Below are 72,089 nucleotides of genomic sequence, written 5' to 3'. Positions count from 1 at the left end.
CTTCAAGAACATATTTTAAAATAGACAAGGTATCAATGTAATCAAGGTAAAATGTAAATGAGACTATAGTATATATTTTATCTTAGATAAATGAAAATTATAATTTTATATGTAGACTGCAGTGAAAGTTTCAAGCGGTTCCCCTCTCCCCATTAAAAAATTCAGGGGGAAAAAAAACCCTTGATGTAACAGTAATTTAGAGTTTATTTGAATATCCACACCCTTATTTTTTTTTTAAAAAAAAAGACATGATAATTATTGATAGAATTGGAACTTACTGATTTTTTGAGTCCCAACCAGATGTAGTGGCAACTTTTCCTAAAGCATCCCTCCATCTTTGCACTTTTGTTATGTCTTGAGCAAATCTTTCTTCATGCTTCATGAATGCTTCTGCAAAACTTCCCTTTTGTTTCCTAACATCAGATGGATCTACTCCATAAAATATTGGAAATACCTGAAGACTCAACTCTTCCTTTAAATGAAGAATCATTTGAAGCTCATCCAAACACCAAGTTGAAGAAGCATAACTTGGGGAGAGCACCACAATTGCAGAAAGAGATTCTTCAATTGCTTGTATCAAACTTGGTGTGATAGATTCTCCCCTTTCAAGTTCTTCTTCATCCCTAAAAGTTTTTAATCCTTTACATTTTAAAGCAGTATACAAATGATCAGTAAAACTTGTTCGAGTATCTTCCCCTCGAAAACTCAAGAACACATGATACTTCCATCTCTTAGTTGAAGCAGAAGAACTTGAAGAGCCCCCATCTCCATCAGCATCATGCGCCATTGCAAGGATTTGGAATCTGAACACAAAAGTAAAAGTGAAAAAAACAGAAAGAAAGTGAAGCAATTTTTATAAGATGTATTTTCCCGTCAATTTGAGTTTCAAATTAAAGCAAATTAAAAACTTGAGATAGGTAATGGGTACATTCAAAGGAAGAAAGAAGTACAAGAAAATTTAAAATCTCAAAATGCTCTCGAAGATCTATGTATCCTCAAAGATAATGCATAAATAATCATTTTTATTTATGAATAAAATAAAAAAAATAAACAAAAGGATGAGAGATAAGCACATGATGATTTGATCCAGCACATGACAGCACATGGCTGATTAGTCTCCCGAGTTAACAGATTTACCAAACCAAAACTTTTAGATAACACAAATCTCATTCGCAGATTCAAAAGTTCCTGAAATTTTCAGAGATAGTAACTAGAGATCTAAAAGAATTGGCAAGGAAGAAAATAGATCCCAGGAAGATTGAATTGATAACTCTATGTTTATATTCCTACGGTCTATTTAATTATAGTTCAAAGCAAAAGTTTCGTATTCAAAGAAACCATAAACACAAAGTTAATGCTTGAAGAACTAAATCCATTTCATAGAATAAAAAAAAAAGGAATTAATCCATGAATGTCTTGTAGCATGAATCACGATTCAACCAAAATTACACATAGAAAATCACATAATTAGAAAGGAAGAAAATAGGAACCTGGTGGCTGAAATAAAAGTGAAAGATTTCTTTGATCTGCGTCTCTGCGATCTGATCAGAACAAGATGAAACCCAGTTAGGCACAAATTTGTAGTTCTGACCATGAAGCTTTTGTAGTTTACTCTTTACGCGTTCAAACGGCGTTGCAGCTGTCTTCCACTTTGCATTACAAGTAATGTTTGTCAAAACCAAATTATTAATCGTCAAAGATAGAGAACTTGGAGTAAATTGAAGTAGTAATCCAAATTAAAGTCAAAACTATCCAAGTTCTATAATCAAATATAATTAACTTTCTCAAGCATCATTTGATTGAACAAAACTATCTAAATGCTGGGTAATCACAAATGCATTATAAGCTCAAGGTAAAATCAACATATAGTTATTACCGTTAACACTAAAAAAGGATAAACAAATCTCAGTGCATACAATAGTTTAAAGTAAGCCTATAACAAACTATCTAGCCACTCATGTTCAAAAAATAACTACACCTATCTATAACAAGTTCAACCATCGCAAAAATTCAGCGAAAAAGGAAAGGAAAAGCATATAAAAACAGAAGGAAGAAGCTATAAATCTCTTCAAGCTCCAATCCCAATCTTTCATGTCTTCAAACCTTCATCACAATTGCCCCTCCAATTCAGCTCCAAAGAGTCTCAGGAGTCCGAATGTCAAAAAAGTTGGCTCCCCACAACCTTATCAAACCCTAATTTTTGAACTTCGCTATCTTTGCCATAGTGAACAACATGGAGAGCTTTTTCCTTTTTTCTGTATTTTTTCGCTGCAGAAAAAAGTGACCCAATGAAGGGTCTTTTTAACTCCTGAGTTCTTTGATTCTTTCCAAGATTCATGTATGTCGTGTTCCTTGCTTCCTATGGTCCTTCAGAGCTTCCAAAAATGGTGTTCTCTCTACCTACAAAACACAAAATTCTGTAAAAATTCTCAATTGTCCAAGGTAGATCAATATACTGGCATTTACATGAAGAATTTTTTTTAAAAGAATTTTCTTAAGTTTAGAATGAATGCACATTTTCATTGTATAAAACTAAATTATGTACAATTCAACTCAGAAAGTGTGTTAAAACATGAGAAAATTGTGCCAAAATGATATGAATTTCCTAAAGTTATCATAGTTTAAAATCCAAAATCAATTACATCTTCCCAATTAGCCTTTATATTCACTAGACACTAAATAATACATCGTAAAAACCTAGTCAGCTGACCAGCAGAGAGCTGTCCTGGCCAAAAAAATCCACATATAGAATTTTTCCTGCCTCTTCAAAAATCCAACAATATGGATGCTCTTCATTATTTCACTACTGAGTTCAGACTAATAGCTTCATCAAGAATTTTATACCAGCAAGTACGAGTTAATCCAAGTTATAATTCATGATTTTAAATTTGATTAAATTTGTAATTTTTTATTTTAAAACAAATCTAATGATTTAGCTGTCATTCTTAATTCTGCTATAAGGTGTTTGGAAATACGTTTATAGAAGACCAAAAATAGTATATACCTGGGAAAATGATATGCACTGTCATTCATGCACCAAATTAAACTAAGGTAAGCGCTATGCAAGATAAAACCGTGTTAGTTTAATGCCTAATCCGATAGATCAGGCTAAATATATGACAGCACATGACTGCGCATGACTTAGTCCTCAGAGCTAGTAGTTTGCTCTGAGAAACAATAAACTTTAGACAGAAAATAAATCTCAGATTTAAAGTTCCGGATAATTTCAAAAGTGGCGTTCTTATCAAAATGATGGAAACAATAAAAAAATAACCAAAATGCTACATATTAAAAAGAATTTACACAAATATTATGTTACAAATCATTCACATAAAGAACGAGTTCCACTCTGTGAAGAACTTGTTCACACTCGGACAGCTTTCAACTCTTAACATTTTTTTTTTGGGAAAAAAACAATGAAATCGTTCCTTTTCTTCTTTTTGGGTAAAAAAAAAAAACCAATGAAATCGTTTCTTCCTTTTGTCTTTAGTGAAATTACGATTAGGACCCCAATCAACAACTTCTTCACCACTTTTCTCTCTCCTCTCGCGTTTCGGAGAGAATTACTATTAATGGCCCCACAGACGTGAGCCCTCCTACCATCTTTTGGCACCTTTTCTTCTTTGATCCTTTCTCTTCCCTTACATTAAAGCGATAAATGGTTTGGATGTAATATTTTATAACATTATTATTGAAATATTTTATAAACTAAATTTTCTTGGATTATAGTATAAATTGACCAGAATGAATTTTAATAGTTTAAATTTATTTGTTTAAATTTCTATAATATTGTATCAGATATTGTATCTGAACTATTCATTTTCCATCTAAGGATGGAGAAAGGATTTTGAATATCTACTCATTCCATTTTTTCTATTCCCTATAAATTAATAAGGATATAAGTTGATTTTTCAAAATGAATATTTTTTATCCCCTTAATTAAATTTAGAGGGAAAAGTGAATGGAGTAGATAATGAAGGAATAGAGCTATGGATTTGGATACTCTAACAATCTCTTCTTCACCATTAAATGAAAATAAATGGTTTCGATATAATATTTTATACAATATTATTAAAATGTAAATAAATAAATTTAAACTATTAAGATTTATTTTGTCAATTTATACCTATAGTCCAAAAAAATTAGTTTATAAAATATTTTAATAATAATTTTATAAAATATTACATCCAAACTATCCATTATTTAAATGTAGAGGATTTTGGGGGGGGGGTTGGGAAGGATCGGAGAAGAAAAGGTGAAAGAGGATGCCAAGGGGATTCACATCTACAGGGCCGCAGTCAAAGGGAAAGAGAAAAACGGCCTAGAAGTAGAGCCGGTAATATGGGCCAACCCGCCGATTATGGGTTGGCCCATGGCGGCTTGAAGCTTGGCGGGTTGGGCTTTTTAGGACCGCTTTCTGGCGGGCTTGAATTTTTTCAACCCGACCCGCGAACCCGCGAACCCGCCAAATTTTGTTTTTTGTTTTACTTTTTTTAATAAAACCTACTCAAAGTCCCAAATTCCTAACTATCTAAAATAAAACATGCAAATAGAAATTATCATGAATAAAACATGGAACCTATCCAAAGTTCCAAGTTTCAAGTTTCAAATATATCAAAATATTAAACATATGATTAAATGAACATGATATGTCCTTAATAATTTAACAAACATCTCAAATTAAAACATAAATCCAAATTAATACTACCACAAAGTCACAAACACAATGTCACTACACAAATCACTATCAAGTATCAACTATCAAGTGCTCAATCATCACTCATGAGCTAGCGCAAAGGCGCAAAGCAAAGACAAAGAGCAGAGAGCTTGGGGCTTGGGACTTGGGACTTGGGAGTTAGGACTGGCCGAGGGCGACTGGGAGACTGGGTCTAGGAGAGTTGGGAGTCTGGAAGGAGTGCAACACGCAAGCAAAATGTGAAAATGGGACCGTGTTGGTGTTGCCGTGTTAGACTATTGGACATGGACTGCTTACTATTGCACTGTGGACTAGGCTAAGAGTGTAGAGACTAAGAGGCAAAGGGAAAATTTTGCCAAAAAAAAAATGGTTAAACGGGTTGGCCCGCCAACCCTACGGGTTAGCCCGCTGTGGGTTTGGACTTGGCGGTTATGGGCTCAAAACTTCCATTTTAAAACGGTTCTAATTTTTATCAACCCAACCCGTTTAATTGTAGTTTTCGCTGAAGGAAAAAGAAGAAATGGGTCTAGTGCCTGAACGCTTTCATTCTTTTTGTCTTTTTACAAAAAAACGTCACAGGTGAAAGTTGTTCAACGAGCGCTTCACAAATTCTTCGTGTAAATTATTTGCAATATAGTATTTGGGTCCATTCTTCTCAACATGTAGTATTTTGGTAATTTTTGTAACCGTTTGTAGTATTTTACTAATAAATTAAAAGTGCATGTCAAAGATAGGAAATAGAGATCTAAAAGAATTGGCAAGGAAAAAAAATAGATCCCGGGTTGACTGAATTGATAACTATTTGTCTATATTCCTTACGGTCTATTCATAGTTCAAGCAAAAGTTTTGCATTCAAAGAAAGCATGATCACAAAATTAATGCTTGAAGAGCTAAATCCATTTCAAAGAACAAATTAAAACAGAATAATAAAACGGTGACCATGAAGGCGTTAGGCACAAATTTGTATGGTTTTGACGACGAAGCTTTTGGAGTCAGCTCAAGCCTATTCTTAATGTGTTCATAAACCGCGCTGCTCTCTGACACAGCAAAACTTATTTATTCTTGAGGAGGAATTCTTGTATACTCTCAATATAATGTATCACCTCACATGAACTCTACATAACTAAACAGCAACATCTCAGCACATTTTAATAGTTTTTTTTTTTTTATAGGAAGTAGAAGATTTGTTGAGGCCAGCATCCAATGGCATCAAAAGTAAAGGTGATTTTAGTGGAATTATGAAAACCAATAAAGGAGATTCTCTTCAAGTCTCAAACATGAATCAATACAGACATGGAAGTTATGAAAATCTTGTTTGATGATAATCAGAGTTAAGTTGATACCTGTGATCTTATGATCAGCTGTTGCAAATTTTAACTTGGGACTTTAAAAATACAGTGTATTTTGAAGTCTCAGTTTGAGGGTTTTAACAAGCTAAACAGTGTACATAGGGACTCTAGGATTAGAAAAATTTTAATACTCTTCCGGTCCTTAATATAAGACCCAATTCTTGAGTTGGTTTTGGTCCTAAATATAAGACCAATTTCTTATATTTATCAATTTTCTCTAAATGACCCTTATAGATATTCTCTCAACCATAATCAAATAGAAGATGGAGAGGGGGTATTAAGAAAGATGATTATGGTGTTTTAGGAAAAATGTGTCACTTTTCTTATAATTAACTAACTTACCTAACTTCCTTAATCTAATCAAATTAGTTAAATGGGTCTTATATAAAGGATCGAAGGAGTACTACCTGACTTTCTTAATACTAGTATGTAATTTTAACAATACGAACTACTCAATTTCCTAATATATTGAATAGTGAACCTATTTTATATTTTATTTGACATTTGTCTATTATTAATGATCTCAAATAGTGAATTTCCTAATTATCGTTATGATAATCAACACATTTTATGTTTTATATTAAATACCTAATTCAATCTTAACTCCACGGGGTATGCGGATTTCGGGAGGAAAACAACCAATGTGCGTCCGATGTTTGTGTATGGTGGAATAGGGTTATGAGGGCTATGATAGTTACTCAATTATCACCGTTATCTAAATAGTTACTCCTCTTTTTCTTTTTCCACATAGATAACTAAGATGACATGGCTATCACTCTCATAAGATTACATTAGAAGTCTTATTTTATTATTGTTTATGGCGGTGGCCACGAGGCTCCATTTTTACATTGAATATAGATATTTTGATATTGTTTTGGTAGTTTTATATTATTTTAAGTTTATATTGTCAATTCTTGAAGTTATTGACCATGATAACTACTTTCAACTTATAGGAGTATATTTTTGTGTGGTTTTCAAAATATTTTAACTCACTCACTATTTTGTCTCCATTAATTTTTCTTGCATTAAATAACCTACTTTTACAATACAGAATCAGATGTCATATTTGTCCAATATAATATTATTGACCATGACATTATCTGTAATTATCAAATATAATCAAATATTTGAGTTTCAATCCATTAACTCTTTTGTCTCCATTAATTCAATTTTTTTAAAGGAACATCCATTTATATACCTAAATATATAGCATATTTCTAAAAATATTGATAATAGATCTACCTGTAATGCAGATTTCAAAAACTTAATGATATTTTATTTTAAATTAAGTTGAAATCATGAGTTGAAATAGTAATATAATATTCAACTAATTATTTTGTGGTAATTCAATTTTTTATCTCATATAAAAGAAACCACCAATTCATACCAGTGCATTGCTGGACACTATACTAGGTCTTAAAATGGCATTTGTAGGAGGGTCACATTCACATGATATGCAACAATAAATTCTTACTGAAAGAAATTCTTCCTTGTTTTAATCGGTACTCTATCTTGTTTTTATTATAAGATTTAAATAATTAATTTTTATACAACTAAAAATCAGTTAAAATCAGTTAAAATTAGTTAAAATTAGTTAAAAGTAATATATAGCTAAGAAATATATATTTTTGTTTTTCTTTATAATAAACGATTGAAAAAGATAAAAGAGAATATATAGGAAAATAGAGAAAGCGACAAAAGGAGGAGAATAGATCAATTAAAGTCCAAATGAAAAAAAAAAAAAAAGCATTAAATGGAGACAAAGCTTTGCCTTCCTTCTTGAGACACCCAAATTCAATTCGTTTCTCCTATTTCAAACATTGACACTTACACTATGTTGGGTACGAGATTTTTGAAGGGGAGGGGAGGAAAGTTGCTCTCCTCCCCTTATTTGGTTGGTGCAATTTTTAGAAAGGGAGGGGAGTTGCTCCTCTCTCCTTGTTTGATAAAGATATTTTTAAAAAAAAGAAGGGGCTCTCCTCTTCTCTTCTTCCTTTCTAGTCTCTTCTCTAAAAGTGGGGTTTTTTAAGAGGGAGATGAGAGATAGAATTTTAAATTTCAAGATTAACCTAACTAAAATAAAGAAAACGTTAAAAAAGGATAAAAAGAGGGCACACCTAATGAGCAAAACAGAGATGCGGAGGAACAGAGGAGCACACACACAGCAATGCCAGCTTCAAAAGAATCGTCAAGAAGCAGCAAGGAAAGAAGAAACAAGAGGCGAACTGCTCACCCCACACCACCAAGGTGACAGACAGCAACAGCAGGAGGAGGAAAATGACGATGATTTCTCAAGAATAGCAAGCAAAGAAGAGGCCGACTGAGACCCCTTTTTCTAATTCTCCATAGGTTGCTTCCCTCTTTTTCTCCTCTCCCTTGAACGTAACAAGCCGAGAAAAATATCATGAAAGCATATATATACACGCACAAAAGGACAATATGGTGATTGCAATGTGTGTGTGTAAAGACAATATGGTAATTAAAATGATAAAAGTTGCTCTCATACATCGGTAGGATTCACAGCAAACCATAAAAAATGTCTGTCCTAGACTGCCAATCGACCTTATTAAAAATTTACAACACATACTCAAAATATTAAATAATTAATACTTCTGATTTTTAATATGAGAGCTAGATAACTAATTTGAAGAAATTAAGAAAATTGGTTAAGTTGGTTAATTGTAACCAATATGTGTTGACTTTCCTAAATTACTCCTCTTCTTTTTTTTTAAAACTCCTAAATCACTCTTTTTAATCATGTGTACTAGAACTATCTTTTGATAGAAATAATGTCTTATGACCAATAGGGATCTTCTAAGGGGGAAAAATAATAAATTTAAAAGACAAAGTGAATTGCGGTCTTACATTTAGGATCAAATTTAATTTCCAACTAACTCTTATATTCAGAATGGAATGTGGTATTTTACATTACTTTTAAGGCCATTACAGGATTTTTGCCATCTTTGAACATTTCTACACAACACAGGCCATTCGCATTTGCTTACAACAAAACAAGAACGGTGAATATGCATAATACATAGTTGACCTCCGGCCATTGGATCGTATATATGTTGATACTTCCTCCTAAATCCTTTTCTATAGTCCTTAATACATACAAATGACGTAAAAACCTTCTTCATAGATTATATTAAATTAATGTATCCAGGAAAATTTTAAAAATCCATCAAGCAAGCATTAATATAAAATATAAATTTTAATCTAAAACCAGAACGGTTGATCTACGTACCTTGGAAGTATGGACTCATCTTCTTCAACAACGAACTGACCTTGATGTCTAGAGCATTGAGTATAACCTCCATCTTTCTCAACTTCAGTTCGCGTAATATCAGTAGCCTGCAATATTTTCACCATTGTCTCAGGGCCCAGGATTTGCAGACCCATTGATCCATTAAGTGCTCTTTTAGCAAGTAAATCAGCGATGCCATTGCCATCTCTATGAAAGACGTGGATATCCACAAACCAATCCCCTCTAGCATCCCTTTGATTTCCATGATGAGAGCAATATCCTTGTGCATCTCAGGGACTTCAAATTTGATCAATCGAACAGCCTCGGCGGAGTCGCTTCTCAAGATAACATCTCCAGTACCAGCGTCCCACGCGCCTTTGAGACCCATCAAGCAACCCCATAGTTTTGCTGTGAGGGTATCTCCGCCACTTAATTTCAGAAGAAAAGCCTCCTTCATACAATTGCTGCCATCTTTAAGAACGCCTCCACAAGCTGCTTTGTCATCTAAATGAGAATAGGCGCCATCCACTTCCACAATAACATCATCAGGGACTATAACCTCCATTGTTGATGTCTGGATCAATCTTGTAGTTATTGATGATACTACAACCTTCGTCCCTTGTTCTTCGCCATACTTCAACATCTTCTTTACACACCGCTCGCCACCCACACTCCCTTATTTTCATCCTTGGTGACTTATTTTTCATTGCATTCTCAAAGCAAAATACCATTTGGAATCCGCTTGTAACCAAAGAGGAACAATGAATATGCAACATAAAAAGCTGAGGACTCCCAGCCGTATATAAATAAGCTTGACGCATATAATGCCAGGTTGAAAATTCATCATTAGCAAATCTGCAACCCCAACAAAGCACATCCGGCCCTTCTCTAATTTTGAGATCGTATTCTATGGCTAAGCATATGGCTATGCCCCACGATTCACGTGAACCACAATAATCAGGGGATATATTTATTATGAACGACACATTTGGACAGCACCTGAATTCTTTCTCACAAAAGTAGTTTTGATTATAAAACCATGATGGTACTTTGCTACCTGGAATTGCCAATATGCGAGAATGTGGACGGAGGGGAACAAGCTGGGAAAAAAAAAAAAAAAAACAGATTGTTTGTATCAGAAGTATGTTGATTAACACGTAAGAAATGGAAATATATATGTACAAGTCAAATAAACTATATATTTATTGTCAAAGAAATTAAGAGAAAAACAAGTACTTCTAAGAACTCACAAGTTCTGAATCCCCTCTTATAATTGCTAAGTTCATATTTAAATGGTTGCGAACCTGTAAGAAACAATTTTCCATGTTAAAGAAGTAAAATGATTGAGGTGAAAGAACAATTAAAGACAAATAAAATAAACCTGAGGTTGAAATGATTCAATGAAATCCCATAATTGATCTCCACATCCGTAATGTTTCATTAATGAAGAACCTTCAACCGCTATGACTAATAGATTTGACGGAAGTTGCGGCAAAGACCGAAGCCTTGGGCAATCAAGGAGACCAATACCTTCGAGCTTCGAAAGATTGGAAATGAGGCCAGATGGTAAGTCAATGAAATTGTTTCCACTTAGATCTAAAAATTCCAACGATGATAACATGCTGATATCATCGGGAAGTGATGCATCAAGGAGACTGCAGTTTGTTAAAAGTAAATGTTTCAATGATGACAAAGACGGCAACATCATAAAATTTGTTGACCTTGAAGGCCTTTGGAGAAGGGGTACACAACTCCATGATGATGAGGATTGCCCTTCACCATTGTAGTCACTAAATGATAACCCTTTTATAGCAATTCCACTCAAATGAAGCTCTTCCAAAGCTTCATTTTCATACAAATTCTTTGGCAGCCTTGAAACCTTTGAGCAGTGAGAAATTTTGATAATTTTCAGAGCTTTCAACTTACAAACACTACATGGAAGACAGACCAGTTCCTTGCACTTTGTCAAATTTAATTCAACGAGACCAATCAATTTACCTAGTGATTGAGGTAGTTTGATTATAGCAGTCTTCTCTAAATCAAGCTTAGATAGACGCGTCATATCTTTTCCAAACTCAGGAAGTTTTCTAACTTTTGAACAACCCGATAGAATAATAGTCTCCAAGCCATTGATCTCAAATTTTTATGGAAGGGTTTTAACTTTTTTGCAATCTTTCAAGTCAACAGTGACAAGATTCTTATGTTGCCCAAGAGACTGGTGAATTTCAACTAAGTTAGAACACCCTTCAAGAATCAATTTTTCAAGATGAGGAATTCTATCAAAATTTGGGGTTTCAATGAGGTATTCTGAATGAGATAGATCAAGGGACTTCAAGCATGGGAGAGACTAACAATAGAAAAAGAGGAAACAATAAGCCCTCAAAACCAAACACTAATTATAATTATAATTTATTAAATTATGGACAGAGAATTTAAATGAAAGGATTGTAATTACCTGTGTTCCTCTCCAAAGTCTTTTTAATTTGCTATGTTGCATTTTTAGTACCACAAGTTCATAGAGTTGAGGCTGATTAGGCAAATAAAACAAAGGATACCTCACCCATTCTATGACTTTCAAGTCACTGGAAAGGGACTTGAGCCCGTATGGAAGATTTAATTGACAATGTGAAACATGTGAATGACTTGAAATGATAAGTAACCTAAGATTACTCATCTTTGAGAAGGATTCAGGATCCCAAAATGCATCACATGACTTTTCCAATGTTAGCGCTATTCCTCGGATTGCTTCTGTCCCCTGTAAAACAACAAGCCACGGTCAAAATGTATGTAAAAGTTATGGAATATATTGATATTAAAAAGCACATAAACACAAGAACGTTGGAATAATGTCACCTTATTTCCTTTTAGTACGTGATTGGCATCCTCCAAAGACAATATCCGGGAACGCTTGCCGGCATCATAAGGTGATTCTTGATAGACAATATATTTACACATATCTCGGAGAATTTCATGCACCCACAAATGCCCTTCATAACTAATTATTAGTGATTTCTTAATGAGAACATTTATCGCAGTTCCTGCGCGAAGATCCTTATCCAAAGTTTCTAAAATTTGTATGACATGATCTTTGTCCATCCCATTGAAAAAGCAAGCAATATCCAAGAATATGGTTTTCTGCTGATCGTCCAGTCCATCAAAACTCACTTGAAGTATCTTCAAAATGTCCTTTGGAGGAATTTGCTTGAGCTTAGCTAGTTCATCCTTCCATTCCACTATTGGTCTTTTGCAAAGAGATGAACCTAACACTGTGAGTACTAAAGGAAGGCCTCCAGCATACTTAATGACGCTTCGAGCAAGTTTCAAATAATCTTCATTAGGATGCTCTTCTTTAAAAGCTTTTTCAAGGAAAAGATCAAGAGACTCTTTATCACTCAATAATTTGAATTCATACACAACAGATACACTGTGTGATGATAACAAATGCTTATCCCTAGTTGTTATTATTATTATGCTCCCTTCGCTGAACCATCCTTTCTTTGGCACCAAATTTTCAAGTTGCCTAATATCACTCACATCGTCAAGGACAAGTAGAATTTTTCTGTCAGTCAACTTGCTTTTTATTAACTCCATTCCTTCATAAAAGTCAGCTACTTCCATACTCTTTCTATCTAGAGAAGAAAGAAGTTTTCTTGGCAATGAAATCAAGCCTTCTTTTTCCCATGCCTCTCTAATATTATCAAGGAAGCAGTGAATCTCAAAGTTTTTGCGCTCTCGCTCCCGCTTATAAAGGGCTCTAGCAAGAGTTGTTTTGCCTACGCCTCCTGTGCCCCATATTCCTAGAAACTCAACTCCTTTTGATTCCCTTGCTACCATTGACTTCAATTCATCTAATTTTGGCTCAATTCCAATTAATTTGCCATGACCAGATGCTGATTTATCAAGTAACTTTGACTCCATTTCTTCAGCAATGTTTTCAATGAATTCGCTTTCATACCTGTATATGAAAATAAAATTATAAAGTGATTTTTTTTTTGGACATGAAAATAGCGTGATGGTTTTAAGTCAATTGAATTTTATAGTTCTTGCATAAGCAATAAAAAAAAATACTTAAAATGAGATGTAAAGAAAAACATGACCACAAATGTAGCAATCTTAAGTTTTCCGTGAACCTTGGTTTGACTTAGTGAGGATAGGAGATAATTTTTTGCAGATATACACGATTATGCGTGTGTGTGTCCATACACTTTACTAGAACTCCTAGATATTGAAGTCACTTAATTAATACATTATAGCTAGGTTGAGTTTCCCTTTTTTGGCAATACATTTTATTATTTGAATAGTTTTTCTTAATTTTATTCAAGCAACATTTCACAAGAGTTAAAATCTAATGCTCTACGGTAACGTCTTCAACTATCAAAAAATAATAACAACTATTAATTATTCATTAATAAACAATGAAATTTCAAAATTTAGATAAATTATAAATTATTAATACTAAGTTTTTAATTGTTGAATTACATAATAATTATTATTATGTAATTTTACTAATATATATTCAAGAAAATGACCATTTCAGGATTCTACTATTAATTGAATTCAGTTGGAAAACCTAGATCATCTACAACCTAGTGCTACAAGTCTATTTTACCAACAACTAAAAATACAAGTCTATAATGAAATAAAATGGGTGAAATACTAAGGAAAAAATAATTTAGCAGTCCTTATAGTTTTATCTGATTTTGAATCAGGTCTTTCTATTTTTTTTCTTTTTATGGAATTTTTATACTTCTTTGATCCTATTCATAAAGTACTTCCAATATATTTCACACAGACCAAGAAAAATCTTAAACTTCATTAACTCTCATTTAAAATTAAAAAACTTTCTAACTTTATCCCTATTTAATATGTATTATACCTCATGTAAATAAAGTCAACACAATAATTAACAAAGAGTAAAATTGAATATATATACAAAAAATTTTTCTTAATGTCCTGTAAACAAAACCAAAAAATATTTTCTTTGGACTGGTAGGGTAATTTGTTACATTAAATGAACAAGTTCTGTTAAAAATGCTCCCAAGGCGGTTAATGCTGTGGTGACATGGCATTGAAAAGGCTGCATGGACTTGCTTTCTCTTCTTCCTAGTAAAAGCTTGCGGCTCTCTCTCTCTCTCGCTCGCGCATCCCTCAAGGGCCAACCACACCAGTCTCCCGTCGACAAAGGGTAAGAAAGGCCTAAATTGTATTCACCTCTCCATTAGCACCAACGCACTGCTTCTATGCCGTTGGGGATGTATATGTAAACACATTCATACATCTCAATGATATTAAAGGCATTTTAACCGCGTAGATATGAAGCCGAGCAGTAGAACGTCAAATATGGAGATGTTTTCAACTTTTTCAATGAGCTGACTCCCAGTGTGTGAATGTAGTTTAAGAAGGAGCTTTTCTGCTCCTTATCGACTGGTGTGGTTGGCCCTGGATTAATGAGAGAGAGAGCCGCAAGGCACAAGCTTTTACGTGGAACGAAGAGAAAGAAAAGCTCATTATTGGCATTGGAAAGAAAGAGAAAGCAAGCCTTTTTAATGTCATGTCACGCTACACTAATAGCGGTGAGAGTATTTTTGATGGAAAGACTTGCTCATTTAATATAATAAATTATAAAGATTTCAAAAAAAGAAAAAAAAAATTAGGACCTAACTCAAAATTAGGTAAAATTATAAGAACCATCACATTAGTCTCCCCGATTACTAATCACCCCTTCTGTTTTATCTTAATTAAAGAAATATCGCATATTTTTTTAAAAACATACCTAAGCCTCGCTTCAAATTGCAATGCATCTTACACAAATCTCTCTTCTATATTTGAGATTTTATTTCATCTATTTAATAGTTAGTTGACGGTTAAGTTTAACTTCTAAGCCTTTGCTTTGACCAAAATATCTTTATTTAGCATAAAAATTATTTAAACATTTATATTTGTCAAAAACATAATTTTTTATAATGGGAAATAATTCTACTGCATATGTTTTCAAACATTCTAATATGTCATCAGATTAGTTAATTATTAATTTTGACTATTTAATGAAATTGTATAATTATATTTTTTTATTACATGTATTGATATATATTTATTTAGATTTTTTTAAATGTCTAAGATCATATTTCAAAAGCTTATTTTATTCATAATACATATAATAAATAATTTGAGTTTAAGAGATTATATTAATAACTTAAATTTGTAATTTAAAATTTCTAAACTATTTTTGTGATAAATATTTATAAACACATTTTTTTGGAGTGAATTTATAAAAACATTTAGTGAAGTGTATATTTATTAAAGGAATTATTGAAATTCTTAATAAACTTTTTAATATCCATAATAATTAAATTACTTAAGCTTTTATCCCAATCTGATAAAAACATTAGAAAAATATTTATTTGCAAGAGATAATTAAGAGAAAGAAAGAGAAAACATTTAAATTCTTCAAAATAATTTTATCCAAAATTAGGAATTTAGTATGATGAAGGATAAATTAGTAAATAAATATTATTTTAGTACAAATGTTAATTAAAAATATCTTTTCATATTATTCTTTACAAAATTAACCATTTAAGTTAAAGTGTATGTTTTCAAAATAGGTAAAAAAGCAAATGTAATCAAGGTAAAATGGATTAAATTATTTTAGTTTTAAGCAAATAGCATTTATAATATTTGTCAGTTAAAGCTTCAAGCAGTCCACTTTCACCCCCTACCCATTTTAGGGAGGGACCTACTCACTCGCCCGGGAATAGATCCCACAATCTCCTCAATAAGAGAAGATGTGGGTTGCCATAGGAAAAAACCTCGATGAAACAATAATATACAGTACACTTGAATATCTACGCCCTTATTTTTCAACCAAAAAAGAGATGATAATTATTGAGAAAAGTGAAAATTACCGATCTTTGGAGTCCCAGCCAGATAAAGCAGCAACTTTTTCTAAAGCATCTCTCCACTTTTGCACCTTTATTTTGTCTTCGGCAAATCTTTCTTCATGCCTTATGAAGGCATCTGCAAAACTTCCCTTTTGTTTCCTAACATCAAAAGGATCTACACCGTAAAATATCGGAAATACTTGAAGACTTGTTTTTTCCTTTGACTGCAGGATCTTTTGAAACTCATCCAAACACCAAGTTGAAGAAGCATAATTTGGGGAGAGCACAATAATTGCAGATTGAGATTCTTCAATTGCTTGTACTAAACTTGGATTAATAGATTCTCCCCTTTCAAGTTATTCCTCATCCCAAAAAGTTCTTAATCCTTTGCGTTTTAAAGCAGCATGTAAATGATCAATAAAATTTTTCCGAGTATCTTTCCCTCGAAAACTCAAAAACACATGATACTTCCATCTCTTAGTTGAACCAGAAGAGCTTGAAGAACAGCCAACTCCGTCAACATCACACGCCATCGCAAGGGTTTGGAATCTGAACCCAAACAAAAGTAAAAGCACAAAAACAGAAAGAATAATACATATATAATAGGAGCTTTAACAAACAGTGCAGCAATCAGTCCAATGCCAAGCCTTGAGATAGGCATTGGCCATATTAAAACAAATAAAGTGAAAATTCAACATCACAAAATGCTGGAAGATCTATAACAGAAACAATCCATTTCACTGAAGAAAAAAATATATAATGGAAACATCAACAGACCAGGTTCTTCTTACCGCAAGATTCATTCACTCTTCACGCATAATTTCACAGATCTAAAACGGTCATTTGGTGATCATAAATGTAGAAAGGAGAAAGGGAGAAAGTAGAAACCTGAAAGAGGAAATAATATCGAAAGATTTGTTCGATTCCAACCGGCCTGATATAAGATGAAGCCCAGCAGCCTGGTACAAGTTTTATAGAATGAAAAATGGAGAAACAGCGAGAAGGAAAGTGGTGGGAATGAGCTCAAGTCTTTGTCCTCTCTTCAGTCTTTGGGAACTCACATTTGAAACCGTGTTACGGACGGGACTACACTGTTCCATTTTGCTAAAGGACGAACCATGTGACCCTGTGTCAGTGCTTTAATGGGTTTTCTTTTTTACTTTTTTTGTCATAAGACTTAATAGGAGCAAGGGAAAACCAGAGCATCCCTCTCTTAATTTCCAGCATATTCCCTGGATTCACGTTCAAAGATGGAGGAACCTATCATAAATTTCAAGGCGGAGTTCAATTATAAAAGACTAGGGGGTGTTTGGCAAAACCAAAACGTAGATTTCAGAATCACTTTTCCGTAAAATGAGATAACCTCCTCCGCATATTTACTTCGTAATCCATAAAAACACTTCTGAAACCATGGTTTGGTTTCTATCCAAACACATTAGGTGAGATGACTCCAAAGTGTGGGACTCATAACAATTTTTTTTTGAGAGTTTAATTCTTAAAAAAACTAACTAACAAGAGTTGGTCAATTTGATAAGGAATCGACTCATAACTGACAAGATCATGAGTTCGAATCTCACTGCTGATATAAAGACCTTGTTGGTGAGTAATTTGTAAGTAACTCTGTAAACACTCTGAGTTTAAAGGCATGTATTAACCCTAATGAACCCTCAGGATTCAACTCACCTAAACTTTTTTGTATTAACAAAAATTCAAAAAAAAAAACAAGTTACTCCCTCGAGTCCTTATTATAAGTTTCAAATAATTGATTTACATATAGCAAAAAGTTAATTAAAATTAGTTAAAATCAATAAATAAGTTAAAAATATACTTTTGTTTTCAAATATGTCTCTGTAATAAATGAAAAAATGGACGAATACGAGAAAATGTAATGAGAGAGAATGACAAAGGAGGGATAATAAATTAAGAGCAAAATTGAAAAAAAAAATACATTAAATGATTAAACAAACCCAAAATAAAGCTTATAAAATGAATCACATCTCTCCGCAAATTTAAAACTTATAAATAGGAGAGGAGGAAGTATTAAATAGGAAAACATCTTGAATATATAACTATACTTCCCTTGCGAGGCATGTCAATATGGAAAATGAAAGAAATTAAAAGGGGGAAAAAAAAAAGCGAGTTCCAATATTACCATTTCCATGGACTTCACCACAGATCCAAAGATGCACATTACTATCAAGAGCCATCCGTCTTCTCGCTCTTCAATATTAGTAAGAAGTCTATCTTTATCTTGTGTTACTAGCCAATTGAAACTTCAAATGCTTAGAGAAAGCCCCGGGCCAAATTTAAAGACCAAATTCGAACGTAGCAATTAATTAATGATGTATTCCCCGGTAAAAATAAACAATTAATTAATTAAAACAAAAATATTCTTTTACTTCTTTAACTTTATACAAGGTCGTTTTGGTTTAATCTTATAACTTTAAAAAGTATATTTTTATTCTTTAACCCTATAACTGTTAACAAAAAAAAAATAATGACATTGCGATATTAAATATTGATAAAACATTTTCAAATGCTATAATATCAAGTTTAATTTTTAACATAATCATAATTGTTGCAAAAATTCATCATTTAAGACTTAATGATTTCAAGGTTAAAATAATAAAAATATACTTTTTTAAAATTAAAGGATCAAGCTGAAACATTATATAAAATTAAAAAAAATCAAATGTACACTTTTGTCACTCATTAATTAATGCCTTTATTTATTTGTTTACTTATTTACATTGTTAAATCATATCTCTAGCTTGCCGCTCATGCCACTTAAAATTATCAAACATAGTGCAAAATAATGGGGAGGAAATGTCAAGCATAAATATGTTTGCGAATGAGGGAGGATAATTGTTTATATATGAATATGAAGAGTAATTTGTGATACTTTGCTCATTTAAATCAAATTTATTTCCAGATTTAAGAGGAAGATGGGAACCCAATCTCATTCACCTAGTTCTCTGAAGTATGAGAAGATCAATGCCTAATTTGGGCAAAATATTAAAGAGCACTCTCACCAATACTATGCAAGAGAATTTTTCATTAGGAAATCCATCAAATTGCATCCGACCATGCGAAATCATTTTCTATCATTAAGCAAGTGGCTATGCCCGGCATTTGAAATACCTTAGAAGCACTTAAAAAAAGTGCTTTCATGTAAATCAAAACAAAACTCCTCTTATATACTTATCTCAAACACTATATAAAATTACTTTTGAAAAACTAAACCAAACACCCCGATCCAGCAAATTTTATAGAAAGAAAAATGGAGAAAAAATGAGAAATAAAAATGGTGGGAGTGAGCTCAAGTCTTCTCTTTTCTTCAGTCTTTGCGCGTTCAAGTTTCAAACCGTGTTACGGACGGAACTACTGTCTTCCACTTTGCTGAAGGACAGAACCATGTGACCCTACCTCAATGCTTTGTTAGATTCGATTTTAGCCTTTATAAATATGTATATGTGAGAAAAACCCCAAAAAGACTTTGGAAAGACTTGCTTTTATTTTATCATCGTGTTCTAGGCTGCACGACTCATGAATCCCCTACTATACGTTGCTTCGCTTTGGAATCCAATGGAAGAAGGCGAAGACCAGAGCATTCCTCTCTTAATTTCCAATTTATTCCTCGGATTCACATTCAAAGAAAGAGGAACAAAGTGCAAGCTAAAATAAAAAATTCAATTCCAACAAATTAGCCTATGAGGTGGGAGAACTTACTTATAAAAGACTCGTGACAACGTACCCTCTTCAAGAGTCTAATTTCTAAATACTAACTTTACTAGATAGGAAAACCCCTTGAACTCATAAACTATATACAACTTTTTATTTTTAATATAAGAATTAGTTGGATATTTATTTTAGTTCTAAATATAAGATTCCAATTTATTTTTTTGCTTATGTTTATCTATTTTGCCACAAAGTAATATATATGATTATTACAATAATTGTTTCAATACACATGATTATTAATGATATTTTAGGAAAGATAACACATATTTACTATAAATAATTAGTTAAACTAATTTTCTTGATATTTGCAAATTAGTTTTTAGCTACTATATTAAAGACTGGAGGTAGTATTTTCCTTGTGAGGCTGCAAATCTTTGGAAGATGTAGGTGGTTTTCCTTTTGAGAATGAGAAGAAATTCTAAAGGATTCCAAAAGGACCAAAACTCATATATTTCACAAAGACAGTTTGCCATCTCTAAAAAGTGAAAGCAGAGTAGTACTCTTAAGCAGAGTTGTACTGAATCTTCAAGCTCATTGTGGTTTACTATCACCGAAAAGGCCCAATAATCATATGGATCACGAAAGCCATGTGGAGACTAACACAAAGGATGAGAAAATGGCCAACAAACAGACTATTTGGGCTTTGGAGTAATTTGAAATATGTAGAGCGTGCGAATGGATTATACTACATCCACCCTTTATTATAATATTCAAATCCTTGCATTGATTCATTTCTTGTTACGAAATACCCTTTTAAATATTAAATATATTTTTACCATTTTGCCTTTATTAATATACTCATTATTTTTTTCCCAAAACTCTCTCTCTCTCTCTCTCTCTCTAAGTCTCACCTAGCCACTTTTAAGCAAGGATATATTTGAAATAAAAAATATATTTCCTGCTTTTGACTTTTTTAATAGTTTTATTAAGTCATGCAATTCGATTACTTGAACCTTATAATAAATGATAGAGTAAAAAATTAATTTGAAAGTGCTTATAATTTATCTCTTTTTTTAGTGCGGCCCTTACATTTTAAAGGCTTATAAATCACCATTTGCACCGTTAGTTCTTACAGTCAAGATTCCTCCCCCTCCCACAGCTTACTGAAGAATTAATAATCAACTCGATAAAGAATATGCCATATAAGAAATTATTTGCTGCTGCCATATTATTCTTTACCTCTTTTTTATTTTGTGCAAAAAACAGAGGCAATGAAAGTAACCATCTACGTTTGCTTGTTTCCATTATACAAAGCCATTATTAAGTCCAAAAACTCCCCCAAGATGGTATCGCCCAACTCTCCTGAATTCTGAAAGAGTGGTGGAGGGAGAGATGTTGGGGAATTGAAGAGTTTGTTGCTAACTGCTCACTGGAGGAATTCAAAATCATATTAAAACTACAAGTATTGTTGGATTAGTTTTCCCAATGAAACTTCTTTATGTTTTGTATTAAACTACAAAATAAGTCTTACATTTAGGAATATTTAGGAACAGAGGCAGTATATATTTACCATCATAAGTTGTTTTATACTTAAATAAGCCTAATAATCACAAACCTAATAGAAACGTGCAAAATAATGAGTTTTGGAAGCCTACTTCTTGCTTTGGTTTTGTAAAATAATTGAGTAAACTTGAGATTTAAGCAACCATATTGAAGGAACATAAGATTTGTTGATGGATTATTTCCTTTGATGCACAATACTGTCTTGCGATCAAATCATGGATTCATGATTGGACCGGGGCAAAATATGGTAACAAGAAGCAGAAGTATCATTAAGATAATGTTCATCATCTGGTACTATTTTCTTGAGTTTCTCAAACGCAAAAAACTTGATCAACACCACTCTTCAGCTTATGACTCAAGAAGACATAAATGTCATCAGAGTACGATGTATTTTTATTTGAATGAAAATTACAGGGTTAAGAGGAAAATGAACAAAAAAGGAGGACAAATCACCCCATTTCTAGGGAGGGTCTCATTCATACTTTAAGTACCAAGAAATTCTTACTGAAAGAAACAAAACACGTACCTAGAATTGACACTAGCTAGTAAAGGGAGACAAAAACAAAGCTTTCTGGACCGGTTTTGTGATTGGCGTAGATATAGTTGAACTAGAAAGTCTGAAATATACCTTAACACCAAGTTTGAAAAACATGCTCAATGGAATGCCAAAAGTTTGACATCCAGTCCCAACAGCTACAGCCTTCTTTATTCTCAACTTCATTAGGATTGCTGAAGTCACGTGAATCAATATCAACTTCATCTCTGGATTTTTGCCATCTTCCAACATTTCTACACAACAAACACTACTGACTTAATATGGTGTAAAATGATATTTCAAGTTGGTTCAATTATAACAAAACAAGACCAGTGATTATGCAAGATATAAAGTTGATGACCTACAACAATTGGATCTTATACCTATTAATACTTTCTCCTCTCCTTATTACACATATAACCCTTTCCTAAGATCCTTAATATAAAACCTTTCGTCTGAAGCATTAGTTTCTTATCTTAATTATCTTTTATTTTGATATTTCTTAACCAAACAACCTCCTCCTGTAATAATGAACTTAATCATTGTGGCTAATGTTGAAGTTAGTCCGACAATTAACTTCATCATGGTATGTGTAATATCCCAAATTTTATGGATTTGACTAAAGCATGATAAAAGAGAAATTTTTAGAGAAATTGTTGAGATTAAGACACTTAAATTATGGTCTGAATAATTATAAAGTTAATTTCAAGAATTTAGGACCTATTTTCTTGGAAAATTCAAGGAAAATAGTTAGAGGATAATTTTTGAGCTGAGATTTTAGGATAATTATTTCATGGACTAAAGAAGCTAATGGAAGAAGAAAATTCATATAAAACGTCCAAGTTTGACTTCTGGAATTATTTGATTTTCCTAGAAAATAGAGAAGGATCAAATTGAAAGAAAATAAAGACCAAAGGGCATGATGGTCATTTCAAATCCCTTGTCCCTTTTAATCTGCCAAAAATGCCTCCTCCCTTCTCATTCTCCTCTGCTACCGACTTGAATAAAAGGAGAAGGAAAAGAGAAAGCTTGAAAGGGCGAGAGGAAGACGAGCGACCACGAGGAAGAATCAGAGGTGTTTTCTTTGCATGTAAGCGTGCTTTTCTAATTAAGGTGAGTCCTTCAGGCTTTTGTCTATCCTTGTTTTCTTTGATTGGGGCTTTATGGGAGTGGAAGAAATAAATGAAAATCCTGCCCTAGGGAGAAAAATTCAAGAATCGCATGAAAGCCTTGACCGAAGCATAAATTTAGAGTTGTGTGAGAGTAGTCCTGCACTTTTATACTGCTGTTTGTGTTCTTTTTTTTTTCCTTTTCTGGTACCTGATTGCCGAAACAAGGGATGGGTGATTCAGGGGGTTAGCTTCGGACTTTTCTTTCCTTGGGTATAAGGCTGAATATTGATGAAATTGAAGACAGGTTTTATAACCCACATATATAGGAAATTGCTCTTGGGCTGATTCTATTTTAATGACATTCTCGAAGATGTCTTTGAACCAATTCCTTCATTGTTTTATGCGGATGGCATGGGTTCCATACTTGAAAGGTGAATGAATAGGAATAGTATGATTATAAAGATTAAATAATGTTATAGGATATTTTGGAGGAAAGGCCGTGAGGTTTAATGGGAAAAAAAAGAAGGGAGATGTAAGAGATATGTGTGTGGGTGTTTGGCTGTTGTCCATGTCAAATCTGGAAAAATTTTCCAGATTTGCTTAAGAATGTGGCGTGAAATATAGGAAGGGAAGAGAGATGATTAAACCTCAGTGTAGACATATTAAAATATTTTTGGAAGCGTGGGATGCTGTCCAAAATTGTTTAAAGTGTGAAGATAAATATTGAAATCTGAAAAAAAAAAGTTTATAAATTAGCAAGGTTGCTCAATTAGTTTTGGAGACTAGGAAAAAATGATATATATATATATAAATATTAATCTGCCCTTGCCCATATAATTTATAGGATTTGATATTTGTTCAAATCCATCACGAAGAGAGCCAAGGAAGAAACAAGGGGAAGTTAGTGCGGAAGAAAAAGCAAAAGGTAGTAACTCTTTTCCTTCAATGTGATTGTGTGTTGATTGCCACATGCTTAGATGTGCCTTTATGCTGATTATGCATGAGAACATGTAAGTTGCCTTTGCATGATAATAATTGTCATGACAATATGCACTGGTTTCCATTTATTTTGGAACGTAGGCGCGATAAATAGAGATTGGCTATGTGGGTGTATGGTGTATGTGCATCATTTATTATAATTGGATGCAAGGTGTTGTTCTCTTTGGCTTGTATAGCATATTATTTGTGATCTTGTATGATTATGTGAAGGAAATTTGTTACTACTGAGATTCTTTAGAATCTCACCCCTTCTTCCATGTAATACAGCAAGAGCAAGTACTCCTAAGGGCAAGGGAGTAGTGATCGGTGGAGTTTGAAGGTGCAAGAAGTTGGCGATCTCTTGTGTATATATATTTTGCTTAAAATGCATCTTATTTTGGAGTGAAGATATATTGTATATCTATTTTGGTATGTAAATATTCCTCCATAAGGAAGTGGCTAAGGGCAGATAAACCATGGTAACTGCTATTGAAAGAAATGATCAATATTTTGATATATAGTTATTATTTTGTCTAAAATTATGTGTATCTGTATATGTAACTCGTTGTACGAGTCTATGGCCAGAATATTGAATGTTAGATCCTACTGGCTATAATTGATTTGATATAGGATCCAAAAGGTTGGATGGAAAAAGAATGGGTTCGATGGTTGAATACGAACCATGGGTCTTAGATGGTTTTTAACGTTTTTGTAAAAGGGCTAAATTGTGTACTCGAACAACTAGACAGGTTACTTTGAAAGTGAATTTTTGAAAGTTTTAAAACTTTTCAGAAAAATCTCATTCCTTGAATAGGATTGGACTTTGTGCTTGGGAACTGTAAAAAAGAAAAAAAGAAAAAAAGTCTTCCCCAGGATTGGAACTTGGCTTTTAATAATTCGAGATTAAATAGAACAACTCTGTTGGTGTATAAAGGATAGTCGTGATAGTATGCAAGGGTATGCCCCACCGTTCACTTGCAAAGGTGTGCCCTTAGAGTACAATCATGTGTATCTTTATATTGGGGACTATTATAGGACATAATTATATGATGTGCTAAAACATATAAATGAGGTAAAATCTTCTTCAACTTATGACTTCTGCCACAAATCAATGGAAAAAAAAAATTAAGGGAATGTATAAAATCTAGTTTGACCTTTGATGGACTGTTGAAAATAAATTATGGGAATATATAAAATCTAGTTTTGACTTTGATGGACTGTTGAAAATAAATTATGTCATACAAGTAAAAGGTGAAAGATAAGAAAAATTATCCAAGATATGGAAACAAATCCGGCCAAAACCATTAACCGAGCAGCGCCTATGAAAATGAGATAATTAGGGGAATATAATACTTATATGAATTGAAAGATAATATTACATTAGTGCATCAAAGAAAATTTTAAATAGCCACCATGGGAGTATGTACTCATCTTTTTCAACAATGAATGGATAATGATGTCTCGGGCAGTGACCATAACTTCCATTTTTCTCAACTTCACTGGTATTGTAATTATTGATGCTACTACAATCTTCGTTCCTTGTTCTTTGCCAAGCTTCAACATCCTCTCTACACGCCGCTCGCCACCCACACTTTCTTATTTTAAATGTTGGGGACCTTTTTACAATTGCATTCTTAGCCCAAAAATACCATTTGAAGTCCGTTCACAATCAAAGAGGAACACCGAATATATAATACAAAGTTGATGACCACAACTTGAATCTAAATAAATATCATGGCTATGATATGTAATTGGAAATTTATCATTTGGAAATCTGTAAGTCCAACAAATTGCATCCACCCCTGATCCAAATGCAAAATCATTTTCTATCATTAAAGATATGGCTATGCCCCACCACTCACGTGAATCACAATAATCAGGGGATATGCTTATTATGAATGACACGTTTGGATGATTGAATTCTTTTTCACAAAAGTAGTTCTGTTTATAAAACCATGACGGCACTTGGCTACCTGGAATTATTAATAGGCGAGTAGGTTGCATGAAAAAATCACGCTGGGACAAAAAAAAAATTCTTTTGTTATAAGTATGATAATTAATCAGAAGAAATGGTAATATACATGTAAAAGTCAAATAAACTAGATATTTATTATCAAAGAATTTAAGAAAAGATTCAAGTAATTCTAAAAATTCACAATTTCTGAATCCCTTCTTATAATTGAAGACTTGATATTTAAATAGTTGTGAACTTATAAGAAACAATTTCCATGTTAAAGAAGTAAAATGACCAACGTGAAAGAACAAAGTAAAGACAAATAAAATAAACCTGAGGTTGAAATGATCCAATGAGATCCCATAACTGTTGTGAACTTCTGTGATGTTCCATTGACGGGCAACCGTTTGCGAATATAGCTGATAGATTTGACGGAAGTTGTGGCAAAGACCGAAGCCTAGGGCAATAACCGAGACCAAGAACAGTAAGCTTGGAAAGATTGGAAATGAGGGAACATGGTAAGTCAATGAAATTGTTTCCACTTAGATCTAAATATTCCAACGATGATAACCCATTGATGTGATCAGGAAGTGATCCATCGTGGAGGTTGCAAAAACCTAATTCTAATTGGCTCAAGTATGACAAAGACGGCGATAACATAAAATTTGTTGAGCTCGAAGGCCTTTGAATAAGGGAGAAGCAACTCCATGGTGAGGAAGATTGTGCTTCACCATTGTATTCACAAAGTGAAAGCCTTTTTATAGCAATTTTTCTCAAATCAAGCACTTCCACAGCCTCTTTTTTGTTTAAATTGTCTGGTAGGCCTGAAAACTTCGAGCAGCCAGCAATTTTGATCATTTTCAGAGATTTCAATTTACAAACATCACATGGAAGACAAACCAGCTTTTTACAATTCTTCAAATTTAACTCCACAAGACCAATCAAATTGCCCAGTGATTGAGACAGTTTTGTTATAGCAGTCCCCTCTAAATCAAGTTTAGACAGATGTTCCGTATCTTTTCCAAATGCAGGAAGTTTTATAACCCTTGAACAACTAGATAGAACAAAAGTCTCTAAGCAATTCATCTCAAATTTCCTTGGAAGGTTTTTAACCTTTCTGCAATTTTTCAAGCTAACAATGGCAAGTTTCTTGTGTTGTCCAAGAGATCGGTGAATTTCAATCAAGTTAGAACACCCTTCAAGAATCAATTTTTCAAAATGAGGAATTCCATCAAAATTTGAGGTTTTGATGAGGTACTCTGAATAAGAAAGATCAATGAACTTGAGGCTTTGGAGAGACTAACACCAAAAGAAAGGGAAACATTAAGGCCTCAAAAACCAAAAACTAATTACAATTAGAAGTTATTGAATTATGCACAAATAATTTAAATGGAAGGGCTATAATTAACAGCCTTCCGCTCCAAAGTTCTTTTAACTTGCTATGTCGCATTATTAGTCCGACAAGTTGATGGAGTTGAGGTTGACTTGGCAAATAAAATAATGGATACCCCTCCCATACTATCACTTTTAACTCTTTGGAAACGGACTTGAGTCCATAAGGAAGATTCAATTGAAAATGTAAAACATGTGAGCAATTTGAAATGATAAGTAACTTGAGATTACTCATTTTTTAGAAGGCTTCAGGATCCCAAAAGGCATCACATGACTTTTCTAATGTGAGAATTATTCCCTGAATAGCTTCTGTCCCCTATAAAACAAGTCAAGGTAAAAATATATAAAAGTCATGGAATAAATTGTTATAAAAATAGTGCAAAAACACAAGAACTTTGGAATGTCACCTTATTGTTTTCTAATACATGATTGGCATCCTACAAGGACAATAACGTAGAACGCTTGCCGGCATCATCAGGTGATTTTTCGTAGACAATATATTTTCCCATATTTTGAAGAATTTCATGCACCCACAAATGCCCTTCATAATTAATTACTAAGGATTTCTCAATAAGAAAATCTATTCCAATTTTTGGGTGAAGATCATTGTCCAGAATTTCTAGAATTTGGATGACATGATCTTGGATCATTCCATTGAAAAAGCAAGCAATATCCAAGAATAGAGTCTTTTTTGTAATGTCTAATCCATCAAAACTTACTTGACGTATCTTTAAATTGTCATTTGGGGGAACTTTCTTGAACTTAGCCAGTGCATGTTTCCATTGCACTATAGTTCTTTTGCAAAGAAATGAACATAACACTTTGAGTGCTAAAGGAAGGCCTCTAGCATATTCAATGACGGTTCTAGCAAGGTTCAAATAATCTTGATTAGGTTTATCTCCTTTAAAGGCTTTTTGAAGGAAAAGTTCAAGGGACTCATTATCACTCAAGAATTTCACATATACGTAGTAGATACACCATGTGAGGATAGCAAATGCTTGTCCCTGGTTGTTATTATTATTCTACTCCCTTTGCTGAACCATTCTTGCTTTGGAGCCAAATTTTCGAGTTGGCTAATGTCACTCACATCATCAAGGACAAGTAGAACTTTTCTGTTGCGCAACATGTTTTTTATCAACTTCATTTCCTTCACAACAATCACACACTTCCATACTTATTTTCTCTAAAGAAAAAAGAAGTCTTCTTTGCAATGAAATCAACCTTCTTTTTCATATGCCTCTCTAATATTATGAAGAAAGCAGTGAATCTCAAAGTTTTTGAGCTTTCACTCATAAAAAGCTCTAGCAAGAGCTGTTTTGCCTATGCCTCCTGCACCCCGTATTCCTATAAACCCAACTCCTCCCAATTTCTTTGCGATGATTGACTCTAATCCATCTAGTTTTGGTTGAATTCCAATTAACATACCAAGGTCAGATGGCAGTTCATCATCAAGTAACTTTGACATGATTTCTTCAGCAATGGTTTCAATGAATTCCGTTTCACGCCTGCATAGGAAAATAAAATTTTACCGACATGAAAATAATTTCATTATTGAAGAGTTGCGCAGAGCTTCTAGTACAGGCACAGAGGCTGAGAAGCTACGGTATAGTCTAGTCTTGATGCAAAAGAGATTAAGAAAGAAGATTGCTACCATTGTGTGTGTGTACACACACTTTGCGAACTCCTAAATATTGAAGTCATTTAATTATATTAACGTAAACAGATGATTGTTGGAGTTCACTTCTTTTGGTAATATGTTTTATAGTTGACCCTTGAGTAGTTTTTCTTTGTTTTATTTAAGGAACAACATCAGATTAAAAGTTCAATATGTAACGCTCTATGGTAACATTTCCAACCGTAAAAAAAAAAAGATATTATTGATTATTAATAAATAAACAATGAAAGTTTTCTTTTGGACAAAAATAAATAATGAAATTTCAAAATACAGAGGAATTATTCATATTAATTTTTAACTATTGAATTACACAATAATTATATTATGTAATTTTACTAAAGGTCAACAGACCTGCTTGATACGCTAAAGAAAAATGACCATATCAAAATGCTATCATTGATTGAATTCAATTGAGAAACCTATTTCGTCAACAATAAATATAAACAATAGCACTACAAGTCTATTAATTTTGCTAGCAAATAAATGAACACTAAAGTTTAGTTGAATATCAACACCCTTATTTTCAACAAAATAAAAATAAAAGATTGTTATTGAGAGAAAAGTAATTACCAATTTTGAGTCCCAACAAGATATAGTAGCAACTTTTTCTAAGGCTCTGTTTGGTGGGAGGGTTGTTGAGGGGAGGGGAGGGGAGGAGATAAACATGTTTGGTTGAAAAAAATAGAGGGGAGAGGGAAGAAATTTGTCTTTTAGTGCTCCCCTCCCCTCCCCTCCCCATCCTCCGCTCCAAATTTGAGATTTTCTTGAGGGGAAGAGAAATATTATGTCTAATTTTGACCAAACTACCCATACCAACTTTTCAATATTCCAAGTTTGTCCATCTTATTAAAAGTCTTTTTTTCACTTCTTTCTCTTTTTAGCCACTAATAATATTTGATAATGATAATATAATATTATAACTATAGAATATATACATATCATATATATTAACATATACATATCATAACATGTGTGTATTATAATTATATATCATAGCATGTATGTATTGTAATCTCAGATAACATGCATATATATTAATATATACATATCATCATGTGCATATTATAATTATATAATATATACATATCATATACATTAATACATATATTTATAAAATTAATGAGATAGAATGTTAAACTTTTTATCATATTTTCTAATTTTTTTTTAGTTTTATCATTTTTTTATCACATGTAAGTGAGGTAATTGGCTTTTTTTAAAAAAATTGATAAATCAAGAAATAATAATTTTGATATAAATATTGTAATAAAAAATAAATCAGTCTAAATATAGAGATAAGAGCATATTTGTCAATTTATAATTACCTCCCCTCCCCTCCTCTCATGAACCAAACAAGAAATCTCCCCTCTTTTCCCTTCCCTTCCAACCAAACAAAACCATGACCTCCTTTTCCCTCCTCTCCCCTTCCTTTAGGGCCCGTTTGGTACGCTGGAATTAGTTTTGATGGAAATGGAAATGGAGATGGAGATGGATATGGAAATAGAAATATATATGGAAATGAGGTTTAAGAATGTGTTTGGTATGTCGTGGAAATGATATATAATTTTTTAATTAAAATGAGTACCTTTTGTATTAAAAGACTATACTGCCCTTGATATATTTTTCAATCTTAAGGACCTAACAGTACAACAACCCACCTCAACTTCAACCCCAGCCGCTAACGCCACCGTTAGCCACCACAATCAGTTGAGAACCAAATCTGAAAATAAAATGGAACCAAAAAAAAATGCCAATATTCGAATGGAAGAAGAAGTTGAAAGGCGCCTCTATATTCCTTTCTTATGCATCAGAAGCAAAAGGCTCCTATGACCATAGAATCTATTGAATTGAATATGCAGAACTAGAACCAAAATATTTGGTTCTTAATAAGCAAATCTTCGTGAAAAACTCGAGGCTCATCTTCGCCGACAAGTAGTTAGATGCAAATTGAAAGGAGGTAGATTTAAGACATTGAAAGAAAAAGTCGAAGGCTTTAACAAGTTTCCAGTCCTGGATTATGTAGATCTAGAAACTTTTACACCACCGAGTGAAGCCATCAAGCATGAGGGAAGGAGATGAGGGTGGCGGCAGACAAGATCAAAGCCACCGGATCGTTAACCATCATCATGGCAGAAGCTTGAAGGGAGAAAGTAGGCGTTGCTTGCATCTGGCCGCCGTTGCCATTGCCGAAGGTGGCTGCCGTTTCCGTTGCCGTTGCCGAAGGTGGCTGCCGCCATCATCATTCGCCAGCAAAAACAAGGAGGGTGAATGTTTTGCAGAAGGAGATGATAGAAAGGGGTAAAAGGAGAATTCCATGGAATTGTTTACAATTCCATCAGTTGTGTGATGGAAGCCAATTCCATCAATTTGGCTTCCACATGGAGCCCATTTCCATGCCTTCTTTTTGTACTAAACAAACTTTGTGATGGAATTGAATTCCATTTCCATATCCACCTGCTCCAATTCCAGCGTACCAAACGGGCCCTTAATTAACCTCCCCTCCCCTCTCTTCTGTTAAACCAAACAAAGCCTAGAGCATTCCTCCATTTTCGCACCCTCATTTTGTCTTGTACAAATCTTTTTTCATGCTTTACGAATGCCTCTGCAAAACATCCCTTTTGTTTCCTAACATCAGAGGGATCTACATGGTAAAATATTGGAAATACTTGAAGCCTCGACTCTTCCTTTAATTGCAGGATCTTTTGAAGCTCATCCAAACACCAAGTTGAAGAAACATAATTTGGGGAGAACACCACAATTGCAGAACGAGATTCATCAATTGCTTGTACTAAACCTGGATCAAAATAATCTCCCCTTTCAAGTTCTTCCTCATCTCGAAAAGTTCTTAATCCTTTGCGTTTTAAAGCAGCATGCAAATGATCAGTAAAATTTTTTCGAGTATCTTCCCCTCCCTTGAAAGCTCAAAAACACATCATGCCCAGAAGTCAAATCTGAAGGCAAAAGCAAAGTTATTACTGCAAAATCAATCTGAATTATAGACTAGAAACATGCCAAGCAAACCTAGAAAGGCCATTGGTGCAGTAAAAGATCAAACTAGCCTAAGTCTCGCCAAGGTAACAAATGCAGCAAATCTTGAAGTCGTCATCCTCAAAGCCACAACACATGATGAGATTCCCATTGAAGGACGTTATGTTAATGAAATTGTGAGTCTCATATCATCCAACAAAGTTTATGCAGCTGTATGTGCCCAATCTATTGGCAAACGTATTGGGAAAACAAGAAATTGGGTGGTCGCCTTGAAATCTCTCATGATCATTCTCAGAATTTTCCAGGATGGTGATCCATATTTTCCTAGAGAAATCTTGCATGCAATGAGACGAGGCTCAAGAATCCTGAATCTTTCAGGATTTAGAGATGATTCAAGTTCTAGTCCATGGGAATTCACTGCTTTTGTTAGATTAATGGCTCTGTATCTTGATGAGCGCTTAGATTGCTTCCTAACAGGGAAGCTTCAACAAAGAATCACCTTCAAGAATCATCAAAACCCTTTCAAGAATCACAAGATGTTCAACGATACTGCGGGAATAATCAAAGACATGAAGCCATCAATGCTTCTTGACAAGATTACTTTTTGCCAACGCTTGTTGGACAGAGCTATGGGGACCAGACCAACTGGGGAAGCCAAAACAAATCATTTGGTTCAAATCTCTCTATACGCTGTCGTTCAGGAGACTTTTGATCTCTATAGGGATATCTCTAATGGTCTTTCTGTTATTCTAGATAGCTTCTTCAAATTACCATACAAGGCATGTGTCTCTGCATTTCAAGCCTGCGTGAAATCTTGCAAGCAGTTTGATGAGTTAAGTGATTTTTATTCATTTTGTTTAAGCATTGGGGTTGGTAGGAGCAGTGAGTATCCGAAAGTACAGAAAATATCAGAAGAACTCATGGAGACTTTGCAAGAGTTCTTAAAGGACCAAGCAACAAGTAGCACTAACATTAATCTCAGTGATCACAATCATCATCGTGCTCAATCTTCTTCTTCTTCTTCACAGTACTCACCCCTCTCAAAACACTTGTTTGTTTCTGCATTAAGGGAAAGTTCAGGAGTTCATTTTGAAGGGTATGAGAGATATGGGACACCAGAGAGTTCCTTTAAGACAGCGTCTGAAAATGCATCATCTCATTGTACATCTTTGGAGGATTTAATGATTGCTACTGATGCTGGGATTTTGACACCAAGGAGATTTGAGATAGATTATGGTGATGATCAAGAAGATGAGAAGCAATCAGATAAAAATGATGATTCATCTAGTGCTTATGAGCCATGTTCGAACCATTCTTATACTAATGATCAAGCAACGGGGTCAAGTTTAGACCTTGTCAGTCTTGATGATGTGCAAAACGAAGGAGACAAAGAAAAACATGAAAATATTTTTGTAAGTAATAATAATACTAATGGTAATGTGTCCCAAGATTGCTGGGAGTTAGTTTTCGCAGAGACAGCAACTAGCACTACAACAGAGAAAGCACCAGCAGATTATAATAATGCCATTGTTTCTTTGCTTAATCAATCTGATTCAGTAGTGCCTCATCAACAGTACAATCCTTTTCTGGAATTGGATGATACAACTGTTTCTCCTTTTACCAATGCTATAGATCAAACACAGACAAGTTTAATTGATATCTTTGATGTGAATCAAAATCCTAGTGATCAAACAGTAATGGTACCAAACTTCACTGCTCAAAGTTCTAGTTTTGACGTGGATTTGACATCAACTTTGGGTGACTTGAATTCAAACACTTCATGTGCAATGCCAACGAGCTCTAGTTTGGAAGATCTTACGGAGAATAGCATGGCTTTGGTACCTTCTTCTCAAGAAAATAATCGTGGGATGAATTCTACTTCAATCTTTCATTCTCAAGGTTCATTCAAGATTAGTCCAAATTCAACTTGTGGAAGAAAAACATCAATCTTTCCTTCTCAAGTTCCATTCATGACCAATTCAGCATTAGCATCCCAAAGTTATGAGTTGTATCAAACAAGTATGGCACCAACTTTTAATTCTCAAGATTTGTTTAAGATTAGTTCAATATCATCTTTTCAAGGTGATCATGATGCATATCAGATGATTACAAGACCAACTTTCAGTTCTCAAAACTCATTCAAGTTTGGTTCAACATCAACTTCTCAAAGCCATGATGGTTCATCAAACCAGAACAGCACCAACCTTTTCTTCTCAAGGTTCATTCAAGCTTAGCTCAACATTATCACCCTATCAAGGCCATGATTCCCATCATCAAACGAGCACAGCACCAACATTCAGCTCTCAAAATTTGTTCAACAATAGTTCAACATCAAGTTTTGATGGCCATGATTCATAGATGAGTACAAGACCAAATTTCGATTCTCAAAATTCATTCAAGTTTGGTTCAACATCAACTACTTCTCAAGGCCATGGTGATTCATATCAACCTAGAACAAGACCAACCTTTACTTCTCAAAGTTCATTTAAGCTTAGTCCAACATCAACTTCTCAAGGTCACAATTCATCTCAAATGAGCATAGTACCAGCCTTCAACTCTCAAAATTCATCCAAGAATGGTTCAACATCAAGTTTTCAAGGCTATGATTCATACTGGACAAGTACAACACCAACATTGAGTTCCCCTAATTCATTTAAGATCAATTTAGCATCCTCCTCTCCAAGTCACGAGTCATGTCATTTAAGCATTGCACCAAAATTTTATGGCCACAATTCATATCAAACAAGCTTAGAGTCACCTTTTCAAAACCATAATTCTTACATGATGGGCACAACACCAACCTCTGATAGCATTAATTCTTACCAGACAAGCAATGAACAACCTTTCCAAAGACATACTTCTTACCAGGCAAGCATAGAACCAACTTTTCATACCCAATTTCCGAACCAAGTGAGCATAGAACCAATTTTTCAAGGTAATAATAATTCATTTCAGACAAGTAGTAGACCAATTTTTCATGGTCATAGTTCATCTCAAACGAATTCAGAATCAGCTTTTCATGCCTATAATTCATATTTGACAAGCACAATGCCATCCTCTTATAGCAATGATTCATGGCAGATGAGCAAGGAACCAATTTTTGAGACCCATAATTCATATCAAACAAACACAATGCCAAACTTTCAGACCCATAATACATATCAGACCACCAGCACAACACCAAGTCCAACATTTAGAATTCAAAATAATAATCTTTCAATGGTAGAAGCAACACCAACCATTGTTGCAAGGAATCCTAATAATGAAGATATGGTTCAATCAACTTTTTGGGAGCAAAATTTTCTGGACACAATGGCTGAACCGACATTTCGTGTCAAGGTTTCTAATGAACCTTTATTGGGAGCAGCAAAGGAAAATGATCCGTTTGGATCATTATGGCCTAGTTCATCATTGACAAATAATGAGGATGCCCTTGACAAATCAATGCAAAAACTAAGTTTAGAGCAGCAAAAACAGATCTGGACGGAGCAACAAAAAAGGATCATAGAAAAGAGTTTGAAATGAGTTTGTACAAGTCATGTGATAGTATTAATTAATACAATTGAGTTTATGAATTTAATTTGATTTGATTAGCCTTCTCTTTTCCTTCAATTTCCTTTTGTGTCTTGCTTTTGTTAGGTGTCACTCTTTCTTTCTGCATTCATTACAAAAGAAACTGGAAGTTAATGACATAAAATTTGCATAAAAAGAACTTCCATCACTAATTCTATAACCATGACAGAATCATTAATAAAATTTTTCGTCGTTGATCCATTCAAAAAGGCTTTTTCCACAAAATGTACCAATAGAATTTTCCACCACTAAGTAGCAGGACAACCTATTCCAATTTTGCAACAAAATATTTTATCGCAAATTTTATTATTAATATGTCAGTGAATCTTAAATAGATTATAAACAATGACACAAATTTATGATATTTATGTCATAATTTAATTTATGATGCATTTAAATTATACTTATTTTAACAAATAATTTAACTATTTTTTTAATCTATACAAATTAGTTATATAACTATTGTATTTATAACAGGGTAGTATTTCGTGATCTGAATGAATATGTGACTTTCTTATCAACCTAACCCCAAACTTTGTTTTTTTTTTTTTCACATACGAATCCCAAACTTTGTTAATCATGTCACTTTTTTTTATGATTTTGTCTTATTCATTTCATGGTGCTTTTTTTTTTTTTGGGCCTCCGATGTGAACTTTAAAAAATCACAAAAACAAAAGGCAAGTCAGCATTAAAAGCGCAAAAAGGAAAAGGCTCTAGCCTCTAGCTGTTCAGGCCGGCCCAATAATTTCAAAAGCCCAAGGCCAGCAAATGGGCTTTTATTGAAGTTCGGATTATTTTGAATTTCAAATTATAATAAAAAAATGTTGGGTAAAAATCCTGCAACAGAGGAGCTTTTTCGCGGCACAGACTTGAAAGCTGGAACCACGCAATCCCAGAAAACTTACCTTTCGACGCCCATCCCCCAGTCCCTGCAATGGTAATTTCATCAAGGAAAGTCGAAGATAGCGATTTCCAAATTTTCTGAAGCGAAACTGCGAAAGCTTCAGAATCTCACAGAGCCTTTACTCGATGGAGATTGGCTCTTCCCCCTCAACTCTCTGCTTTAAACCAGCACTCCAACCACTAATTAAAACTAGTACTAGCGGTTCTACTTGCTGCTGGAGGAACAGAAGAGTCTTGGCACGCACCTTCTCTGTCTCTTACAGGAAGTTCGTCGACTTTGCTTTGGAAGAAACCAGACGCCACACTCATTTGGTCCCTTCGCCTTTACATGTATGGTCGGATATCTGTACTACTTTGGATTATGCCCTCTTTCTTATTCGTCTTAGGCTTCTTGAACTGGTTGTAGTTGATTGTTAAATCTGTATTTAATCCTGGTGTCTGGCTTGACATTGAAGTTGAAAAACAATTAATTATAAGCATTTCAAGTTGGTAGGATTTGAACTGAGGACTGTGGGGTACAACTAAAGACATAATATCGATCGAATTTTTAAGCAATTCTTTGTTTTCAGAATGAGTAAATGTGTGGATTCTAGCTGCGGATATATGGACACTGGACACCAAATTTCGTAATGCATCTATGGTTGATTGATTTACTCTTTCTGTAAGTTGTGCTTGCTACCAAGGGGAAAATATAGAGAAAAGAAACAAAAACGACATAAGTCCAATAAAATGTCCCTGCAAATGTCTTTGGTCCAAAATGCCGAGGGTGGGGGGTGGTTATTATGTTGGTTACGTTTTTAGAGTATTGAAGCTCACTCTTGGTTCTCTTGGTTATTTATAGTGTCTAAAATATTTGCCTTGGAAACTTGATTATTGACGATATCCCATTCATTATGGCGATCAATACCCAAAAAAGTTTCTTTATATGAATAAGTATATATACATTCCATTTATGCTAGGGTAAACACCGAAATCTGTGAAGCACTAAAATTTAAAAGGGAGTTGTGACCAACATATGGGCATCAATGCCCATAATGTGCTCGTACTTCTGATAGAATGCTACTTCCAATTTTGAAAATTTTATTTATAACTGGACACCTCATAGGCATGTGTAACTAGTGTCTTAGAGAATTCCTAAATACATTAGATTGAGGAAATTTTACAATTGAACATTAAAGTAAACAATCACTTTGGTCAATGTTTCATTTTCCTCATTTTTTTTTTTTTAAAGTTAAAGTATATTTTACATTTGTTTCATGACTCTATATTTTTCAGCTTTTGTTGCATTGTCTTGTTCACCAAGCAGTCTCCTGATCCTTCCCTGTATTCATGATTGTTTTTCTTTGAAATGTATTTGATACCCTTTGGAAACCCATGGTACTCCTGATATATTTTACTTGCTTTAATTTTAGTTTGTGCACAAGGTGATGTTTTAGGTTACTAAATTGTTGATGCAGTCTGTGATTTAGGTTGCTGGATTGTCGGTAGTATCCTGTCAACATTAACAAATGCTTACAACGAAAATTTTTCCTACTAGGAAAAATTCAGTTCCATCAATTCCAAGGATGGTAAAGGAATGCTTCATATGCTATCCTTTGAAGCTGCCAAGATTAGGCTTCTGCGAAGTTTGAGCATTGAAACCGAAACAGTGCAGGTATTCCATTCCTATTTGGTGAGTAAATGATGTGCTTTACCTTTGATTTTCAAGTGTCCACTAATGCTCCATAACTTCTGGGTTCTTCCAAGTATACTTATTTGTAATTTTTAAGTATTTCATTGACAATGTTATTTAATTTGATGGAGCAAGTAGGATTGGTTCTCAGTTCTCACTACCATCTAGCTATTGCTTCTGTTGTGGCTGTTAATTTGTTATAACTAGAATGATTGATTGCCCTCAATATTTATTTAAACAGCCTGCTGTCGATTGTTGCTTACCCGTTTATCTTCATTCATGAAATGCTAAGTTACTTTAAAAGTTCATCTAAAACAGTGTATGGAAACCAGGTCCAGAGTACTTATTAAATCATTGATAAGCTAGAAATGACAGAAAACTATGATTGCCGAAATCAAAGATAGCAACATTCTCAGCAAAACTATCTCAGCTTCCTGTGCATTGGAGAGGCACAGTTCCGAAACCATCTCCAAATCTTCCATTGCTTTCAGCTATCTTCATCACTGGTGAGCGAATCTTAGTGATATTAGAAGTAGGGGAGCCTGTGACTGCATTGCTTCTATTGTGATTGCTAAGTCCATTCACCTCTTTCTGAATAGCTTCTAGTAAATCACCCATTGTATCCATTCTGCTCTCTAGGTTTTCTACTCCATGCTTTGTTTTTGTCATTCTAGCCTCCAATGCCTCTGCTTGTTGCTCCATTCTAGTAATTACGATCTCCCAACACTCTTAGAACCATCTCAGCTTCCTTTTTATTTGAAAAGCATATGCTCTCCCAAAATGTTCCTTACACTTCTCTCTCCGCAATGCCTCTGCTTGTTGCTCCCTTCTAGTAATTACCTATGCCCAAAACCATTCTTCTCTTGCCTCTAACGGCCAAAACAAAAATTCCCCAGTTGCTTGTATATTAAGTCTTGAGCCTGGGCTTCCTTCTTGAGTAAGTGAATTGAGGTCCGTCTCCATCATAATGTTTTTAACAGATCTTCTAAACTTGTCGTTCTATATATTTTTTTTTTGCAAAACCTCTTTACTTGAGACTTCCTTAGGGTGTAAGACCCAGACAGCTCCAAATTCATTAGTAACTGTAGTAATTAGCTGTCAACAGATTATGCTCCACGTAGTTTCTTTTTCAATGTTTTTTTGCCTGTCTTGAGGTGCTCTTTTTTGTATTTGGTCCATTGACCCTTTTCCCTATGCCGAAAAAAGAAGAAGAAGAAAAAGAAGAAGCTAACAACTCTGTCACCAAATGTTGTTTATATATACATGCGTATTGCAATACTTCAAGCTTCATCTGTAGTTCTCAAAAAGTCCTGACTTTCTATTATTGTTTTGGCATCCCTTCTCAACTGTCGCAATTCCAATCGCTGGATTTGACAGTGATGCATCTTTGCTTGGTTTTATTTTCCATAAGAACATTTCCATCATCAATTGTTAGGGATCCATTTTGATTGAATATGCATTTGGCAAATATAACTACCCCACGATTACGGCAACCTATTGATTTGTTATTTTTCCTGATCACACTCTTTTTTGTATAAAGCATCACATTTCATCCTTCTTGCTGTTATTATCCTCTACTCACTCCATTTCTATTTCTAATCATAAAGATTACCATCTATGCATACGCACACACACATATATAATGAAAACAGGTAGAATTATTTACTTCGTGGAAATCTTTAAATGTTTTTTCATGACAAATTGAACCTATAGGAAGAGAAGAACATAAATTCTCCAGATTTTCTCGTCTTCATATGAATTAGGGCCCATTTTGACAGTCTGAGTGAATGAGAGAAAAATAAACAGAAGTCCTCATGAAATGCTCTGAATCTTCTTTCCTGTGGGTTGAGTTAGAAATTATCAATGCATGGTACTTGCTGATTCTTTTATTTGCAATAAGCCAATAACTTTTTCTTGAACCCTTTTGTGCAGGTTCTGGATTTTGCTGTCTTTCCAAAAGTAGAATATGACGTACCCATATTTTGTGCTAACTTTTTCACGAGTGGCAGATCAAACATCATTGTATTGTGAGTTAGCATATTCCCTGTTAACTGAATGTGCTTTTTGTAGCTGTGAAACCTTCCTCAAACTTGTTGAGCGACAATGAAATTTGTACTATTTTTGTGGTTGCTGAATTTGTTCTTAAGCTAATGGAACTTCAAGTCAATGCATCCTGTTTAAGTGTAGTTCACAAATTTATAAAATTCCCTTGGGTAGAACTTCAAGTAAATTTTATTCATATTTAACTTTCTATTAGCATTTGTTGCACAGCATCTGAGTAATTATATAGCATGCAACTTTACCTTATTATTTGGGCACAGCGCGCCAATGTATTTTAGAGGGAATGACAGTTAGGTCTCAAAAGACTAATTTAATGACAGTTAGTTCTTTGAACATTTTGAAGGAAGATAGATGGATTACAAATATCATATAAACAGATGAAAATATGAGAGTCTTAGTTGCAAATCACTAGAAGTAAGGCCATTTAAGTCCCTTAGACTCCTATTTGCAGTGTTTCTGTAGATATTTGCAACTCATTTTCTTTCAAAATGTTTTAGGACCTTATAGTGATTAAATTGGTCTTTTGGGACCTAACTTTTATTCTCCCTATATTTTACTAGACCATAATGTCACAGTTTCATTAATTAATTAAAAAGATCAGTATTATTGGTAACCCTGATTGAACTAGGTGAAAATAAATATTGTATTTACAATGAATTAATTATCCCCTGCAGACTTTTGTGAAAGGATATGTCATTATTCTTTGGACAAGGTTTACACCTCTTTTTTATCAGTTTATGTTTTGAAAATATCATAATGGATTTTTTTTTAAAAAATTTTTTTTTTCGAGCAGTCTATTTTGACGTGGATTTGTGAGGTATTAAGAAGGCTTTGGCAGTGTTTGGTTACCAAAAAAGCACTTTTTAAAAGTGCTTTCATGCAAATAGAGACAAAACTCTTCTCATACATTTACTTTGTAAATTATAAAATCACTTTTAAAATGATGGTCCTTAGAGTGGCTTCCTTCTCTCCTTTTGTCTCTTTTCCTGGTCCCCTCTTTTTCTTTCCCTTTCTTGTTTTTCACAGTATATTCTGTGAATTTTGTTAGCATTATTAGGAAATAATAGTTGTTCAGTTGTTCTCTTATTGCTACAAACACAGGGTCTTAACGAAAGTTAAGAATTCCTGTTCTAATAATCAGGACTGCTGCATACAACCATCACAATCTTTACTTGCAATTTCTTCGACTCTTCTGATCAGTCAGAATTAACATAGATTGACTTTGATTATTTAGAGTGGCAAATCTCAAGAATATGATTTTATGTGGACTTAGTTTTCCTAATAATTTGCTTGATCTAGTAGTTTTCTAATAATTTGCTTGATCTAGCATTATAATTTTTTCTAGTAAATCTTCTAACTTTGTATGAAGGTTCAATATAATTTTTGATTCTTGAAATTTGAGCCCTTTTTAGTTTTGGTTCCTCATATTTCAAAACTGTAAGTTTAGTTTTTGTAATTTAGTTTGTCTTAAAATGTTGGTATATGGAGGTATGATGGTATTAAAATCTGTTGAAGTGACAACAAGAGGCCTTTCTTGACTCAATAACTCAGAACATGAGTGCCTAATTGGGGCAATATGGCTTCCCATTTGTTGTACTTGAATTTTTTTTTTGTAGTGCTTTCCTCCAATTCTGTATACATCAATACTTGATTTACATCATTAAAACTTGGCCAAAATAATTGAACTGTTAAATCATAAGTCTAAATTTTTGAAGTGTAACCCTACCAATTTCATGATGAATATCCTGATATCTGTCACCCGGGGGGGGGGGAATAGAAAAGGAATAACCAGTTATCTTGTTGGGTTCCCTTCACCATTTTATGGTTGGCAATGAGTTTATAGCACTGTGCCTCGCCTTTATTTTTAACGTTCTTGATGTCCTTAGCATTTTGAAGTTTGCTTTTCTTTTGGTACTGGCAATATTACAAGAGTTCTGCACTTCTCCTTTTGTAACTTCTAATTCAAACATTACAAACAAATTACAGTGTTTTATGTGGAGCACTAACTCTGGAGCATAGCATTAAAAATTACAGGGACCTTAACCCATTGCATGATATTAATCAGCAGGGTTACAAGGAAAAGTACTTTAGGAGCTTAATTCCTCTTGGCCTAAAATATGCTGAGGTAAATGTAAACATATTAGTTTTGCCACTTTAAAGTTATCAAGTGCTTCTTTGAAGCTTAGCATTTCTTTGACTTTGTTCTATAATGATCTAGGTTTCTTAACAGAACACGAATTTCATGCAGCTTTTACCATGGGGAGGGAAGCTCACAAGCGAGTCCATTCAATTTTTTTCACCCATTGTCATATGGACCAAGTTTTCTTCAAGCGCAGAAAACTATGATATTCTGTATTCTGCATTCCAGGATTACTACAAGGTGTTGATGACACGATCTTTTCTTATTATCCTATATCTCGAATATATGATGTTTTAAGGGTCATGATTTTAATTCCTTTTCAAAAATATTAGCCAATAAAATACTAACTTTTCTGTATGACCCATAATTTTCAGGCGTGGCTGGAATTAGAAGCCACAGCTGTTGAGGAGACAGATGCATCTCAGATTTTATGCAATCGTGAAGCACAGCATAGATATCTAACGTGGAGAGCAGAAAAGGTAGTTAGATTATATTGGAACTCATACGGTTATATGATTGGTCATTTGACCATATTAACATTTATGTTTGCCACATTATTACTAATTTATCATCGTCCACACCCAGCATGTGGATACAGAACTCCCTGGCATTTATAATCTTCCCACAAAATGTTTTAAGGAAAGGAGAAAATAGTGGATTGGTGATGCCTTGGTTACGATGTCCCATTATTCATATGGGATATCATATGCTGCTTGAATTAACCAAGCCATAGATATGCGGCAACAGCATTTCAGTGATGCATTCTATAAGTGTTAATATTGTCAACAAATTCCTAATGAACTAAAGGCCTAAGCAAAAGGAGAGAGTGGTATATGAGGATCGCAAGATATAATGGTCTGCAAGGATAATTAAGCTTAGAAGATTCACTGTAGATTTTGCATTTCTTAGATATCAGTTTAGACTGATAATTTTCCCAGCTCTGTGGGTCATCCTATGAATTTCACATTCTTATCAATGTCATAAAAGATTTGGTAACTCGTGCTACGGCACATAACAGCTATTTTCCAGGATTTAAAACAGGATTTTATTGATACTAAACTTTGGGAGGTGAATTTTATGTTTACCAAGTAATCCTTGTTGCCATTTAACAATGACTTAGACTGAGAGTATACGCTATATTTGTAACGTATCCTTTATGTACTTGGTTCATGAAAACTTTTGAAAAGTAGGATCCAGGTCAGGGACTCTTGAAGAGGCTTATTGGGGAGACGCTTGCGAAGGTAACCTTAATATGAGATTAGTACTTTTCCTCAACAAACTTGAAGGGCAATTCCAAACTTATTGTCTTGTATCTTATAGGAATTGCTGAGGAGCTTTCTATTTAATGGAGTTGATGAACTTGGAAGCAAAATGTTCCTTGATTACTTTCCAGAATTTCGTTGCGAGGATGGAAGTGTAGATAAATCACACAGCATTGTCGGAAAATCTTATGAAAATCGCCCTTGGGATGCGAGAGGTGAATTCATCAGCAGCTGATTTCACTATCTAGTTTTGGTAACTTGATGTTTTGTTTTCACCTCTTCTATTTGATCTCTTGTTTTCCCCTCACAATTTTGGCTTCCCCATCCTCTGATTATGCTGTTCTTTGATCTTAAATGCAATATTCGTTACATGCCTATCTTTTACTGCAAAAGTGAGTGCTCTTAGTGCATCAAGGTGTCAACCAACCTCTAACTGATTGAAGAATAAAAGCCCTAATCTAAGTCGAATTGCTGCGTCTCAAAAGAAAAAGACACGGAAAGGGCCTCATTCGAGCTTTAGTTGAGAGTCTCAGGGACGCAACTCTAGATAAAGGAAGTCCTCTATTTGTGATTGAAGTAAAGGTTATGAATACAAATCATCTTAAATGATTTTGGCCCAATTTCTGCAGATAAGAGATTGAGATACATCCTCTCGTAAACCTTTGTTTGGTTGGGGTTTTTTAGAGGGGAGGGAAGGGTGCAAGAGGGGGAGAGCTATCGAGGAATTCTTGTATAGATCGTGTCATACTAGTTTTATAGATATATTAAGCCATAATGAAAAGCTTATGGGTACCAATTTTTGTTTTTCCCCCTTTTTGGATGCATGGGGAAAAGCCTAAACTAATGAATTGTTCATAGAAATATGCAAGACTTCCAAATACTGATTTGCTATATCTGCATGGGCCTCATTGAAATTACATCCATCCTTCAGCAAGGAGATGGTTTTTGAAGAATTGCTCTTGTTTCTAGCTCTTGCGTCTTGAGTGCCTCTAAGATGAGATTTCCTCAGCTTGTATACACAAAACCGATAAATGAAGTCAAAGAAAAATCAATTTTTTTTAGCCAAGTAAAAATTATGCAGAAATCAGTCATCTATATTATCAACCTGTGTATGGAGTTATGTAAGCATGTGCAAAATAAGAGTTATGGAAGTCTATTTCTTGCTTTGATTTTGTAAAATGATTATGTAAACTTGAGAGATTTTAAGCATTCATATTGAAGGAATGTAAAATATTTGGATGGATTTCCTTTGAAGCACAATACTGACTTTGCAATCGAAACATGATTGGATGAGGGCAAAAAGCTATCAAGAAGCAGTAGTATCATTATGATGTTTCATCATATAGAGCTAATTTCTTGAGTTTTCAAATACATAAAACTTGATCAACATTACTCTTCACATTATGACTCAAGACATAAATGTCACTAGTACGATGCATTCTTATTTGGTAGAAAATTAAAAAAATTTAGGGAAGAAAAAGACAAATCACCCCTTTTGTGGGAAGGGTGACATTCATATGTCAAGTAACAAGAAATTCTTACTAAAAGAAACAAAACGTGTGCCTAGAACTGACACTAGTGCAAAATCAAACCTTTTTACAGCGACGATAAAATGCTTTCTATAACGGTTTTATAACTATGATAGATAAAGGTCGACGTAAAAAATCTGAAATATACCTTAGCAGCACGTCTGGAACAGATGCTCGGGGGAATGCCAAAAGTTTGGCGTCCACTCCCAATGGGCACGTCTTCTTTATTCTCAGGGGTTGTTCAAGTTATCTGAATCAAGTATCAACTTACTCTGGATTTTTGCCATCTTTCAACATTTCTGCACAACACACGCCACTCACACTTGGTTATTTTAAACAGTATTAACTTAATATATGATGTGGTAAAACATATAAAATGAGGTAAAATTTTCAGCTTATAACTTCCGGCACAAATCAATGGAAATTAAAAAAAAAAATTAATAGAAAAGTCTACATACGGTGAATATTTTTTGTTACTGCGAGACAAAAGAGAAGTCACACTCCTATTAACATAGGAATTGGAAGTGGAATGAAGAGTATGATCTATGAAAATTGATCTGTATGTTCCATACAAAAATAAAAAATGATTCCTAATGAATTTTGTTTCTTATTCGCGAATTTTATCTCTTTTGAAAGGGTTCAATTAATAAAAAATAAAAATTAAATTCTGAATTTTTGTCTAATATTTCAATAGTTGAAATTATGAAGTGAAAACACGTGTATAAACTTATGAGAGCATTTTATAGATGGATATGTATATGTCATGAGATGGGTATGTGGCAGCTTGATATAGCCGTGGTTTTGAAGACAAATGGACACAATCATTATTACTATTTGAAACCTCTCTACTAAGCATCAAAATTTGGTGAAAGTTACAATAAAAGACTCAAAGAATACAAAATTTATTTTAAAATTATAACTTTAAAAACTGTAATATTTTTAGCTAAGTATAATAATAATGAGCCAAGAAAACTTTTATAAGAGTAAAAATTATATTTTAATCATAAAGTACAATTTGTAATTTACAAAGAGCTAGTAATTGACAACTTTTTATTCTTTAAAAGAATTTCTAGTTGAAAGTTTTTATACTACTTTTACCGAGTTAAGGAAGTTTCCTACAATGTTCCAGGACTCGAAACACGCCTTTCCATCTGTCAGGCATTTTTACTGTAATAAATCAGACTATGAGAGCCATCTCAAGAGAAAAAAACAAATGATGATTACCTTGGATAATAATATTTTTCTGGCCAGCAATATTTTTCTTAGCTTGATATTTTTAGAAAAGTAAGATAATTTTTTTGACGTGAAATCCGTGAGGAAAATACCAAAAGAGATGTGGAACAAAATCTTTTATATTTCATAACGTGTAGAATCAGTGATATTTATTCTGCCTAAATGCAAACTCCCCCTTACACAACATAATATAATTACCTACTACTCAACTATTAAAAAGAGTAAATGATCACTGAGTGACCGGAGTATAAACTCACAGATTATACTCTAGATGAAGGAAACCCTCTATTTGTGATTGAATCAACGACGACAACCTTCGATCCTTCTGTTGCCAGTGAGGGGGAACAAAGGACAATTATAATGAGATCTAGGAAAGGAAAATAATTACCAAAAAATTCTAATAACAACCTAAACAGTCTGTAATGACAAGTTTTAGGATAGAAAATGATAACTTTTGGGACTCGTTTTGTAATTTTTTTTTTTAAGAATCTCACTATAATTGTCCCAAGAAAAAAAAACCCAAGGATATCCCCCCAGGCAATTCGTCTTAAATGATTTTGGTCCAATTTCTGCAGATAAGAGTTTGAAATACATCCTCTCGTAACCTTTTGTTTGGTTGGGGTTTTTAAGAGGGGAGGGAACGGTGCAAGAGGGCGTGGGGCTGTGGAGAAATTCTTGTACAAACTGTACTAATCTTATAGATATATTAAGCCATAATGAGAAGCTTATATATGTACCAATTTTGTTGTTTTTTCCCCCTGTTTTGGATGCATGAGGAAAACAAAACAGCATGAAAAGAACATAACAAAAGTGAAAAGCCTAAACTAATGAAGTGTAAGTAGAAATATGCAAGACTTCCACATACCTATTTGCTATATCTGTATGGGCCTCATTGATTTTACATCCGTCCTTCAGCATTCAGCAAGGAGATGGTTTTTGAAGAATTGCTTCTTGAATGCCTCTAAGATGAGATTTCGCCAACTTGTATACACAAAACCTATAAATGAACTCAAGGGAAGATCAATTTTTCAGCCAAGTAAAAATTTTGAAGCATACATGTTGTCTATCCCAAGTTATTTTATATTTCAATAAGCCTAATAGTAACAAATTTAATCGAAACTGGAGAGATTTTTGAAGAGTTTTGGAAATCTACTTGCTTTAATTTTGTAAAATGATTCGAAAATATGTACCTAGAGCTGATGATACTGATGCAAAAACAACTTTTTACAATGACCAAAAAAGGGCTTTCTATGACAATTTTTTAACTAGTATCGATGGATACATGCACCTTGATGTAAAAAAAAATCTAAAACATACCTTACACCAATTCTGAAATAGACGCTCAGGGGAATGCCAAAAGTTACATCCACTCCCAATGGCTACAGCCTTCTAAATCAATATTAGATTTATCTTTTGATTTTTGCCATCTTTTAACTTTTGATCTGCAGAAAACGTGCCACTCATAATTGCTTAATTTAAACAGTACTGAATTATAATATATATATATATTGTAAAATGATATTTCAAGTTGGTTCAGTTACATCAAAACAAGAACATTGAACATGCCTAATATATAGTTGACCTATGGCGATTGGGTCGTATATATATTATTTACATTTCCTTCTAAACCCTTTTCTGTGGTCCTTACCACATGCAAATGACTGCGTAAAATCTTCTTCAACTTATGAAATGAGAATGAAAAATTAAGGGAACGCATAAAATCTAGTTTGACCTTTGATGGAACGTTGAAACCATATACGTGTCATACAAGTAAAATGCAAAAAATAAGAAAATTTTTTAAGAAATGAAAATAAACCCGGCCAATAATATAAAACGAACAGCCCCTATGGAAAGGAAGTAATTAAATGGATATAATATTTATAAGAATTGAAAGATTATTTTAAATTAATGTATCAACCAAAAATTTAAATATCCATCAAGCATGCATTAATATAAAATATAAATTTTAATCTAAAACCAGAAGGGTTGATCTACGTACCTTGGAAGTATAGACTCATCTTCTTCAACAACGAACTGATCATGATGTCTGGAGCATTGAGTATAACCTCCATCTTTCTCAACTTCAGGTTGTATAACATCAGTGGCCTGTAATATTTTCATCATTGTCTTGGGGCCCAGTATTTGCAGACCCATTGCTCCATTAAGTGCTCTTTTAGCAAGTAATTCAGCAATGCCATTGCCGTCTCTGTGAAAGACCTGGACATCCACAAACCAATCCCACTCTAACATCCCTTTGATTTCCATGATGAGAGCAATATCCTTGTGCGTCTCAGGGACTTCAAATTTGATCAATCGAACAGCCTCAGCGGAGTCGCTTCTCAAGATAACATCCCCAATACCAGCGTCCCAAGCGCTTTTGAGACCCATCAAGCAACCCCATAGTTTTGCTGTGAGGGTATCTCCGCCACTTAATTTCAGAAGAAAAGCCTCCTTCATACAATTGTTGCCATCTTTAAGAACGCCTCCACAAGCTGCTTTGTCATCTGAATGAGAATAGGCGCCATCCACTTCTACAAAGTATCATCATGTCTCGGCCAGGGACTATAACCTCCACTGTTGATGTCTGGATCAATCTTCACGTAGTTATTGATGATACTACAACCTTCGTCCCCTGTTCTTCGCCATGCTTCAACATCTTCTTTACACACCGCTCGCCACCCACACTTGCTTATTTTCATCCTTGGTGACTTATTTTCCATTGCATTCTTAGAGAAAAATACCATTTGAAGTCCATTGACAACCAAAGAGGAATAAGGAATATATTTTATATAAAGCAGAGGACTATTAGCAAAATAACTATGCCAACCATGCGAGTTTGGAAATTCATCATTAGGAAATCTGCAACTCCAACAAATTCCATCCCACCCCCTCCAAATGTGAGATCGTGTTCTATGACTAAGCATATGGCTATGCCCCACCATTCACGTGAACCACAATAATCAGGGGATATATTTATTATGAACGACACATTATTTGGACACCACCAGAATTCTTTCTCGCAAAAGTAGTTTTGATTATAAAACCATGATGGTACTCTGCTGCCTGTAATTGTTAATGAGTGCCAACGTAGACGGAGGGAAAAAAACTGGGGCAAAAAAAAGCAAAAAAAAAAAAAACAGATTGTTTGTATCAGAAGTATGTTGATTAACACGTAAGAAATGGCAATATATACGTACAAGTAAAATAAACTATATATTTATTGTCAAAGAAATTAAGAAAAAAACAGGTGATTCTAAAAACTCACAATTTCTGAATCCCCTCTTATAATTGCTGACTTCATATTTAAATGGTTGTGAACCTATAAGAAACAATTTTGCGTGTTAAAGAAGTAAAATGATAGAGGTGAAAGAACAATTAAAGACAAATAAAATAAACCTGAGGTTGAAATGATTCAATGAAATCCCATAATTGATCTGCACATCCGTAATGTTTTAGTGATGAACAACCTTCAGCCCATATACATGATAGATTTGACGGAAGTTGCGGCAAAGACCGAAGCCTTGGGCAACTCCAGAGACCAATACCTTTAAGCTTCGAAAGACTGGAAATGAGGCCAGATGGTAAGTCAATGAAATCGTTTCCAGTTAGATCTAAAATTTCCAATGATGATAACATGCTGATGTCATCAGGAAGTGATCCATCATGGAGATTGCAAAAACGTAAGTTTAATGCTTTCAAGAACGACAAAGACGGCGGCAACAAAAACTTTTTGGAGCTTGAAGGCCTTTGAAGAAGGGATAAGCAACTCCATGATGATGAAGATTGTGTTTCGCTATTGTAGTCACTAAATGATAACCCTTGTATAGCAATCCCACTCAAATGAAGCTGTTCCAAAGCTTCATTTTCATTCAAACTCTCTGGCAGCCATGAAAGCTTTGAGCATTCAGAAATTTTGATAACTTTCAGAGCTTTCAACTTGCTAACACTACATGGAAGACAAACCAGCTTTTTGCAGTTTGTCAAATTTAATTCAACGAGACCAATCAAATTACCCAACGATTGAGGTAGTTTGGCTAGAGCAGTCTTCTCTAAATCAAGCTTCGATAGACATGCCATATCTTTTCCAAACTCAGGAAGTTTTCTAACTTTTGAACAACCTGATAGAATAAAAGTCTCCAAGCTATTCATCTCAAATTTTTCTGGAAGCGTTTTAACTTCTTTGCAATCTTTCAAGTCAACAATGACAAGTTTCTTGTGTTGCCCAAGAGAGTGGGGAATTTCAACCAAGTTAGAACACCCTTCAAGAATCAACTTTTCAAGATGAGGAATTCCATCAAAATTTGGGACTTTGACGAGGCATTTTGAATGAGATAGATCGAGGGACTTTAGGCTTGGGAGAGACTAACAATAGAAAAATTGAAAACAGTAAGCCCTCAAAACTAAACATTAATTATAATTATAATTTATTAAATTATGGAGAAAGAATTTAAATGAAAGGATCATAATTACCTGTGTTCCTCTCCAAAGTTTTTTTAATTTGCTGTGCTGCATTTTTAGTACTACAAGCTCATAGAGTTGAGGCTGATTGGGCAAATAAAATAATGGATACCTCACCCATTCTATGACTCTCAAGTCGCTAGAAAGGGACTTGAGCCCATGCGGAAGATTTAATTGACAATGTGAAACATGTGAGCGACTTGAAATCATAAGTAACCTAAGATTACTCATCTTTGAGAAGGATTCAGGATCCCAGAATGCATCACATGACTTTTCCAATGTTAGCGCTATTCCTCGAATTGCTTCTGTCCCCTATAAAACAACAAGCCAAGGTCAAAATGTTTGTGAAAGTTATGGAATATATTGATATTAAAAAGCACATAAACACAAGAACGTTGGAATAATGTCACCTTATTTCCTTTTAGTACTTGATTGGCATCCTCCAAAGACAATATCCTGGAACGCTTGCCAGCATCATAATGTGATTCTTGATAGACAATATATTTACACATATCTTGGAGAATTTGATGCACCCACAAATGCCCTTCATAACTAATCATTAGTGATTTCTTAATGAGAACATTTATCTCAGTTTCTGGGCGAAAATCCTTATCCAAAGTTTCTAAAATTTGTATGACATGATCTTTGTCCATCCCATTGAAAAAGCAAGCAACATCCAGGAATATGGTTTTCTGCTGATCATCCAGTCCATCAAAACTCACCTGAAGTATCTTCAAAATGTCCTTTGGAGGAATTTTCTTGAGCTTAGCTAGTTCATCCTTCCATTCCACTATAGGTCTTTTGCAAAGAGATGAACCTAACACTGTGAGCACTAAAGGAAGGCCTCTAGCATACTCAATGACGGTTCTAGCAAGTTTCAAATAATCTTCATTAGGATGCTCTTCTTTAAAAGCTTTTTCAAGGAAAAGTTCAAGGGACTCGTTATAACTCAATAATTTGAATTCATACACAGCAGATACACTGTGTGATGATAACAAATGCTTATCCCTAGTTGTTATTATTATTATGCTCCCTTCGCTGAACCATCCTTTCTTTGGAGCCAAATTTTCAAGTTGCCTAATATCACTCACATCGTCAAGGACAAGTAGAATTTTTCTGTCAGTCAACTTGCTTTTTATTAACTCCATTCCTTCATAAAAGTCAGCCACTTCCATACTCTTTTTATCTAGAGAAGAAAGAAGTTTTCTTGGCAATGAAATCAAACCTTCTTTTTCCCATGCCTCTCTAATATTATCAAGGAAGCAGTGAATCTCAAAGTTTTTGCGCTCTCGCTCTTGCTCATAAAAGGCTCTAGCAAGAGTTGTTTTGCCTACACCTCCTGTGCCCCATATTCCTATAAACCCAACTCCTTCTGATTCACTTGCAACGATTGACTTCAGTTTGTCTAATTTTGGTCCAATTCCAATTAACTTGCCATGACCAGATGCTGATTTATCAAGTAACTTTGACCCCATTTCTTCAACAATGCTTTCAATGAATTCGCTTTCATACCTGCATATGAAAATAAAATTATAAAATGATTTTTTTAACATGAAAATAGCGTGATGGTTTTTAGTCAATTGAATTTTAAAGCTCTTGCATAAACAATAAAAAATACTTAATGTGAGATGTAAAGAAAAACATGACCACAAATGTAGCAATCATAAGTTTTCCGTGAACCTTAGTTTGACTTAGTGGGGATAGGAGATAACTATTTGCAGATATACACGATTATGTTGTGTGTGTCCACACACTTTACTATAACTCCTAGATATTGAAGTTACTTAATTAATACATTATAGGTTGAGTTTCCTTTTTTTTTTTGGCAATACATTTTATTATTTGAATAGTTTTTCTTAATTTTATTTAAGCAACATTTCACAAGAGTTCAAATCTAATGCTACACGGTAACGTCTTCAACTATCAAAAAATAATAACAACTATTAATTATTTATTAATAAACAACGAAATTTCCAAATTTAGAGAAATTATAAATTATTAATTATTGAATTACATAATAATAATTATTATGTAATTTTACTAATATATATTCAAGAAAATGACCATTTCAGAATTATATCATTAATTGAATTCGATTGGAAAACCTAGATCATGTGCAACCTAGTGCTACAAGTCTACTTTACCAACAACTAAAAATACAAGTCTATAGCGGACAAAAATGAGTGAAATACTAAGGGGAAAAAAATCTAGCAGTCATTATAGTTTTATATGATTTTGAATCTGGTCTTTCTAGTTTTTTTAACCTTTTTATGGAATTTTTATACTCTTCCGATCCTATTTATAAAGTACTTCCAGCATGTTTCACACAGACAAAAAAAAATCTTAAACTTCGTTAAATCTCATTTAAAATTTAATAATTTTTCAAATTTATCCATATTTAATATATATTATACATGAAGGGTAAAATTAAATATCTATACAAAAAAGAGAGATGATAATTATTGAGAAAAGTGAAAATTACCGATCTTTTGAGTCCCAACCAGATAAAGTAGCAACTTTTTCTAAAGCATCTCTCCACTTTTGTACCTTTCTTTTGTTTTCGGTAAATCTTTCTTCATGCTTTCTGAATGCTTCTGCAAAACTTCCCTTTTGTTTCCTAACATCAGAAGGATCTACACCGTAAAATATCGGAAATACTTGAAAACTCGTCTTTTCCTTTAACTGCAGGATCTTTTGAAGCTCATCCAAACACCAAGTTGAAGAAGCATAATTTGGGGAGAGCACAACAATTGCAGAACGAGACTCTTCAATTGCTTGTACTAAACTTGGATTAATAGATTCTCCCCTTTCAAGTTCTTCTTCATCCCTGAAAGTTTTTAATCCTTTGCGTTTTAAAGCGGCATACAAATGATCAGAAAAATTTTTCCGTGTATCTTCCCCTCGAAAGCTCAAAAACACATGATACTTCCTTCTCTTAGTTGAACCAGAAGAACTTGAAGAGCACCCAACTCCATCAGCATCACGCGCCATTGCAACGCAAGGATTAGGAATCTGAACCCAAGTACAAAAGTAAAAACATAAAAATAGAAAGAATAATGCATATATAATAGGACCTTCAAGAAACAGGGCAGCAACCAGCAAGGGGGATACTGAAGACGGAAGAAATTGGACCAATTTTTGACGATTCGATCAGGCTAAATATATGAGAGGCGTGATTTGATCCAGCCTGCTATGAATCTGGCAAAACTTTGAGGCAGAACATAAATCTAGTTCGCAGATTCAAAAGTTCATGAAAATTTGAAAGATAGTCTAAAAGAATTGGCAAGGAAGAAAATAGATCCCAGGTTAATTGAATGGATAACTAACGAGCTAGGGGTTGACCTGCTCAGCTGTGCCCCCATTGTTCCTTAATTTTGGGTGCCCTTTCCAATTTCTTTCAGTATTTCAAAAATCGTATAAAATTGAAAAATGAATAAGTTTTGGCCTGTAAGATATCAAAATATCGTTCATTTTATACAAAATCTAATAACTAAAAAAAAACTAAAAAGAAACATTTAGAAAGGACCCCAAAATTAAGGCGTGGCTGGGAGTGTAGCCGGGAGAGCTGACGCACAGTGGTTAACTATGTTTATATTTCTTACGGCTCATGGTCTATTTATAGTTCAAAGCAAAAGTTTTGTATTCAAAGAAAGCATAATCACAAAATTAATGCTTGAAGGCTAAATCCATTTCACAGAAGGAAAAAAAAGAAAAAACCAAAATAATAGAAACTAATCTTAAGCTGACAGTGGTAGCCATGACAGAAAATAGATATATAACTTAATTAGAAAGGAAGAAAACAGGAACCTGATGGATGAAATAAGTGAAAGATTTCTTTGATCTGCGACCTGATCGGAAGAAGATGAAACCCAGTTATGCACAGATTTGCATTTTTGAGGATGAAGCTTTTGGAGTCAGCTCAAGTCTTCTGTTTAATTTAACAAGCTTTTACAAATGTTCTTTTCAAACCGCGTGGCTGTCTTCCACTTTGCAAGAATTTTTTATTATTGATCAGCTGACGAATGTTCTTTGAAATTGGGACATAGAAAAAAGGAAAAATTCTAATTAAATCCTACTGAACTACTTAAAATTAAATTGAGGCCTACACTTTTAACAAATTCTTAATTAGAACATAAGACCTAATTAGAATTGCTGAATATTGTTAAGTAATTATAATGCCCTCTTTAGCTAAAAATGAAAATTGATTATTTTATCCCTTTAAAGTGGTTCATCATTTCTTATTATTAATATTTAGACAAAAAAATTTAAATAATTTTTTAGTGTTTGAAATTTTGTAATATAACTAAAATCTTCAAAATATTTTCATAAAACATTTCAAATTATAATATATGTAATCTTTAAATAAATATTTTTTTTTCAGGTTGTAAATATTTATTTTAAATTTTTAAAATATTTTAATTATAATAAAAATTTAATATTAAATCGTAATTATTTACGTTTTCAGTTGGATTCAATATTGTTTAAATAAATAAAACTAACGTAAATTACAAGAACTGAAAATAAAAAATATTTATAATTTTACTTATATTTGTAATTTAACATGTTTTATTAAAATATTTTTAATAGTATAAGTTATATATACAAATTTCAAACATTGCAAAATTACTTATATGTTTTTTGGTCTAAAAAGAATATAAGAGATGAGGAATTACTTGGGAGAGGCATATTAATCAAGTTTTCTTTTTAATTGAAGAAGGGCATTTTGGTGATTTAACAACATTAAAAAATCCCTAATTAGGTCTCATGGCCTAATTAGAAATTTACTAAAAGTGTAGACCTAAATCTGAATTTAGATATTTTGGCTGGATTTGATTGGGATTCTCCCTAGAAAAAAACTCTTTGAAGCCCCGATTTGAGGGCTTTAACAAACTAAAGTGACTCTAGGATTAGAAAAAGTTTAATACTTTATTAGGATGATTGTGGTTTGTTATTCTTTGTACCCCTCCGATCCTTAATATAAGACACATTTAACTAATTTGATTAGATTAAAGAAGTTAAGTAAATTAGTTAATTATAAAAAAAGTAACACATTTTTTCTAAAGCACCATAATCATCTTTCTTAATACTCCATCTCCCTCTTCTACTTGATTATGGTTGAGAGAGTATTTATAGGAGTAATATAGAGAAAATTGATAAATATGAAAAATAGGTCTTATATTTAGAACCAAAACTAACTCAAGAATTGAGTCATATATTAAAGGTCGGAAGAGTATAATAGACCTTGTACTCTTCTGCTTGTAAGAGTCTGATTTAGCTACCACACGGCAATACAGAGTTGGTTTAGAGCAGTGCTCCACTATAATTTTTTTGGGTTTCAAGTTTGAGTTTCAGAGGAGATACTTGTGCTGTGATGAGTAGCCACAAACCCCGAATTAGATTAGTAGATTGTTCGAATAGCTGGTAATAGGATCAAAGAAAAACCGGATAATAGTATTTAAAAAAAAAAAAAAACAGAGAGAGAGAGCCTGATTTAGCCTGGAATTACGTATCAGATCAAAGTTATGGCAGCATTTCTAGTTGAAAGAATTTCAGACGACTTCTTTTCTTTCTTTTTTTAAAAGAATTTCCAGTTGATTTTTATGTTATTTTTACCAAGTTAAGTAAAGTTCCTTCAATTTGTCAGGCATTTTTACTGTAATAATAAATCAGACTACGAGAGACATCTCAGCCACAACTTCATCTTTCCCAATAAATTAAATACAAGGCCTTGTCTCATCCTTTGTGCTCGAGTTTCTCAAACCAAAGTCTCTATTAAGGCAGAAATTGCAAGATTTAGCAGTCCAAAGAAATAAAGAGATCATTCTTGTCTTGGATAATAATAATTTTCATTTTTTTGGGCCGGCTATAATTTTTTTTTAAATTTGATAATTATATTTTATTTGATGCACTAATTATTTTTAGAAAACAGAGATAACTTTTTTGACGTGTACTACAAGAGAAAAGTACCAAAAGAGACTCTGCAGTCCAAATCTATGTATTTCATATATGATCTAATTGGAAAGTGTGATGACTGTTCTTTCAAAAAAATTTTATATTAAATCTAACAATTTATTTGCAAAATTAATCATGATAGAAAAGAAGAAATCTTAAGTTTATAAAATCGCTATCATGGTTAAAAAAATAAACTTATATTATAAGTAATATCGATCGTTAACTTGGGCCTCGAACTTCTAAAGTCCAGAAATACCATTAAATCATTAACCCAAACCAAACTCATATTTTCAAATTTACGAACTAATAAAGTATTTTAATATAAGCTTATAAAGCCTATTAGTCAAAAGTCAACACTTTCAAATAGTGTCACATGCAGAGTTTAAGATGTCTCTGGCCTTCTAGTGGCCCTCTCATATCAAATAGTAATAATTAAAAGTATTAGTTTATAACATTAAAGTAGATGAGCCCTATGTAACAATATATAATAAATCAGCACATAAAACAAAAGCCAGGAGGCTATATAAGCTATAACAGCACATTATGCCTCCAGAGCCTTCCCTGATAGGCCACGATGTGAGAAAAACACCTCAGTAACCAACTTTTCAACTTATCATACATACTAACACGTGCTCGTGAGTTGTCAAGTGAGACAGTTATTAATTCTCGAGAAATATAGATATATCCATAGAAACATAACTTCAATCATCCAAACCTTATTATAGTGGCCAACACACAAGCCACATAAGTCTATCCCTCATTATGGGAGATTAATTAGACATATAGGTCTATCTTTCACTTTGGGAGATGAGTAAAAAGCCACAAAAGCTTACCCCTCACTATAGGGGACCAAGGAAGTCAACTAATGTGCACCAATGGCGGCCTTATCATGTGGTAGGATCGGACTTAATCCAAAATCTAAATAACAACCAATTATTCACAATATAATAAAAATATCTCAATCTTTTCTCAGTATAATCCATAAGATATAATCAGATATTTTTTCAAATTTCTCAATCACAAATCCAAAAAATCCCACAAGACGATTTTCATAGCCCAAAAATATAACATATCTCCTTGGCTTTTAAATAACACATTATTATTCCAAAAATGGTCAAATACTCACAAACAACATATTAGCACATATAATAAGTGGAAAGTGGTTACTTCTAGCCAAATCAATAAAAAGAATTACCACAAGGTCAATCTTTTGCTCAACCCATAATTAATCTACACAATTAATATAACCACAAAATTAATATAATCTAATTAATTAATTAATTAAGCTTATATATATTAGTTAGATTTTTAATTTAATTTAATTTTTATTCTAAATTTCCGCAACTCTCATAACCCAAAATTAAGTATTTTAAAAATAACTTAAAATTTTCTAATAAGCCAAATTATTTATTTACAACCTCTGAATTATTTATCTTAATAAAAAGGATTTTTCAAAATTTTCAAATATAAAATTATTATGTTCTAAATTCTAAAAATCTTATTTTAAGTTTAAATCTCAAAATCAAACTATCAAAAATTCCATATCACCTCAAATATTTATAAATAAATAATCTAATCAAAATTTTAATGGTATAACTATCATATATATATATTTCCATAAATAATAAACTTTTTAGTTAAAATAATTATTTTAAAACCTTCAGTCACCCAATGAATAAAACTAAACCGATTAAAATCTCAATAATATGTCAAACAACCTAAATAAATTATTTAACTTAAACTTAATTGGTAAAAATATAATATAAATCATATATAACAGATTTTTCAAATAGAAAAATTAATTGAAATACTAAAAACCAAAAAATGGACAAATTTAACTGATTAAAATTAACAACTCATTTATCCCTAAATTTCGATGATCATATTTTACCAAAACTCCCTATTTATATCATATATATAAGTCTCAAAATATTCTCTAAGCACTACAGTAATACTATCATTAGGAAGCCTAAAATATATAAAAAATATTCATAAAGAAAATTTGATAAAAAAAGTAATTTTATGTACCTAAATTATCTTTAAAGTTTGCTCTCTTTTTCAAAATGACTGCAGCTCTGCTTATTCTCTTCCGCACTCTTTCTCTCTTTTCCTCCTTCTCTCACACTGACACACTCTCACCTTCTGCCTTACTCTTTTTTATTTTTCAATTCCAACTACCCTTCGTCAATTTTTTTCTCTTTGCATTAACTCCTCCTCCCTCAAATCTTTCTTCTCCCCTCAAATTCTTCTTTCTTAGTCAGGGCTCAGCTTGTCTCCTTTTTTTTTTTTAATATATTAAAATATTATTATTTTGTTATAATAATAATAATTTTTTACATAAATCCTAAAAATTAATTTAGGATATCACAAAAAGCAAGTCACCAGCCTTGTACCAATCCCGGCTTCCGTCCTGCCATAACGCGTTAGACACGGTCCATTCTGGAGTTGGTAACTTTTTACCAACCATGTCGGTGTCGAAGCCACCTACCCTCCCATATATTAAAGGCGAAATAATCGTGATTTACAAAATATAATATAAGAATATGAATTGAGTTTTATTTCACCTTGCCTAAAAAGAGCTTCCATCTCCCGGTTGGTAAGACAAACCACGTCACAGTCCGATCCTCTCAGAATCCTTCTTTCTTTTTTTCTTCTAAGAATTTGATCTCCACATTTGGATCAAGTAATGAATGATCCAGATTTTATACTTTATAAACTATTGTTATAACATTACATAAATAGGAGAGAAGATGGATATCTGCTTTTTAAAATATTAAATCAAACCATCTATTATTTAATCCAAAGATAGAAATGAGATTTTGAGAAGAAAAGAAAAAAGAAGGATTACGAGAGAATCAGATCCACCACATCAGATTATTAAACAATTATTTAGGAGATGACATGTTATTTTTATTAATTTATCAATTTATTCTTGATTAAAATTCATAATGGCCCTAAGGGACATTTTTGTGATTCTACTAATAATAATCCTTGGATGCTAGCCTCACCTAATCTTCTTGTTCTTTCCGTCTACCCCAGCTTGAAGTCATCCCCATGTGCAAATCATCATCTTCATTCCAAAAATCATCATCATCAAATCTGAAACATTTTTTGCGAAATCGTTTTTTCTTATAGCGTTAGCATTATCCTCTTTAAATCCTGTGCAAGTCCTGATAAAGGCTGAAACAACATCCTCCCTCTTTGCAATGTTTCCTTTAGAGCCCATTTGGTAAGAAAGAAATTAAGGAAAAGAAAGGGAAGAGAAAATTTTAATGAGTTTGATTTAAAAAAATTAAAGAAGTAGAGTTTAAAAAATTTTAATTAAAATTTCCTCTTCTTTTATCTTACATCTCCTCTTTATCAAAATTTTAGATTCTCACTTCTTCAATTTTTCTAATCAAACTCATTAAAATTTATCCTCTCCTCTGATTTTCTCATAACAAACATAGGGTTAGCCTTATTCATTCAAAAAGTCATCATTATGCCGCGTCAATCGCATTCTTGCTTTAAATCGCATTTTTTTTTGTTGACCTGGATGTGTATATTGAATTGAAGCCCCTTTTTTGGTGAAGGTTGAAAATTCTATTTTTCATGGGTCATGGTGGGGAAAATGAATCTATCTTTTCAAAAAGATGTAGGACCCATGACTTATATTAAAAAATATATATATTTATGAAAACATTATGTGCAATTTAAAATTAAAAATTAGTGTCATTAGAAACTAATATTATATTAAAATATTTTTAAAAATAAAATAAGATAAAATAAATAGTAAAACAAATATTTTAAAATTATTTTGTCATAAAAATAGTTATCATTAAAATGATCATCTAGTGTTATTTTTGTTTTTTAATAATTTATATGTGTATATGTAATTGTTTGTGTAAAAGAATATTTTACACACACACAGATATATATATATATATTAAATTTTGCATAATATGTTTGTAGGTTTATTGCAGATCAACTAGTGAAGTCGTGTGCACGCACACACGGGACCCCTAGTTCAACCCGTGAAGAAGTCACTTTGAGGAGGAATTATATCATAGTTACATGTGACGGTACAAGGTGGCCTGTGAGGTGGTGACATGTGGAGGTGGTATCTTGTCTAGATTTTTGCTTTACTAGCTTTCTTGGTGGGCTCAGACAAATATCAAATCTTATAATATAGTTTCATATATAAATGGGTTAATGCTTAGTCCATTAAACTTTTATTATCAAGATATAACTTCTCTTGACTCATTAATAAACTATATTCTTTTTATTTAATAATTGGTTATCCTGAACAATAATTCTTACTTATAATATACCTTTTGAAATGTTCTCCTTCCTTTTTTAATTCCAATCAGTTATCTTACTTAATAACAAGTCATCTTGATCAAATATACTATTTATATATATTACATTTATGGACAACAAGGTGCCCTCTATGCCTCAATCATCCAATCCCAACTTCACTAATTTTGCACGCATGGCCAAGACACATAAACCATTATATATATATAATCGCACCAATTGATTTTATCTCATTTCCAAGCCAAGCAATTTCAATTTCTAATTATCTATTATTTTTCTTAAACTTTGGTCTAACATTCCTCCAACAACCTTTCTAACAAATTCTATCAATTATCAATTTTATCCCATACCTTAATCGTTGACTGTGCCATTAAGGATTTTCCTAATGCACACCTTTGAAATGATTTCCAAACACTGTAATCTTTAATCTACCGATTTAAAATTTCCATCCACCATTTGGAAACCTCAAGCAAACCTCAAACAATAATTTCAAGTCAATTCCTAGTTTAAATTCTTTGGTCCCCAAAACAGACACCAAAATGAAATATCTAATATATTAAAACCTCATACTTGAATTTCAATCAATCTCATCCTCAAACTCAAAATCCCAAACTTCAAATATCTACTCTACTCACCTAATCCCTTCAAACTTTAACATTCCTCAAACAACTTTTCTTTATAAATTCTAAAACTCCTATGTTTTCTATGCTCATTCAATTACAATCTTATAGCATTTCTTATCTTTTTACTTCCAAAATCATAATCAAACCACCGCATTTATTCAATTATCTCAAACTTGATTTAACCCTCACCTTGATGCTCCCAAATGTAGTTCGTTCAATTACTAAGCATTTGGAACATCAAACAAACAACCTTGAATGCATTTTGAAGCTTCAAAAATATAATCAAATTCAACTTCCCCGCAGTTATACAGGGGAAAAAAGATATCCACAAACTCAAACTCTAACATTCCAACATACCATATATTTACACCTGATTCTCAATTCCCTAGAATTCATTCTTAGCGATCATTTAAACAGGGGCATTATTCTTAAATCTCATCCTTTTAAGATTCATTTTTTATATACATATCTATAACATATTCTTAAACCCAACACTACATGCTTGATCATTGTTTTTCACTTTCACAAGCTATGTCCGACGCCATTTTTCTAAGTCATTACCCCTGTTTCTGCAACAATAATCCAGAGCATATAATAGACATGCATGAGCATAAACCCCTTCAACAAATTCCATTATGACCGTTTAACACAGCCTATCTCGGCACTTTCTCTCTCTTAAAACTGGCACTTTCTGTCTCTTACAACCAGATTTTACCGTCTTTAACAGTTACAAAACATACCCCATCAGAGAGAAATGAAGAAAGGAGAAGATTCAGGAGGCTTACCTTACTCTAGATCACCGGTTGCATGCAAGATATTTCTCTCGGACTCTCTCGCTCCTTCTCTCTGGTTCAGCGTCGCAAGAAATGAAAATGGGAAGGGAATGGGATGGTTTTTAAACTAGCTAGTGATCAGATTGGACCGTTTATCTGCTTTAGATAGTCAAAATTTAATTTTTTTTTTATTTTTATTTATTTAAAATAATTATTTTAACAGGTATAAAATCCAAAATAGGAAAAATCTCTTAACTATTATTCTTTAAAAAAATATTTTTATATTTAAAAATAATTAATTAAAAATTTTAAATTTGGATTGTTCAAATTATATATAAACAGTTCAGATGATGAATTTAAAATGCTCATCAATTTGATCAGCACTGAAACTAGTTCTATGGTTTAAGTGGGAGAGAGCAAATGAAATTATCAATATTCTCCTTAATCACCATTTGCTTACAATTAAATCCTCTATTTTCAGAATTAATTAAAATTTCAAAATTTAATCCTCAATAGTTTTAATAAATTTTCTTTGTCCGTTAGTTTCTTTGGCCCATCAAATAGTTTCTCTTAAAATCCAGATCAAAAATTAATTTCTAAATTTTAAAACTTAATCCTTAATTCATTTTAAAAATTTTCTGCCTCAATTGGCTTATTTAATTGATATAATAATTATCCTAAAATTTCAATCCAAATATAATTCTCTAATTATTTTTCTTGAATTTATGAGAAATAAGCCTTTTTTCTCCGAGAATTAGTTTCAAAATTATTTAAATCATTTTTGAGAAAATTAACTTTCATAATATCCTAAACTCTCAAAATTAATATTTCATAATTTTTCTCAATTTCTTGGACATTAAATAATTTTAATAATTATTTCTTCATAATTCTTTCTAATTTTTTTAATATCTTGAAAGTCAAGATATTACACCTAATATCTAATGCAAATTATTAAAAAGGTACTCTATCAAAATCAAAATATATGTTTATAAATAATTAATTTAATAATGTTTTTAATATTATCTAATTATGAGGATGACTACATATCCTATACAAAAGTTCATATATAATGTCACCTATGGTCCTTAATATAAGAGTTTGTTTGAATTTTATTTTAGTATTAAATATAAGACCTTAATGTACTTTGCTTTTCATATATATTTATTTTTTAAAAAAAATAATCTTTGTAATAATAGTATTTCTAGTCAATACATTTAATTAGTGATGATATTTTAGAGAAGACAATATCCATTTATTATGAATAATTAATTTAATTAGTTTTTTTTACTCTTTTGTTTTTTTGAGCTGAATAGTCCATATTATTAAGAAGCACGAATCAGTACACATACCAACAGGCACAATGCCAAAACAGAAGCGACAAAAGAAGGTACCAAAAGATAGTAAAACTGAAACAAAAAGGAAAAGAAGCCAACAAACAAACTGAAAGCAATTAACCAATTCCAGATCTACCCTCCTCCTGATCCAATCTGTGCACTAAATCTAACTGCAACAAAGGTTCCAGAGAAGGTGGTGGTTCATTGAACCATCCTTGCGGTACCACTCTTCTCAAAACTCTAGCCGCCAGATGATCAGTAGCCTTGTTCCCTTTCCTTGCGACTAAAGACAAAACCCAATTATGCCTATTCTTTAGCAAAACAAGACACTTCTGCAGAATATCCTCACAGCCCCACTCACATCCTGTTATCTCCTTTTTCTGTAGCTTGTCAAATAGCATTTGACAGTCGGTCTCCACCACTACTTTCCCACTGCTAAATTTATCAAAGCATTCTAAAGCCCCAAGCAGAGCCATACTTTCGGCCATGGATGCAAAATCTGCTACTACCTCCTTCCCAAAACCACCAACAAAGCTACCTTCATCATTTCTTGCAACCATGCCTACAGAGGCTTTTCCTCTCTCTTTACTAAAAGCTGCATCAATATTCAATTTAATAGTATTCTTCTCAGGCAATATCCAGTTCAGCTTCCTTGCCACAACCCCACCTGATACGCACCTCTTTTTCCTCTTAGCATCAGCCTCCCAGAAGTCACGTACCAGTCTCATTGCTCTGCCTACACATTCATAAGCATCCGTGTTCTTCTTTTCAAAAACACACTGGCACCTAGACTTCCATATTTCCCAGCAAATTGTGGCAAAAAGAGCTAAACTGTAGGCATCTGGTTTTTCCTTGCAATCCAACCAGTCACCTAACCATTTATTCAACCTATACATTCGTCTCTCCTCAAACCTCAAACTCAATGGAGAGCCAAACCAAACCTGTTTTGCCCGAGAACATAAAAACAATAAATGTTCAACTGTTTCAACTTGACACTTACAGATGTCACAGCATGGTGAGTTCGAACATTTTCTTCTAAAAAGAGCTTCTCTAGTTGCCAAAGCCCCACTTATAGCTCTCCACATAAAATGAGCAATTTTAGGAGGTACCTTCAAATTCCATACCTCTTTCCAAAGTTTCTTTAGAGTCTGATAAGAACTACTAGGTCCTTTAGTACCCTTGCCACTCACCTTCTCCTTCGCCATCCTGTACCCCACCTTGACACTATACATGCCATCTCTACTTTTCAACCATAGAATCTTATCAGGCATCTTTATCACAGGGATCTTAACTCCCTTAATCTGCCTTGTATCAGCATCACTCAACCAATTTTTGACATTATCAAAAAACCAGTCTTCATTTCTGATTAGGCTACTAACAGATAGCTTCTTCATTTCTTCACTAAGGCTCCAATTAGTCAACACATAGCCAGCAGCACCCGGTAGCCATTTATCTAAAAAAACTTTTATCTTCTCTCCATCTCCAACCCTCCAACATAAATCATCTTTTAATAATTCTCTGCCTTCCAGTATACTCGTCCACCCCCAAGAAGATTTATTACCTCGTTTAGCTTTCAGAAAATCATCATGTGGGAAATAAATCCCTTTCAGAATCCTACACCATAGTTCATTAGGATTCTGTAGCATCCTCCATGCAGTCTTAGCTAAGAGGGCCTTATTGAAAAGCTCAAGACCTCTAAACCCCATTCCACCTTCGCTTTTCAACTTACCAAGAGATCTCCAAGCTTTCCAATGAATTCTTCCTTCATGCTCCTTCTGTCCCCACCAAAACTTAGCCATCATAGCATCTAAATCCATGCAAACCTTTTGAGGAAACTTAAAACAAGACATTGGGAATACAGGAATCGCTGTAGCTACTGCCTTCAGCAAAATTTCTCTCCCAGCAAAGGTTAGTAGTCTCTGTTTCCAACCTTGTAGTTTCAGGTTCACCTTATTCTTCACAAAATTCAATGCCTCAACTTTAGATTTACCCCACAGCATAGGTAAACCTAAGTATTTTCCAGGACTATCACTTGCTTTAATTCCCAACACTTCGAAGACCTCATTACTCACTGCTTCAGTTGTATTCTTCGAGAAGAAAACACAAGATTTGTCAAAGTTTATTGCCTGCCCGGATGCATCACAGTAACAATCCAGTATCTCTTTTAACACTTCACAATTCTGTCTTTTTGCATTAACAAAAAATAATGCATCATCTGTGAAAAAACAATGAGAGAGAATAGGACACTCTCTTGCAAGTTTCACACCTTTTAATCTATCATTCTCAACATGCCACTTAATCATTGATGATAAAACATCTGCTGCTATTAAAAAAAAATAAGGAGATAAAAGATCTCCTTGTCTAATGCCCCTTTCCATATTTACATCAGCAATTCTCTTTCCAAAAACTACCCAACTCAAACTTACAGATCTAACACAATCCATTACCAATCCAATCCATTTCTCTCCGAATCCCATTTTTCTCATTACCTCTTCAATAAAATTCCACTCTAGCCTGTCGTAAGCTTTATTCATGTCAATCTTCACTGCCATCTCCATTTTCTTCTCTTTTTTCTTATTTTTCAGGTAATTAGTTCTTATATTAACTACTCAAGGTAATAGTACATAAATGACGATGATGATAGTTGTTAAATGTTAATAGAAGCCTTGATGGCCCAAAAAAAAAATTAATAGAAGCATAAATTTATTTAACAAAATATAAATTTTATTTTTTAGTGAGCTAATTCTCCCTAAAATCCATTTTTCTTTGTTGGTGAGCAAGCGCTCCATACTTGGGCGAGCTCGTCGTCGGACGCCGTCTGCTGGGGTCAGCCCTGCGTGGTTGTTCTCGGCCAAGTATTGAAGAAGGTTCGGACCCTAGGGCTTTGTCCACTGCCAAAATCCTGTGAGATTGATCTATTCAATCTGGCTTTGACTCTAGATTTGAATCTGCTCGTGTGATCGTTCGAATATCGATGCTTTTGAATAAAGGTTCTTTCACTTTTTAAAAGAAAAAACTTTTGTTACCAGGTGTTGCTTCAATGTCGTGTAATCGACTATTATACTTCTTCTCTCTTCATTTTGATTACCAGCGACTTGTATTTTTTGGATTGATTCGATGTGTAATGTTGGAATTGTTGTATATTCGCACTGTATATTATCATCTATTTAGAAAATTCTCAAGTTATTTGTGATGCATGATCTGGGAAATGACTTGGCTCGAGTTGTGTCTAACAATTTAGAAGGTTGAGTTTAAGTGATCATCATTCAGTGGGTTGGAGGAGTTGCCTCAATCAATTCGCTTGCTAAGGCATCTTAGTCAGAGTATCTGGAACAAAAATGAAAAGGATATATACCCAGTGGAGCATCTGCCACCACTGAGTGTAACATACGTCCGGTATGGTTGCCTCCATTCATGGCCATCATCCTCTCCTCTATTTTTTCATTTCCCAACAATGTCCTGTAAATTTCCATAATTTTATTTCTTGATTTGTTATTCAATTTTATAGCTTTTAACTCTAGTCAACTCAATATTGCACATCCTTCTTTTCACCGTAAATGGAGACAGGTGATACTTGAAAAATATAGCAAAATGGAAATTGATTACAGGCATTACATTGCATTTTAGTGCAAATCAACATGATGGAGTCGCACTCTCTAATGAGCAGAAAATTACATACTGCAAAGAAAGGCGTCAGTTTTTTTCCGCTAACAGTAAAATTGGTGTAGGCAGAAAACTGAATGTTAAGCTTATGGATAAGTGAGAAAATTTCTATTACCGACATCTTTTCATTGAAATCTGATTAGCCTTTGTTAATAAATGTAATAATATTGCAGAAGTTAAAAAGAGAAGAGAAAGAGGTCTGCGGAAAGTGAATTAAAAAGTGGAGCCAATAGTTTTAAACATGTTCTCGACGGGTAAAGAGGAAGGTGGTGTTAGAGGGGCAGGAAGGGAATTACAAGGGGAATAACTACTTTTGTATGGCAGCTTGAGGAGAGAAGGGTGAGCTGGAGGAGTGAGAAGATGCTAGTTATCAGGGCCTCAGGGGAACCTTTAGGGTTGATCTTTGAAGGGGTGACCAGTGTGGATAAATCTAGGAGAGTTCTGACTGTGATTTTTGCTTCTCAAAAGATAGGCAGTGTTTTAGTTATTTGTTTCTGCTGTTTTTTCTGCCACTGTGGTTTGATGTCATTTTGTTCTTTTATGTTTTCTTGGCTGGTACTACTTGCTTTGTAACAGGATTATATCTCTTAACTCTGAACGGGAATTCTCTTAGTATTTCTGTTGATTCAGTAATATTTAGGTGATTGTTCTATCACGAGCTTTATCAAATAAATTGTGCACAGAAACCTCGATATTTAGTTCATTAGCTAATAATTATTGATGAACAAATTTTATCTGATGATTGATGATACAGCCCTATATTCTGTTTTGTTTCTGTAATCTGAATAGCCAGTGGTCTGGATACATTTGAAATGAGTCATTGTTTCTGTTTTCAGGCAATACTCTGTTTCTGCAGGTTCCCTAAGTGGCTTTCAGTTTTTGATTGTTGAGAATGGTACTTGTCTTGGCCCTGGGGGATTTGCACATACCGCAGAGGGCCCCTGATCTGCCAGCGAAGTTCAAATCCATGCTGGTTCCTGGCAAGATCCAGCACATCACTTGCACTGGCACTTTATGTATCAAAGTATGTCTATCTTTCTTTCTTCTAATCATTTAAAAAAGTGCGTCAATATTACTGAGCTTATCCATATTATTCTTGGTATATTTGCGTCTGTGTGGCTTCAACTCTTTGCTTCCTGTTAATGGAGGCCCTTTATAACATCTGCTTGTGACCCCAACAGTGTCCTCCTTGTAATTGCCATGTGACAAACTTGCCCTCTCAATAAGTTATTTCCTTAAAATTGCTTCATAACATCTTTTTGTGACCAACAGCATTCTCCTTCTAATTGCCATATAAAAAACTTGAACACTCAATAATGTACATCCTTAAAATATCTTCTTGCATTCTAATTGGATATGAATCAATTTGTGACTTTCTTTGATGGACAGTCTTATGGTTCTCTCAATTAGTCGTTGTCTGTTAATTGCTTCCTATTTGCTTTTGTATCTAACTCTTAATGGTGGGAATTAGCTCAAGTCTTTGTCGTCTCTTTGGGAGTTCAAATTTGAAACCGTGTTACGGAAGGGACTAAGGCGTTCCATTTTGCTGAAGGACGGAACCATGTGACCCTATGTCAGTGCTTTATTGGGGTTTTCTTTTTAATAGGATCAAGGGAAAACCAGAGCATTACTCTTTTAATTTCCAGTATATTCCCCAGATTCACATTCAAAGCTGAGGAACCTATCATAATTGGGAAAATTTCAGTTAAGTCCCACAATCTGAACTTAATAAACAAAAAGTCCCAAAATATTCTGAAACTTCAAATTAGTTTCTCAGTCCTGTAATGAAATTAATTTGATAAGTCTTTTTGCAGAAATGCCCTTAGTTGAAGGAAAGAATAAAGGAGGGAAAAGAAGCAGCATGTATGTGTGAAATACAACTCAACATACATCTGCCATTTCTCCGATTTGATTCTCGTTCCATAATCATTTAAGGTAGTCTGAATTAGAGTGTTTTATTAAGTCTGAAATCGTGTCATTGTGCGAACTTTAGTTACAACGGGGTTGAGCTCTAGGATCAATAGGAAATTGTGTTGTGGTTGAGGTAAATTTTAAACTTGGATTCTAGAAAGCTCTTTGTTCTCCCTCTACACTGTTAAATGAATTGGTAAAGATGCTGGACATTGATGGAAACTAGTTTAGAATTTGAGTTGTGAAAATGCTAATTTTATGTTGTAAATATGCTAATTATAATTGTAAGTTGATAGTTTATTCAAGTTTTGCCAAGTAATTGAAAATCACATAATAATGAAGTGTAGAGACGCATGGCATATGGGAAGCACTGGCAGTTCTAAAATTTATCTGATTTGTAGTTTAATGAAGGTGGTGAGCGTTGATGATATTAAAATGACTTGTCCAGAATTTGTGTTGTGAAAAATCCTAATTTTATGTTGTAAATATGCTAACTATGGTTGTGAATTTCTAAGTTTTTTCGATTTTGCTAAGTGATTGAGATTTACATAATTATGAATCATAAAGACACGTGGCATATGGTAGCAAGAATATGTGAATACTTATATATGAAAAAACGATGTAATAGGATGATATTATAATTGAAACATTGATAACAAAATAACATATGAGAATTAAGAAATCTTGTAGAAACAAATTTGCTTCATAAAGTGAAGGGTGAGGCAGGGAAAAACTTCAAACAAGCATCGTGACTGGATTGTGAATGATAGATAGTTATTCATGGACAATTTTAACATCTACAGTGGATAAGAAAAATTCATTCCTACTTGTAAATTAAGTTGTAATTTTCACATATAAAGTTGTTATGTTGCTATTTTTTGTTGTAAATTTTCGTGTGTAAAGTTGTTATTTTTCAAAGCTGTATTATTAAAATTTGTAGTCTCATTTGTATCTTACTTGAGTAGTTGTAAATTGAATTATAAATTCTTATATGTAAAGTTGTTATTTTTCTATTCTTTATTGTTTAAATTGGTATCCCTACTTGTAACTTACTTTGTAAATTGAGCTGTAAATTTCTTTATGTAGAGTTGTTGTTTTTCTATTTTTTTTATTTGAATATTTTTATATGTTGAATTGTTACTTTTTTACTATTTGTTGTAAATCTTCATATATAACTTTTTTATATGTAAATTTTTATATGGAAAATTTTTATTTCTATTTTTTGTTGTTAAAATTTGCATCCTCAGCTTACTTAAGCAACTGTAAATTTGTAGAGATAGACTTATTATTTTTATATACTTTGTTGTTAAAATCTGTATCCCAATTATAACTTACCTAATTACTTGTAAATTGAGTTGTAAATTTGCAAATTTTGAGTTGTTATTTTTCTATTATCTGAATTAAGAATGCGTAAAAAGATTATGCCCTCTAATATTGACCCCTTCTTTTTTACAAATATTAAGGCCAACATAGTGTTTTTACGTTCTAATTTAATCTCATTCTAGGCCTTAAAGACTCCGTTAATATTTCAGAATATTTTGGGTTTTACTTTTAATAAAGTCCTTTCCATGGGACTTGAGTGAAATTCTCCCATCATAATTTTCAATGCAGAGCTCACTCCTAAAAGATTGATATATTAGGTGAGATGACAATGTATTTCTCTGGTAGTTAGATAAGTTAATTAATTATAAAAAATATGATATGTTTTTCTTAAAACACCATAATCATCTTCCTTAATATCATTTCTTCATCTTCTACTTAATTATTATTAAGAGAGTAACCACAAGGATAATTTAGAAAAAAAATTAAAAAATATAAAAAATAGATCTTATATTTAGGATCAAAATGAACTCAACAATTAGGTCTTATATTAAGGATCAAAGGAATATTTCTTCAAGAGTTCTACTCCAAAAAACCAAGGTACTCTCCTAGATCTTTATTATAAGCTTCAAATTACTGATTTACGTATACTGAAGTACTGAACAATTAATTAAAATTATTTAGAAACAATAAATAAGTTAGAAGTATATTTTTGTTTCTAAATATGCTTTTTTAATAAATGAGAAAAAAAAAGATGAAAAAAATGTACAAAAAAATATAACGAGGGAGAATGACAAATGAGAGAAATAAACTAATTAATGGAAAAATAAAAAAAATACATCAAATGATTAAACGAACCCAAAATAAAACTTATAAAAGGGAATCATGCCCCTCTCAAAATTTAAAATTATAAATAGAATCGGAGGATGTATTAGCTAGGAAGACGTCTTGAACTTGCAAACTAGCCTCGCCTTGCGAGGCATTCCAGTATGGAAAATGAAAGAAATTAAAAGGGAAATAGCCAATTCCTATTTTACCATTTCCATGGACTTGTCCATAGCCAATCTATACTCTTACTTCGTGACGCTCCCTTGGCTCGACCTGACTATACTGAATCTGATCTTGGCAAAGTAATTTTATCAAATTATAAATTGAAAATCAAAATAAACCTCCGGCAGGTAATATTCAAGTTCTAACTTTAGATATTTATATTCTATTTTCTCTGATAAAAAAGTTTCTTTGAAGAAGTGTCTTTTCCTCACGCATACCCAAAAATGCACATTACTATCAAGAGCTAACGGTTTGCTCGGCCTTCAATATTAGTAAGAAGTCTATCTTTAT

General features: G+C 33.2%; 6 protein-coding genes across 6 annotated transcripts in view; 2 read left to right on the top strand and 4 right to left on the bottom strand.

Moving 5' to 3' along the window:
- Positions 1 to 9,857, bottom strand: part of LOC114730896 (TMV resistance protein N-like) — a 17,488-nt gene extending 7,631 nt beyond the window's left edge. Inside the window, exons 1-3 of the mRNA XM_028918004.1 lie at positions 9,495 to 9,857; positions 9,293 to 9,399; positions 279 to 803 (exon numbers count right to left, since the gene is read on the bottom strand). Of these exons, the coding sequence (XP_028773837.1) occupies positions 279 to 803; positions 9,293 to 9,399; positions 9,495 to 9,857 (995 nt within the window). The remainder of the gene's footprint in view (positions 1 to 278; positions 804 to 9,292; positions 9,400 to 9,494) is intronic.
- A 149-nt stretch (positions 9,858 to 10,006) lies between these two features.
- On the bottom strand, positions 10,007 to 13,126 carry LOC114730895 (TMV resistance protein N-like). Its single transcript, XM_028918003.1, has 6 exons — positions 12,164 to 13,126; positions 11,953 to 12,047; positions 10,674 to 10,947; positions 10,543 to 10,596; positions 10,292 to 10,392; positions 10,007 to 10,103 (listed from the first exon to the last, which is right to left on the bottom strand). Exons 1-6 carry the CDS (start codon positions 13,124 to 13,126, stop codon positions 10,007 to 10,009), a joined length of 1,584 nt encoding a protein of 527 aa, XP_028773836.1.
- An 18,939-nt stretch (positions 13,127 to 32,065) lies between these two features.
- LOC114730894 (clathrin coat assembly protein AP180-like) lies at positions 32,066 to 34,279 on the top strand. The gene has a single exon (XM_028918001.1). The coding sequence runs from the start codon at positions 32,066 to 32,068 to the stop codon at positions 34,277 to 34,279; it is 2,214 nt and encodes a 737-aa protein (XP_028773834.1).
- A 2,368-nt stretch (positions 34,280 to 36,647) lies between these two features.
- On the top strand, positions 36,648 to 43,963 carry LOC114730893 (phytochromobilin:ferredoxin oxidoreductase, chloroplastic-like). The gene is made up of 8 exons (XM_028918000.1): positions 36,648 to 36,851; positions 38,059 to 38,175; positions 40,126 to 40,220; positions 42,289 to 42,379; positions 42,503 to 42,634; positions 42,769 to 42,873; positions 43,585 to 43,635; positions 43,715 to 43,963. Exons 1-8 carry the CDS (start codon positions 36,648 to 36,650, stop codon positions 43,889 to 43,891), a joined length of 972 nt encoding a protein of 323 aa, XP_028773833.1. The 3' UTR covers positions 43,892 to 43,963.
- Positions 43,964 to 49,637: 5,674 nt separating this feature from the next.
- Positions 49,638 to 50,604, bottom strand: LOC114730898 (disease resistance-like protein DSC1). The gene is made up of 2 exons (XM_028918006.1): positions 49,815 to 50,604; positions 49,638 to 49,737 (listed from the first exon to the last, which is right to left on the bottom strand). Exons 1-2 carry the CDS (start codon positions 50,565 to 50,567, stop codon positions 49,672 to 49,674), a joined length of 819 nt encoding a protein of 272 aa, XP_028773839.1. The 5' UTR covers positions 50,568 to 50,604; the 3' UTR covers positions 49,638 to 49,671.
- Positions 50,605 to 50,712: 108 nt separating this feature from the next.
- On the bottom strand, positions 50,713 to 53,867 carry LOC114730892 (TMV resistance protein N-like). The gene is made up of 4 exons (XM_028917999.1): positions 53,359 to 53,867; positions 51,305 to 52,388; positions 51,104 to 51,188; positions 50,713 to 50,780 (listed from the first exon to the last, which is right to left on the bottom strand). Exons 1-4 carry the CDS (start codon positions 53,865 to 53,867, stop codon positions 50,713 to 50,715), a joined length of 1,746 nt encoding a protein of 581 aa, XP_028773832.1.
- Positions 53,868 to 72,089: the final 18,222 nt, after the last annotated feature.

This window comes from Neltuma alba, unplaced genomic scaffold (genome assembly GCF_004799145.2).
Source record: "Neltuma alba isolate B1F8T4 unplaced genomic scaffold, ASM479914v2 tig00012776_pilon, whole genome shotgun sequence".
Lineage (NCBI taxonomy): Eukaryota > Viridiplantae > Streptophyta > Magnoliopsida > Fabales > Fabaceae > Neltuma > Neltuma alba.
Note: the sequence above shows the minus strand (reverse complement) of the source record. Positions and strands in the feature narration are given on the sequence as shown.

Excerpts from the sequence above, each read along its gene's own strand:
- LOC114730895 (XM_028918003.1), bottom strand. The coding sequence starts at position 13,126 with ATGGTAGCAAGGGAATCAAAAGGAGTTGAGTTTCTAGGAATATGGGGC. Across the intron at positions 10,948-11,952 it reads TCAAAGATGAGTAATCTTAG|TCTCCTTGATGCATCACTTC; the intron begins GTTACTTATCAT and ends AACAAACTGCAG. Across the intron at positions 10,597-10,673 it reads TTGAATCATTTCAACCTCAG|GTTCGCAACCATTTAAATAT; the intron begins GTTTATTTTATT and ends TGTTTCTTACAG.
- LOC114730894 (XM_028918001.1), top strand. The coding sequence starts at position 32,066 with ATGCCAAGCAAACCTAGAAAGGCCATTGGTGCAGTAAAAGATCAAACT.
- LOC114730893 (XM_028918000.1), top strand. The coding sequence starts at position 36,648 with ATGGAGATTGGCTCTTCCCCCTCAACTCTCTGCTTTAAACCAGCACTC. Across the intron at positions 36,852-38,058 it reads TGGTCCCTTCGCCTTTACAT|GAAAAATTCAGTTCCATCAA; the intron begins GTATGGTCGGAT and ends TTTTCCTACTAG. Across the intron at positions 38,176-40,125 it reads TTGAAACCGAAACAGTGCAG|GTTCTGGATTTTGCTGTCTT; the intron begins GTATTCCATTCC and ends CCTTTTGTGCAG.
- LOC114730898 (XM_028918006.1), bottom strand. The coding sequence starts at position 50,567 with ATGAATAGCTTGGAGACTTTTATTCTATCAGGTTGTTCAAAAGTTAGA. Across the intron at positions 49,738-49,814 it reads TTGAATCATTTCAACCTCAG|GTTCACAACCATTTAAATAT; the intron begins GTTTATTTTATT and ends TGTTTCTTATAG.
- LOC114730892 (XM_028917999.1), bottom strand. The coding sequence starts at position 53,867 with ATGGCGCGTGATGCTGATGGAGTTGGGTGCTCTTCAAGTTCTTCTGGT. Across the intron at positions 52,389-53,358 it reads GGTTGGGACTCAAAAGATCG|GTATGAAAGCGAATTCATTG; the intron begins GTAATTTTCACT and ends TTTCATATGCAG. Across the intron at positions 50,781-51,103 it reads TGAATCCTTCTCAAAGATGA|TCTCTCCCAAGCCTAAAGTC; the intron begins GTAATCTTAGGT and ends TTCTATTGTTAG.